General features: G+C 33.3%; 1 protein-coding gene across 1 annotated transcript; it reads right to left on the bottom strand.

Annotated features, from left to right (window-relative positions):
- Positions 1–26,809: 26,809 nt before the first annotated feature.
- Positions 26,810–28,757, bottom strand: LOC139848111 (uncharacterized). Its single transcript, XM_071837842.1, has 4 exons — positions 28,680–28,757; positions 28,028–28,224; positions 27,871–27,934; positions 26,810–27,727 (listed from the first exon to the last, which is right to left on the bottom strand). The coding sequence occupies exons 2-4, from the start codon at positions 28,213–28,215 to the stop codon at positions 27,395–27,397; spliced, it is 585 nt and encodes a 194-aa protein (XP_071693943.1). The 5' UTR covers positions 28,216–28,224; positions 28,680–28,757; the 3' UTR covers positions 26,810–27,394.
- Positions 28,758–72,089: the final 43,332 nt, after the last annotated feature.

Genomic DNA, 72,089 nt, shown 5'->3' with positions numbered 1-72,089 from the left:
GAATAGAGGAGAATAAAAAGGCAAAGAAAGGAAAATAAAAGCCAAGTGTGAGAAAAATTTACCAAGTTATTTAGAACATATATCACATATTTTGTACAAATAATTAAAGATACTTTTGTTTTGGACGATATTAATCAGTTTTACCCAGTTTATTGTAATATAAATGGAATTTAAAAGGAAGTAAAGTCTTCCGAGAAAAAGACACGCGCTTCTTGATTTAGGTCAGGAAGTTGTCGTCCAGACTAGTTGTAGAGTCTACGAAAAATCTTGAAACGTTTTCTCGAAAATCAGCTGGAAATCCACGGACCTCAGCATCAAACAGGGTCTTGAGCCTCGCTTGAATTTGAACAATCTTCTCCATTGTCTCATGGACTAACTCGGGTCTGGTGATTTGCTTCTCACCTACTTCGGCCCAACAAATAGGAGAACGGCACTTGCGACCATACAATGCTTCGAAAGGTGCGGCATTAATACTCGAATGATAGTTGTTGTTGTAAGAAAATTCAACTAGCGGCAAATGCTTTTCCCAAGCTTTTCCGAAATCAATAACCCAAGCACGCAACATGTCCTCCAAAGTCTGAATCGTTCATTCGCTTTGTCCGTCAGTTTGCGGGTGATATGCGGTACTCATTGATAATGCTAAAACGAACACATATTTCATAGCATTATCCTTCAAGAAAGACAAGCTTTTAGTTGCAATTGTTCTATTTACAAGTGATATTCGTTTAAATAATAAAAGGTGAAGATAAAAGACAGATTCGACGATTTGAAGACGCAAACGACCAAAACGCGAAAAAGTACAAAGTACAACCCAAGTGGTTCAATTTATTGATAAGAAACGTCTCAAAATTACAAGAGTACAAACAGCAAAACGTAAAGTACAAAATATTAAATCGTACGAAAGGACGTTCGAAAATCCGGAACCAGGACATGAACCAACTATCAACGCGCAACGCAACGGACCTAAAATTACAAGTTAACGGAGCACAAGAATATAATATAATATATATATAATTATATAAAATTATATATATAATATTATATAATATTTAAATACGAGCAGCCCACATTTTTTATGCTTGGTGACCAGTGAATGGCGGCCATGCGATCGCATGGCCAGCATGAAGAAATCTCATGCGATCGCATGAGCCCAGGAGTCAGGCCACATCTATAAATTGAAGCGTTTTTCGGACGAAATAAACACACTTTTTTCTAATCTCTTACTCTCTCAATATATATATTTATTTATAATTTTAATTTTAATTTAAGATTAATAATAATAAGGTTATGTTAGTGAATGTTTTAAGTTTGTAAGTCGAAATTCTGTCCGTGTAACGCTACGCTATTATTAATCATTGTAAGTTATGTTCAACCTTTTTAAATTAATGTCTCGTAGCTAAATTATTATTATGCTTATTTAAATCGAAGTAATCGTGATGTTGGGCTAAATAATAAAGACGGGGTTATTGGGCTTTGTACCATAATTGGGGTTTGGACAAAAGAACGACACTTATGTAAATTAGACTATGGGCTATTAATGGGCTTTATATTAACTAAACGATACCTCGTTAATTTAATATAAAGGTTACAATTTGACGTATCTATATATCACCACACACGCTTAATCGGGTACGGTGGGCGGGATATCTATAAATAAGAATAATTGTTCATTTTACCGGATACGGGAATGGATTAATAGTTAATGGACTCATTAAAATAGGGGTGGATTACATTCAAGGGTAATTGGTGTAATTATTAACAAAGTAGTAAAACCTTGGATTACACGCAGTCGATAACCTGGTGTATTCATTAAACAAAGTATTAAGACCTTGTTACAGTTCGAATCCCCAATTAGTTGGAATATTTGACTTCGGATATAAGGTTAATTTGACGAAGATCCTCGCACTTTATAATTATGACCGATGGACTATTATGGACAAAACCGTATGGACATATCAAATAATCCAGGACAAAGGACAATTAACCCATGGTAATAAATTAAAATCAACACGTTGAACATCATGAGTACGGAAGTTTAAATAAGCATAATTCCTTTATTTTATATCTCATCGCACTTTTATTTACTGTCATTTTATTTATTGCACTTTTAATTATCGTACTTTTTAATTATCGCAAATTTATTTATCGTCATTTTATTTATCGCACTTTAAATTATCGCACTTTTATTATCGTTATTTACTTTATGCTTTAAATTAAGTCATTTGTATATTTAATATTTTACATTAGGTTTTAATTGTGACTTAAGACATAAAATCGATAAACCGGTCACTAAACGGTAAAACCCCCCTTTATAATAATAATAATACAACTTATATATATATATATATATATATATATATATATATATATATATATATATATATATATATATATATACAAATATAGTTTAAAAATATAGCGTTAAACTTGGCTAGCTCCCGGCGGAACGAACCGAACTTACTAAAAACTACACTACTTTATGATTAGGTACACTCCCTATAGTTTTGTAGTAAGGTTTAGGTATATCCATTCAATAAATAAATAAATAACTTCTGTAAAATTGTATCGTATTTAATAGTATTTCGCAGTAAAATTATAGCTATTTCGTATACACCTCGCATAACATCACTCATGTCGAGACATGTTCCCACGGCCTCTTGCAATGAACGCCAAAATCTAGAAGCAAAACGGGTATCGCGATCTGAGATAATCGATAAGGGTACACCGTGGCGAGATACAACTTCCTTTATGTATAGCTGTGCCAGTCTTTCCTTCGTATCGGTTTCCTTTATGGCTAGGAAGTGAGCAGATTTGGTAAGACGGTCAACGATAACCCAGATGGTATCATAACCTCCTACCGTCTTCGGTAGCTTCGTGATGAAATCCATTGTTATTCATTCCCACTTCCATATGCGGGATTTTGGGTTATTGGAGTAATCCAGATGGCTTCTGATGTTCGGCTTTGATCTTGGAACAAGTCAAACACTTTCCAACATAAGCTGCAACATCCCTTTTGAGGTTCGGCCACCAATATTGAACCTTGAGGTCGTGGTACATCTTACCAGCTCCTGGATGAATTGAATACCTTGACTTGTGGGCTTCGTCTAGAATAAGGCTCCGTAGATCTCCATATTTGGGCACCCAAATTCTTCCGGAAAAGTATCGAAGTCCAGTCTCCTTGACCTCAAATCGAGAAACGAGAATGTTCAAGTGCTCTTGAGAAATATTCTCCTCTTTGAGAGCTTCCTCTTGGGCTACGCAGATCTGGTTATTGAGATTCGTCTGAATGGTGATGTTCAAGGCACGGACACGAAGAGGTACCGTTCTCTCCTTTCAGCTCAAGGCATCAGCTACAACATTTGCCCTTCCGGGATGATAAGGTAGTTCACAATCATAGTCGTTCAATGTTTTGATCCATCGTCGCTGTCTCATATTCAGCTGCTTCTGGTCGAATATGTGTTGGAGGCTTTTGTGATCGGTGAAGATGGTACTCTTGGTTCCATAAAGGTAGTGTCTCCACAGTTTTAGTGTAAAGACAACGGCTCCAAGCTCAAGATCGTGCGTTGTGTAATTTCGCTCGTGAATCTTCAGTTGTCGAGAGGCGTAAGCAATAACCTTCGTTCTTTGCATCAATACGCAACCAAAACCATTTTTTGAGGCATCACAGTACACAAAAAAATCATCACTGCCTTCGGGAAGAGATAGGATAGGTGCCGTGATCAACTTCCACTTCAAGGTTTGAAATGCCGACTCTTGCTCGGCTTTCCAAACGAACTTCTTCCCCTTATGAGTTAATTCAGTCAAAAGGACTGCAATCAGAGAGAAACCTTCAATGAATCTTCAGTAATAACCGGCGAGGCCTAAAAATTGGCAGATATGAGTAGGAGTAGTGGGAGTTTCCCACTTGCTGATAGCTTCGATCTTTGCGGGATCAACTTTGATACCCTGGTTGCTCACAATATGACCGAGAAATTGGACTTCCTTCAACCAAAACTCGCACTTGGAGAATTTGGCATAAAGTTGCTCTTGTCTCAAAAGTTCCAACACTAGTCGAAGATGTTGTTCATGTTCTTCTTCACTTCTGGAATAGATGAGGATATCATCTATGAAGACGATAACGAACTTGTCCAGGTATGGTTTGCATACTCGATTCATGAGATCCATGAATACAGTAGGTGCATTGGTTAAACCGAATGGCATCAAAAGAAACTTATAATGACCATAACGGGTTCTGAATGTAGTCTTCATCACATTGCTCTCCTTCACCCTCAACTGGTGATATCCTGATCGTAAATCGATCATAGAGTAAACGCTGGATCCTTGCAGCTGATCGAAAAGATCGTCAATCCTAGGAAGGGGATATCGATTCTTGATCGTCAACTTGTTCAGCTCACGATAATCGATACACATGCGGAAAGATCCGTCCTTCTTCTTCACAAAAAAAACAGGTGCGCCCCAAGGCGATGAACTCGGTTGAATAAATCCACGGTCTAGCAATTCCTGCAATTGACTCTGCAACTCTTGCAGTTCGGAAGGTGCTAGTAGATAAGGTGCGCGAGCTACAGGTGCAGCTCCTGGCACAAGATCGATCTGAAATTCCACTGATTGCGGCGGCGCTAATCCAGGCAATTCTTTTGGAAAGACATCGGGAAATTCGTTCACAATCCGCACATCATCAACACTCTTCTCCTCGGTTTCTAACTTCTTCACATGTGCCAGAATAGCAAAACGCCCTTTCCTTATGACTTTCTGTGCCTTCATGCAACTAATGAGGTTCAACTTTGGGCTACCTTTCTCTCCGTGTACGATCAATGGCACACCGTCTTCACGAGGTATACGGATAATCTTCTCTCCACAAACAACTTCTGCTCTTACTTTGGACAACCAGTCCATACCAATTATCACATCGAAGCTTCCCAACTTGATGGGTATCAAATCAATCTCAAAGTCCACACCGGCTAGGTTTATTATGCCTCCTCGGCCAATTTGGTCAACTTTCTCAAGTTTTCCATTGGCTACTTCAACCAGAATACTCCCGTCTAAAGGTACTAACGACCAGTCTATCTTAGAACAAAAATGTCTACATACGTAACTCCTATCGGCACCCGTATCAAATAAGACAGAAGCAAGTAGATTATTGACAGTGAATATACCTGTGACCAAATCAGGATCCTCACGGGCATCTCGAGCGTTCATGTTGAAGACTCTTCCACGTGCTGGCTCGGCATCCTTCTTCTTGTTCAGGTACTCATTCTTGAAATGGCCCTGTTGACCTCACTCAAAACACTTTCTTGGTCCAATAGGGTTTGTCTTTACAGCTGGGGTGGTAATCTTGCAGTCCCTGCCAATGTGCCCAGTCCTTTTACACTTTTCACAGACCATGTTACAGTACCCTTTATGATGCTTGTAGCATCTCTTGCACTGCGGAAGACTACCCTTGTAGTTAGGGTTCGAGCTAGGTTTCGAGTTGGGGTTCCTCCAGTCGTTGTTTCCCTTGAAACCCTCATGCCTCTTAGCTGGGTTCTGATCAAAGACCTTCCCTTTGTTGCTTTCCCACTTACGCTTCTCATAACTAGCTCCTGATTCTGGTTTTGCTTTCTATGGTTCCTTGTGGATGATCTGGTTCATCAGGGTGTGTGCCATGCGCATAGCTTTCGGGACATCTGCTGGTTTTGAAGAAGTGACATTTCCCTGAATGGTCTTGGAAAGTCCCCACAAGTATCGTTCCATTCGCTTAAATTCAGGGGTAACCATCGTGGGGCACATCAAAGCTAACTCCAAATACCTTCGGTTATAGCCATCAAGGTCTGTTCCCACAACCTTCAGCTCCCAAAACTCAGCTTCCATTTTCTGAATTTCGGTTCGGGGGCAATACTCCTCGATCATAGCCCCTTTGAATTCCTCCCATGGGGTAGCATAAGCCTCATCAATTCCTTTAGCCTGAGCAAGCGTGTTCCACCAGGTTAAAGCACCGTCCGACAGAGTACAGGAGGCGTACTTAGTTTTGTTCACTTTCGAGCAGTTGCTCACACGGAGCACAGCTTCCAACTTCTCAAACCATCTCGTCAATCCAACTGGCCCTTCTGTACCACTGAAATTGTGGGGCTTGCAGCTTTGGAATTCCTTATAGGTAATCCCATTCTGAATAGCTTGGTTGGCCGGTGGAGCTGGAGCAGGGTTGCCATTCGCCATTGCTGCAGCTATCCGAGCAGCAATCATTTCCTCAATCTATGCTGCTGTGGACGTTTCCCTTAGGACTCTTCTGTTTGCCATTGTTCCTTTGAACAAAAGTTTCGACTCAAGTCAAAACCCAGCATTCAATAATATTATAGCATAAGGCACCCAGTATGGAACACAACACACAATTAAGTAAAGCAACCAGATACAGATACCACAAAATCATCATACAGTAGCGTAAATAGAACACCGTACAAAATTTAAACAACATTAAGTTCTATTCATTAATAAGAAAGTTGCATACATCCGCATAAGGTTCGTACAATACATGAGTAAAACATGAAACTACTAACAGAGTTACATAAGGAAATCTAATACAATAATCCTACGATGATGGTGGGTAAATGATGTCCATTAGATGGGACATCAGATCCTCGAGCTCAGTTACCCGAGCATGGAGGATATGCACTTCCCTCGTTAGTTCCTCGACGACGGGGGATGCTGGTGGGGCAGGTGGTGCAGATGGTGCAGATGTAGACGGCACAGTGCAGGTGGTCTTACGCACAAATGGATCGGCGGGATACGGTACGACTCTCTTACGGGCTGTGACCCTAACCAACTGTCCATGTGCATCCACGAACGGTCTTCCTCCGTTAATCCCTGGGATAACGGTACCATCGAAATGATACCGCTTCTTCGGCGGGGTAGAGGGCGGCTGCACGGGCTCCTCCTCAGGGTCCTCCTCGAAATCATCCTCGGGATCCTCTTCGGAATCCTCCTCGCTGGAGTCATCGGATGATGAATCATCTGAATCATCTAAAGGTGGATCTGCTCAGCCGGTGGTCATAAGTCGATATCTTCCTGGTGGAATCGGCACAACACGTCCATCAGCAGTGCGTCTAGCCCAATGTCTATGCTCGTTACGGAAAGGACCGTCCTCATTTCCCCCAGGAATCACAGTACCACCGGGATGGTGTTGTGGCCCTGGGAGTCTAGGGCTAGGTGGAGCTGGAATCTCCTCTAGATCCTCATCTCCGTCTGAGACATCCATAAGGTCAAGCACGAGTCCACTGGAAGGTGAATTGCCAGAGTCGTCGACGGGTAGCAGTGAGTCAGCAACAATGGTAGGCGAGGCAACAGTCGTCTCTGAGTCACTCTCGAAGTCAAAGGTTATGGGCAGCATGTCTAACATCTGAAAAAGGAAAAATAACTTTTTCCATGCCAGTAAGACATATAGCAAGCACGTAATTAGGCACTACAGCATCCTAGCAGTACATATCATGGAAATATTAACAAAATCCTACAAAAGTATCATCTAATCGAAAACAGATAGTAGCATGCAGTAGCATACAGCAAGTACACATAGTAGTAAAAGTAAGCAGTAGCATGCAGTAAGTTCCGCAGAAATCGTTAAACAAGCAAGTTGTAGATTAGTCCTATTAGCGAATCCTACTCGGCTCAGTCAAGACTCACTAATGCAACCTAATTCCCTACAACCGATGCTCTGATACCAAATGTGATGCCTCGTACAAAACCATCGTGTACGATTTGTCAACAACAGGATCTTTACACGGTCAAGTTCTACATGCTGATTGAAAACCAGTTTGCATTCATAAAAAGATAGCGTTTATAAAAGATAACGTGACACAAAGGTCGTTACAAAGTCATTATTTGAAAATAACATAAGTTACGAATGCAAGATAAAATTTTCATGATTGAGACATCTCTAAGTAATGCAGCAGAAATCTAACACAGCAGGTCCATAACAGCAAGTCTAAAACACCAAGATAGCAAGTCTAACAGCGGAAGCAACATCGTCTAAGCACCTGAGAAATACAAGCTTAAAAGTCAACACGAATGTTGGTGAGCTATAGTTTGTAATCAGTAAAGTAATGTAGACCACGAGTTATCGTATTCAAAACAGTATGGAAAATATATGCTTGTCCGTGGGCACCCGGTAACTTACTTAACGTAATAGTAATACCCCCTAAAAGTACACTTGGCGAGTGCGTATGTCCTCGAAGTATTAAACACCCGTTAAATGCTAGCGCGACTAGCCCGAGTGGGGATGTCAAACCCTATGGATCCATATCTAATATTCGCGTTCACCGGTTCAAAACCAATGATTAAACGTTACCGTGCTAAGGGGAATGTTTATGCCGTTATATAACCCACACATATGTAAAGTTTAAGTACTCGTGTCAAGTAAGTAAAAGGTAAAAAGCGCATGTATTCTCATCCCAAAAATAGTATAAGTAAAAAGGGAGCTATAACTCACAGTGAATAAGCAGTAAAGGTCGATATGAAACGTATGCAGGTAGTAAGTCGGTCTGAAAGGTCGTCAACCTAAGTCAAAGGTCACTAGGTCAGTATGTTGTCCCAATAAGTTTAAAAGTGAATAAATTAAGTTTAAGTGTCATCATCATCATCATTCATCATCATAAAAGCTAAGTAAGTTTGACAAGAATAGAGATCGAAACAATAGGCTGACTTCGGTCAGCTGCTACGACCTCTATACAAAACGAAAAGATGCGTAGTCAGTGGCTATCGCTCCGTATATGAGTCCTCTAACCGCTGACCAATTTTCAGAACCTAACTCGTCTTCGTTTGACCGTGGCGACGGTTTAAGTGCGAGTATGTCAGAAATTTCAGCACAACGTTCCAAAGACGTAGTGACATTCGGAGGGCTATAAATCCTAAACCGTATGTCGGATTAAGTCGAGGCCTAAACGAAAAGTCATCTACTCGAAACGAACTAACTGAAAATAAATTTTCCAGAAGTCCAGGAATCTTATTAGATCCCGAAAAACAGTAAACAAGTGCTCCGGTGGGGTTCTTGGTGCTTGATGCTCATCACGGTTCTCATCCATGATGCTTGTAGTTTCAAGTGTACAACTCATTGATGGTTTAGTATCACCTTGACCAAGATTCAACCATCAACACACAATATGTTAAGACCAAGTAAGAACACAACTCATTTAAGAGTCTTAGATGGATGATGAACCAAGGTTACATCATATCCTTAGTCTTAACACAAATACAAGTTCTATTTACAACTAAAGCTACAAACTTTACTTCAATCAAACAAATATGAACATAATCTAAATCAAATAAAGTGATGGAACCCTAAGCTAGAGAGCTTGGATCCTTTTCACACAATTTATAAGATTACAAAGCTAGAAAGCTTGAATCTTTACAAGATTAATGAGACCATAAGCTATAAAGCTAAGATCTTTAACAAAATAATGAAAGTAATGAGACCATAAGCTAAAAAGCTAAGGTCTTTAACATAATAATGAGACCCTAAGCAAAAAAGCTTGGATCTTTAGTGTTCTTGAAGATCTTGAAGCATAAAGCTTGGATCTTTTAAGATACATGAAGATTACAAGCACAAGTTTGAATCTTTATAACAAAATAACAAGATTAAAGCTAAAAGATTTAGATCTACAAAGTAGGTGAAGATTCAAATTTAGAAAGCTTGAATCTTCCATGTTCTTGAAGGATTCAAATCCATGTTTGAATCTACAAAATGTAATCAAGATCAAAAGCTAAAAAAGCTTGATCTTCTAATGATGATGATGAACTCGTGATGATGAGAAGGAAAAGAAGAAAAGAAATACAAAGTATTTTCAAGCTTTAGACTAGAGAGAAAATAAATGAACAAGTGTGTGCAAATTGTGAATGGAAATCTGTAACACCCTAATCTTCATTGTACAGCAGAGTATATAGAGTACATAAAGTGTGGGAATGATTGTGCAGTTAAACAGAAGTCAGAGAGCAATCTGAGCTTAGTGCGCGACGCGCACACCAAAGGGAGCGCGCCGCGCACTCCCTACTGTAGCCGGGTTTTTGCTATTTTAATGAGATATTTTGATGGGCAATTTGGTAATTTCACTTGTGGACGAGTTAAAGGCCAGTTGGTCAGTTGTGGAGTATCATTAACTCCATTATCAACAACCTTATCCCCTTTACTTAAATTTTAGAGTGAGAGTGTGATTCTTGAGTGAGAAAGCTTAAATCTAAGGGGAAGAAGTTGTTCTCGGACTAAAGTGCGGGTATTAAAGTTGTTCATCCCCTCTCTAGCTCCGTTGTGGTTGTAGTGGTATGTTCTAACTTTAATTTCCTTACTTTGATTTTGTGTAAGGGTTAGGGTTTGGGTAAATGAAGAACATAAAACCCATATTTGGTGATTTTGGGTGTTCTTGGGTAAGATGGAGTCATGAAGACTCATTGGTAACTAACCTAGGGTTTCAAAGTGGTAATTGATGTTTATGAGTCCTAATTGGTTAGTTAATTACTATCACACCTAGTTAATTAGTAAATGGGTGTTAGATGGGTTAGTAGATAACCCGAAATGGGTATGTTGACTTTAAATTAGTCAAAGGGCTAATGATTGACCTAATTGGGAAATATGGGTATGAAATACCCTAATTGTGTAATGGTTAGTGTTGTTGGACCTTAATCACTAGCTTTTAAGTGATTAATGATGGTCTTGACCCCTAAAGGGCGGTTTTGGTGAAAATGGGGCATTTAATGCATTTAAGTCATTAAATACACATGAGTGAAGTGTTGGTATTAGTCCAACAAGTTTGTTTGTTGATCGAGTACTTATATTATTAGGTACCTTGCTTTGAAGCTTGTGGAGGTATAAATCGTCACCAAATCGTTAAGGTGAGTGGAATGATTATATGCATATGTATGTAAGGTATTTATTTGTATGCTATGGTATGAACCAAAGAGCCGGTAGTGCCATAGTATGTGCGAGCGTGCTATGATGTGAACCAAAGAGCCGGTAGCTTCATAGTACGTGTGTTATAGTGTGAACCAAAGAGCCGGTAGCGCTATAGCACGATTTGTTAGGGTGTGAACCAAAGAGCCGGTAGCACCTTAACGTTGTTAGAGTGTGAACCAAAGAGCCGGTAGCACTCTAGCATGAGTATGACTCGAGTTGTGATGTGAACCAAAGAGCCGGTAGCATCATGACAAATGCATATGGTGTGAACCAAAGAGCCGGTAGCACCATGACGCGAGAATGGTTAACCATGGTTGTGTATTTTGTTTTGTAGCATATTATATTATGTCGATTATATGTTATTGATTACGCTAGTAGCGATTTGTTGGAGATTATTAGCTTTGTACTTGAGATGGTATGCTAATTGTATTGCTAGCGTGTTTACGGTATATGTGTAAGTGATTGCAAGTAGGTATGTTATATATATATATGGGTATAATTATTGCATTCACTAAGCTTTGCTTACCCTCTCGTTGTTTATCTTTTTATAGGCTCCGGCGTCGACAAAGGTAAGGGCCTTCGATTGGATTAGAGATCCCGCTTGTTGTTTAGGGGACGCTTTTGGGATGTGATAGCTTTTGGAGTATGACCAAGATATGGGTAGTTTAACCCCAAACACCATGCTCATAGTGTCGTTTGGAATTTAAACTAGTGTGGTCGAAACTCGGACTTTCGTATGAAACTCGTAAAACGGCCGATGTGGGCCCCGTTTTGTAAAACTCGTTTTATGTTTGAATCGTATGAGTTTTTCATATTAGAACATGTTGTGTAAAGCGTTTCGTCTAAATATGTCGGGAAGTGGGAGATCTTTATTCGAAAAATTGAAAATTTGGACAGAACTGAAAATAGGCCTGTGCGCGCCGCGCACCCTGACGTGGTGTGCGTGGCGCACTCCCCTGTAAAAAAAATTTATTTTATGCGTGTTCGATTGTATATTGGGTTAGGTCGTTACAAGTGGTATCAGAGCATGGTCTAAGGGATTTAGGCGACTTGAGATAGGTGCCTAGACTTAGATTTATTTGTGTATGCACTTTACGCAGGACTTGTAGGAGACGGGTCGGACCGGGAGTTGATTAGTGCTTAGGTTTATGTGAACTAACCTTGCGCTAATTGTTTTGTGTTGTGTTAGCAATCATCAAGCAAGATAGACGTTGTACTAGCAAGTTAATGCGACGTGCTCGCGTAACAATGATTAGCTACCATTGTTACGAGTTCAAATCGTGTCAAACAAGTGATGTACGATGATTGTTGAGCAGGATGGGGTAGTGTGGTGTATATGTATATACATATGTGTTAAGTTTTCTCGTTCGTTGCTTAACCTTTTCCGTTTTATAGTATGAAGACGAGAAACGGACCCGAGACAAATGAAGGGGGTTCGAGCGAGGATGCTGAGTTTACGGCCAAGGTTGAGGCCATTATGCAAAGGCGTCATGAGGCCTTCTTAGAGGATGTTAAGAAGATGTTCTTGGATTCGATTGACGAGCAAGTAGTCAATCTAGTCAAGGAACAAGTTAAGATTGTTCTTAAAGAGGATAAAGCGGGAAGACGAGACTTCCACTATAAAAACTTCAAAGATGCTCAACCTCCCACCTTTGAAGGTGAACGAGACCCTCTAAAGAGTGCTCGATGGATCTCCGATATGGAGGGGGCTTTCCGTACTAGTGAGTGCCCTCTCGATAAAAAGACGAGGTTTGGTAGTAGCATGATGAGGGGTGATGCCAAGTTGTGGTGGGATGCGAAAATCCGACTTTATGGCGAAGAACAAAGTATGAGTTTGACGTGGGACGAGTTTAAAGAGGAATTTTTCAGGGAGTACCGAACTTCGGCCGATCTTTCAAAGCTTAAGGATGAGTTACGTACTTTAAGGCAAGGGTCAATGGATTTGAACACTCTCAAGTCCACTTTCTTATCAAAGACCCAATTTTGCCCGGAGTATGACGGGAACGATCACATGTTGAAAGAAGATTTCTACCGAACCTTGAATGATAACTATCAAGAAAGGATTAGTAGGAATTCGGCGAAGATTTTTGATGAGCTATTTGACATCGCTAAGGGTTTTGAGTCGCTTGCTCCAAGAAAGAGTGACTTCACCTTTGGCAAACGAAAATTTGAAGCTACTATCCACTCGAACAAGAAGAACAAGAGTGTGACTGAGAGCGTCGGTAGTGCGAAAAAGGGGGCTTCTAAGAGTTTTGGGCCCACGTGCTACAATTGTGGTCGATAAGGGCACTTGGCCCGTGATTGTACGAACTCATCTTCCAACAAAATCGTTTGTTTTAATTGTAACAAAGAGGGGCACAAGAGGCCGGAGTGTCCCGAATTGCGCAACGATAATGTTAAGCGATTAGAGAAGGCGGCGGGTACGGCTAGGGGTCGAAATTATTTGATGACCAATGAGGAGGCCAAGCAATCTAGCGATGTTGTCTCAGGTACTTTCATTGTTGATTCAAATCCGGCAAGGATACTCTTTGATAGTGGTGCAAACTTGTCGTTTGTGTCACCAAAATTTGTGCCTAAACTTAATAAACCGTTAACTAAGTTAAGTCGTCCGGTAGAAGTTGAAATAGCGGATGGCAAGACGGTGCTAGTGGTTGATGTGTGTAAAAATTGTAATGTTGTGTTTGGTGTCGAAAACTTTGAAATCGACCTCATCCCGATGACTTTGGGTGATTTTGATATCGTTGTTGGTATGGATTGGCTCGATCATAATAGAGCCGATAATGCATGCCATGAAAAATCTATTCGAGTGAAGACCCTTAGTGGGGGAGAGTTAATTATTCATGGATATAAACGAAGAAGACTTGTGCCGATATGCACTTTTGCACGGGCAAGTCGTTTTATGGTTGGTAGTGGCATGGCTTTTCTTGCCCATGTTGTTGATACTCGTGATGAGCCACCACCCATTCGTGAAATTCTGGTGGTGAATGAACTTGAAGACGTTTTTCCGGATGAGTTACCGGGTGTTCCGGCGGAAAGACAAGTTGAATTTCGCATTGAGTTGGTTCCGGGGGCTACCCCCATTGCTAAAACTCCTTATCGTTTAGCACCAACGGAAATGCAAGAGTTGTTAAATCAAACCCAAGAGTTGCTTGAGAAGGGTTTCATTCGACCGAGTGCTTCGCCATGGGGCGCTCCGGTTTTATTTGTGAAGAAGAAGGATGGTAGTATGCGGATGTGCATCGATTACCGGGAGTTGAATAAAGTGACGATCAAGAATCGTTATACATTGCCTAGGATTGACGATTTGTTTGACCAACTCCAAGGTGCAACGTATTTCTCTAAAATTGACCTACGGTCCGGCTATCACCAAATGCGGGTCCGTGAGGAAGAAATCGAGAAAACGGCTTTTCGAACGAGTTATGGGCATTTTGAATTCGTAGTTATGCCTTTTGGTCTTACGAATGCACCGGCGGCATTCATGGATCTTATGAACCGAGTGTGCCAACCTATGTTGGACAAGTCGGTAATTGTGTTCATTGACGACATACTTGTCTATTCGAAGAGTATGAAGGAACAAGAACATCATTTGCGGAGTGTGTTAAAGACGTTGCGGAAGGAGAAGTTGTATGCTAAATTCTCCAAATGTGAATTTTGGCTAAGGGAAGTTCAGTTCCTTGGCCACATTGTGAACAAAAATGGTATTCAAGTAGATCCGGGGAAGATAGAGACGGTAAAGAGTTGGGGACGACCGACTACGCCTACGGAAATCCGAAGTTTTCTCGGATTGGCCGGTTATTATCGTCGTTTTATCCAAGACTTTTCTAAGATCGCTTCTCCATTGACGAAGTTAACGAGAAAGAATGCGAGTTTTAATTGGGAGAACGAGCAAGAAATTGCTTTTCGATTGTTAAAAGAGAAGTTATGTCAAGCTCCGGTGTTAGTGTTGCCAGAAGGTGTGGAAGACATGACGGTTTATTGTGATGCTTCTTTAAATGGGCTCGGGTGTGTTCTAATGCAAAGAGGTAAATTCATCGCTTATGCCTCTCGACAATTAAAGGAACACGAGACGAGATATCCGACTCATGATCTTGAGTTGGCGGCGGTTGTTCATGCGTTAAAAATTTGGCGCCATTACTTGTATGGTGTCAAGTGTACAATTTATTCGGATCACAAGAGTTTGAAACATCTTTTTGATCAAAGAGATTTGAATTATCGTCAACGTAGATGGATGTATGTGGTGAAAGACTACGATTGTGAGATACTTTATCATCCGGGCAAGGCGAATGTGGTCGCGGATGCGTTAAGTCGAAAGAGTCATCACCCGGCATTACGATTGGGATTGTTACGTATGATTATTACTAACGATTTTCTTGAAAAACTTGGTGTGATTCAAATTGAAGCTTACGTTCACAACAAGCATGCGGAACGAATTGTGGGGCAATCGTAATTTATTACTATGGGTTCACGTGGTTTGTTGTCTTTTCAAGGAAGAGTGTGGGTGCCTAAGATGGGGGATTATCGACGAGTGCTACTTGATGAAGCACATAAGTCAAAGTATTCCATTCATCCGGGCGCGACGAAAATGTATCTTGATTTGAGAAAAGATTATTGGTGGCCGGGCATGAAACGTGATGTTGTAAAGTATGTTGAGCAATGCGTCACGTGTTTGCAAGTTAAGGCCGAGCACCAAATCCGTATGGTAAGTTACAACCGTTAGAAATCCCGAAATGGAAATGGGAGCACATTACCATGGATTTCATCACAAAGTTACCTAAAACGGCGAGAACCCAATTTGATCCGATTTGGGTGATAGTTGATCGATTGACGAAAAGTGGCTTGTTTCTTCCCATTCGGGAAGCAATATCATCAGAGACTTTGGCTAAATTGTTTATCAAAGAAGTAGTCGCTCGACATGGGGATCCTATATCTATTATTTCGGATCGAGATACTCGTTTTACATCTCGATTTTGGGAAAAGTTTCATGAGGATATGGGTACACAATTGAAATTGAGCACGGCGTATCATCCTCAAACGGACGGTCAAACCGAACGTACGAATCAAACATTGGAGGACATGTTGCGGGCGTGTATTATTGATTTCGGTGGTAGTTGGGATGAGCACTTACCTTTGGTGGAATTCTCTTACAATAATAGTTATCATACTAGTATCGGGATGCCACCTTACGAGATGCTTTATGGGCGGAGGTGTCGAACTCCGATTTGTTGGGGTGAAATTGGCCAAAAGGAAATCGGGAGTACCGATTTGGTCTTAGAAACGAATAGCAAGATTGATATGATTCGGGATCATTTGAAAAAGGCTCAAGATAGACAAAAGTCGTATGCCGACAAACGTAGGCGAATGATCGAATTTCAAGAAGGTGACATGGTGATGCTTAAGGTTTCGCCATGGAAAGGTGATATTCGGTTTCGAAAACGGGGAAAGTTAGCTCCTCGGTTTATTGGGCCATTTAAGGTTTTAGCTCGTGTTGGTGAAGTCGCGTATTGTTTGGAATTACCCGAAGAGCTTGCGGGGATTCATAATACATTTCATGTTTCCCATCTCCGTAAGTGTCTTGCGGATGATTCATCATGGGTGCCGTTAGACGAAATTGAGCTAAACAATAAGTTAGAATATATTGAGGAGCCGATTGCCATACTCGATGAGAAGGTCAAAAGGTTGAGGCATAAAGAGGTTAGGACTTTTAAAGTTCAATGGTGTCGTAGTAAGGGTTCCGAGTTTACTTGGGAGCCCGAAGAATTCGTGTTGGTTTATCTTCCCTCTTGTCATGCGGCTTGGATCGCGAGGACGCGCTCCGATTCAAGTGGGGGAGAGTTGTAAGACCCTAATCTTCATTGTACAGCAGAGTATATAGAGTACATAAAGTGTGGGAATGATTGTGCAGTTAAACAGAAGTCTGAGAGCAATCTGAGCTTAGTGCGCGCCGCGCACACCAAAGGGAGCGCGCCGCGCACTCCTTACTGTAGCCGGGTTTTTGCTGTTTTAATGAGATATTTTGATGGGCAATTTGGTAATTTCACTTGTGGACGAGTTAAAGGCCAGTTGGTCAGTTGTGGAGTATCATTAACTCCATTATCAACAACCTTATCCCCTTTACTTAAATTTTAGAGTGAGAGTGTGATTCTTGAGTGAGAAAGCTTAAATCTAAGGGGAAGAAGTTGTTCTCGGACCAAAGTGCGGGTATTAAAGTTGTTCATCCCCTCTCTAGCTCCGTTGTGGTTGTAGTGGTATGTTCTAACTTTAATTTCCTTACTTTGATTTTGTGTAAGGGTTAGGGTTTGGGTAAATGAAGAACATAAAACCCATATTTGGTGATTTTGGGTGTTCTTGGGTAAGATGGAGTCATGAAGACTCATTGGTAACTAACCTAGGGTTTCAAAGTGGTAATTGATGTTTATGAGTCCTAATTGGTTAGTTAATTACTAGCACACCTAGTTAATTAGTAAATGGGTGTTAGATGGGTTAGTAGATAACCCGAAATGGGTATGTTGACTTTAAATTAGTCAAAGGGCTAATGATTGACCTAATTGGGAAATATGGGTATGAAATACCCTAATTGTGTAATGGTTAGTGTTGTTGGACCTTAATCACTAGCTTTTAAGTGATTAATGATGGTCTTGACCCCTAAAGGGCGGTTTTGGTGAAAATGGGGCATTTAATGCATTTAAGTCATTAAATGCACATGAGTGAAGTGTTGGTATTTAGTCCAACAAGTTTGTTTGTTGATCGAGTACTTATATTATTAGGTACCTTGCTTTGAAGCTTGTGGAGGTATAAATCGTCACCAAATCGTTAAGGTGAGTGGAATGATTATATGCATATGTATGTAAGGTATTTATTTGTATGCTATGGTATGAACCAAAGAGCCGGTAGTGCCATAGTATGTGCGAGCGTGCTATGATGTGAACCAAAGAGCCGGTAGCTTCATAGTACGTGTGTTATAGTGTGAACCAAAGAGCCGGTAGCGCTATAGCACGATTTGTTAGGGTGTGAACCAAAAAGCCGGTAGCACCTTAGCGTTGTTAGAGTGTGAACCAAAGAGCCGGTAGCACTCTAGCGTGAGTATGACTCGAGTTGTGATGTGAACCAAAGAGCCGGTAGCATCATGACAAATGCGTATGGTGTGAACCAAAGAGCCGGTAGCACCATGACGCGAGAATGGTTAACCATGGTTGTGTATTTTGTTTTGTAGCATATTATATTATGTCGATTATATGTTATTGATTCGCTAGTAGCGATTTGTTGGAGATTATTAGCTTTGTACTTGAGATGGTATGCTAATTGTATTGCTAGCGTGTATGCGGTATATGTGTAAGTGATTGCAAGTAGGTATGTTATATATATATATATATGGGTATAATTATTGCATTCACTAAGCTTTGCTTACCCTATCGTTGTTTATCTTTTTATAGGCTCCGGCGTCGACAAAGGTAAGGGCCTTCGATTGGATTAGAGATCCCGCTTGTTGTTTAGGGGACGCTTTTGGGATGTGATAGCTTTTGGAGTATGACCAAGATATGGGTAGTTTAACCCCAAACACCATGCTCATAGTATCATTTGGAATTTAAACTAGTGTGGTCGAAACTCGGACTTTCGTATGAAACTCGTAAAACGGCCGATGTGGGCCCCGTTTTGTAAAACTCGTGTATGTTTGAATCGTATGAGTTTTTCATATTAGAACATGTTGTGTAAAGCGTTTCGTCTAAATATGTCGGGAAGTGGGAGATCTTTATTCGAAAAATTGAAAATTTGGACAGAATTGAAAATAGGCCTGTGCGCGCCGCGCACCCTGAGGTGATGCGCGTGGCGCACTCCCCTGTAAAAAAAAATAAAAATTATTTTATGCGTGTTCGATTGTATATTGGGTTGGGTCGTTACAAAATCAAGTGTGAATGGTGAGGAAATGGCTTAGTATTTATAGCAGGTGAAGAGAGGGTGGTGGTGGTTAGGCCGTGGGTTTCCAAGGGGGACACCTTTTTGCTTTTGGTTAATGGTTGTCTAAAGTTGGTGCTTGTGTTAGGATCTCATGCAACATTAAGGATAATACTTGACAAAAATGCTAGCATGTTCCCTCTAATAAATGGGCATTTGTCTTACTTATTAATGGGTCACTAGTTACTTATAATTGGGCTAATTAAATAGTTCACTAACTAGTGTAGGGTGGGCTAAGGTCCAACAAGGTAGGAAGTCCAACAAGACTAACTAGTGTGCTCTAGTAAATTACTAAGTGTAATTAAGCATCCAAAAACCCAAGTAATTGTAATTATAAAATAACAATTAGTACTCCGTAGTCATAATATTCCGATTACGACAAAAGTTAAACGTGTACGCAGTACGCAGTTCGTTAAAAAAACGTCAAGTGACACTAACGGTCATAAAGGCTTCCGAGGATTAAGTTAAGTATCCTACGTACTTAATGATATGTTTTAACATATAAATGAAAGTAATCAACATGTAGGGAGTTCCCAGAGTATAATATAGCTCGGTACGCACAAATACGCAGTTTCGTGAAAACACAAAGCACAAAAGCAAGTCGAAAAAGTCGGGTCGTTACAAATTCACAAATAAGCTTAAAGATGAATATTAATGTAATTTGTGATTAAGTGGATTCTTGTCATCAATGACATGTTGACCAACCAATAAGAATTTAGTAAGTGTGATAATTACAAATTAGAGATTATGACAAATCTGAGATTACCCAAAATGATTATCAAGACACATACCCAAGAATGTTGGTTTTACCACTTTGAGTATGACAAGTCACTATCAAGACAATACATCCAAGACAAATGAATACTTAATGCATATTAGACTTGTATATGATGTTGGATATCTTTTGCAGGTGATTAATGCAGGAAAGAGTCCAAGAGATTAAGTTCAAAACTGATTCAAACGGCTTTGCAACGGATTTATAATTTGTACTGGAACGCGTGTGGTCAACCCACGGTCGACCGTGGGTTGAGCCGCAGGCTACGGCTAGTTTTTCTCTTTCTCTATAAATGGCAAGACTTGACGATATTCAAAGGTGACCCTCTTGCAAGCTTCATAGTAAAATATATCAGAGATCCCAAACACTTAAACTCATATTCATTTGGTGATCAAGCAAGAGAAGATTCGATGATCTCACATGTAGTGACCCGAACTTTTCCTTGTTTATATATATATATATATATATATATATATATATATATATATATATATATATATATATATATATATATATATATATATATATATATATTAAATAAAATTGTTATTTTACATGATTAAGTGTTTCCAACATGTTAAGCAATCAAACTTGTTAAGACTTGATTAATTGAAATAGGTTTCATATAGACAATTGACCACCCAAGTTGACCGGTGATTCACGAACGTTAAAACTTGTAAAAACTATATGATGACATATATATGGTTATATATATAGTTAACATGATATTATGATAAGTAAACATATCATTAAGTATATTAACAATGAACTACATATGTAAAAACAAGACTACTAACTTAATGATTTTGAAACGAGACATATATGTAACGATTGTCGTTGTAACGACATTTAATGTATATATATCATATTAAGATATATTCGTACATCATAATATCATGATAATAAAATAATTTAAAATCTCTTTTGATATTATAAACATTGGGTTAACAACATTTAACAAGATCGTTAACCTAAAGGTTTCAAAACAACACTTACATGTAACGACTAACGATGACTTAACGACTCAGTTAAAATGTATATACATGTAGTGTTTTAATATGTATTCATACACTTTTGAAAGACTTCAAGACACTTATCAAAATACTTCTACTTAAAAAAAATGCTTACAATTACATCCTCGTTCAGTTTCATCAACAATTCTACTCGTATGCACCCGTATTTGTACTCGTACAATACACAGCTTTTAGATGTATGTACTATTGGTATATACACTCTAATGATCAGCTCTTAGCAGCCCATGTGAGTCACCTAACACATGTGGGAACCATCATTTGGCAACTAGCATGAAATATCTCATAAAATTACAAAAATATGAGTAATCATTCATGACTTATTTACATGAAAACAAAATTACATATCCTTTATATCTAATCCATACACCAACGACCAAAAACACCTACAAACACTTTCATTCTTCAATTTTCTTCATCTAATTGATCTCTCTCATGTTCTATCTTCCAAGAGTACTTCCAAATTTCATTCTTCAATTTTCTTCATCTAATTGATCTCTCTCATGTTCTATCTCTCATGTTCTAAGTGTTCTTCATAAATTCTAAAAGTTCTAGTTTCATAAAATCAAAAATACTTCCAAGATTGCAAGTTTACTTCCAAGTTTTCTAAATCCATTCCAAGTAATCATCCAAGATCAAGAAACCTTTATTACTTACAGTAGGTTATCTTTCTAATACAAGGTAATAATCATATTCGAACTTTAATTCAATTTCTATAACTATAACAATCTTATTTCGAGTGGAAATCTTACTTGAAATTGTTTTCGTGTCATGATTCTGCTTCAAGAACTTTCAAGCCATCCAAGGATCCTTTGAAGCTAGATCCATTTTTCTCATTTCCAGTAGGTTTATCCAAGGAACTTGAGGTAGTAATGATCTTCATAACATCATTCGATTCATACATAAAAAGCTGTCTTATTCAACGTTATAAACTTGTAATCACTAGAACATAGTTTAGTTAATTCTAAACTTGTTCGCAAATAAAGTTAATCCTTCTAACTAGACTTTTAAAATCAACTAAACACATGTTCTATATCTATATGATATGCTAACTTAATGATTTAAAACCCGGAAACACGATAAACACCATAAAACTGGATATACGCCGTCGTAGTAAAACCGGGGGGCTGTTTTGGTTGGGATAATAAAAAGCTAAGAAGAACTTTGATTTAAAAGCTATACTTCTGGAAAAATGATTTTTCTTATGAGCATGAAACTATATCCAAAAATCATGGTAAAACTCAAAGTGAAAGTATGTTTTTCAAAATGGTCATCAAGATGTCGTTCTTTCGACGGAAATGACTATCTCTTTCAAAAACGACTTGTAACTTGTATTTCCGACTATAAACTTATACTTTTTCTGTTTAGATTCATAAAGTTAAGTTGAATACGAAACCGTGGCCACTGGAATCACTCAAAACAGATTAGAAACGAAGAAATGGCGAGCAAAACAAGATTGATAAAAACTACTCATTTTACCTACGTGAAAGTTAATAATAAATCTATTCCAACCATAATCTAATCAACTTATATTGTATATTATGTAATCTTGAGATACCATAGACACGTATACAATGTTTCGACCTATCATGTCGACCCATCTATATATATATATATATTGCGGAACAACCATAGACACTCTATATGTGAATGTTGGAGTTAGCTATACAGGGTTGAGGTTGATTCCAAAATATATATATAGTTTGAGTTGTGATCAATACTGAGATACGTATACACTGGGTCGCGGATTGATTCAAGATAATATTTATCGATTTATTTCTGTACATCTAACTGTGGACAACTAGTTGTAGGTTACTAACGAGGACAGCTGACTTAATAAACTTAAAACATCAAAATGTATTAAAAGTTTTGTAAATATATTTTGAACATACTTTGATATATATGTATATATTGTTATAGGTTTGTGAATCAACCAGTGGCCAAGTCTTACTTCCCGACGAAGTAAAAATCTGTGAAAGTGAGTTATAGTCCCACTTTTAAAATCTAATATTTTTGGGATGAGAATACATGCAGGTTTTATAAATGACTTACAAAATAGACACAAGTACGTGAAACTACATTCTATGGTTGAATTATCAAAATCGAATATGCCCCTTTTTATTAAGTCTGGTAATCTAAGAATTAGGGAACAGACACCCTAATTGACGCGTATCCTAAAGATAGATCTATTGGGCCCAACAAGCCCCATCCAAAGTACCGGATGCTTTAGTACTTCGAAATTTATATCATATCCGAAGGGTGTCCCGGAATGATGGGGATATTCTTATATATGCATCTTGTTAATGTCGGTTACCACGTGTTCACCATATGAATGATTTTTATCTCTATGTATGGGATGTGTATTGAAATATGAAATCTTGTGGTCTATTGTTACGATTTGATATATATAGGTTAAACCTATAACTCACCAACATTTTTGTTGACGTTTAAAGCATGTTTATTCTCAGGTGAATACTAAGAGCTTCCGCTGTTGCATACTAAAATAAGGACAAGATTTGGAGTCCATGTTTGTATGATATTGTGTAAAAACTGCATTCAAGAAACTGATTTCGATGTAACATATTTGTATTGTAAACCATTATGTAATGGTCGTGTGTAAACAGGATATTTTAGATTATCATTATTTGATAATCTACGTAAAGCTTTTTAAACCTTTATTTATGAAATAAAGGTTATGGTTTGTTTTAAAATGAATGCAGTCTTTGAAAAACGTCTCATATAGAGGTCAAAACCTCGCAACGAAATCAATTAATATGGAACGTTTTTAATCAATAAGAACGGGACATTTCATCACAGACATAGAATAGGTGTAAACTTACTATCAAATTATTTATCTTGTGAGTTTACTATAAAAGTTGGGAGCATTGTCTCTCTATCGAAGTTGATGATTCGGTTGGAACTTCTCATGGTGAAGACTCTCTGAAAATTTCAATTATGATGCTGAAAATGGAGTTGTAAATGGAGAGGTAGGTGAAAACCGGAGGAAATGAAATCAACGGGGGATGATAGACAACCCGGGCATCTCAATGATGATGATGATGAGATGGACAAGTATGTTGTGTTGTCGAACTGAATTGTGATAACAAAAGTGTAATCAAGGTAGCTTCGAATCCAGTTTTTTGTTCACGTGTTAAGCATACAGAAATGCTTTGTTGGTTTATTCGTGAAAAGATTCGTAGCGGAGATATCAAGCTCACAAATGTAAGGATGGATTATTTCTTTACTAAAGCTTTGAAGAAGACCAAGTTCATGGAATTTCGAGAGGCATTGGGAATTGTTGATTAGGAGTTTGCACTAAGGGGGAGTATTAAAATCTTAGTGCCAAATGCCACTAAAGTGAAATGTTACATTTAAGTGCCACTAAAAGTGAACCAAACGACTTGCACGGATTTTGCAAATTTCGGGAAGCGTGAAACGGAAAATGCGGCACACTTTTAGTGTATGGAACAACCACTCGAAGTCAGTAGCTTTTGTGCTAAAAATGCGGCGCATCTAGCCTTAAATGCGGCGCATTTTTTGTCTGCATATTGTCAACTTTTGCTGCCCATTTTATCTCTGAATCTTTTTGTTTATTTTGTTCATTTAATGTTTTGTAGGCTAGTTTATCTTTAAGATATTAAGCATGGTTTAGTCATAGAAATGGTTGTCATCTAGTTTTATTAGTTTGGATTATTAGGCTAAGCATTGATGATTTCTCTTGTATTTAAGGTGGCAATATGTGCCCAATTGAATTAAGGTAATACAATCCAATTACACATTCAGTTTTTACTTGTTCTTTCACTCTTGTTTTACCAAACCTTTCATTTTCACCAAGTCTCTAGTTGTTTTACTAAGTCTGTGGGTAATTGGTGTTGGTCAAGGAATCCTATGGGAAGGACAAAGGCAGAATTGGACGAGTTGGTGGAAATGCTCATGATGGCGGCTTTCAATCAGGGGCGGATCTAGGATTGGTAGTCACTGGTGTCACCCGTTAAAACTCTCAAAAAATTTCTACTAGATGTCTTATTTCAATGGTGTCACTCAAAAAAATGTACACTATCCAGTGGTGTCACTAGTTAAAAACTCCAAAAAATTTCCACTACATCGCGTATTTCAGTGGTGTCCTGTGCCACCACTGGGCACTATATACATCCGCCCCTGCTTTCAATCCAGGGAACAAAGATACATGGAGACGGGGGCATAACACTAATGAAAGGTTTACTACTAAAACTTTTTCTAACATGATTAATTTGAAGCTCTTGTGTGCTAGTGTCAATGCAAAAGAAATGTGTAACTGTTTAGTTCAAAAGAAAGTTGAGGTTTTCATATGGCGGGCTAGAAAAGGGCGGCTACCAGTATGAACGAAACTTGATAAGCGGGGTATTAACCTTCACTCGGTCCGTTGCCCCTTGTGTGATGGTGATGTCAAATCAGTGGAACACTCTCTTTTAACTTGTCAAAAAGTAAGTGAGGTATGGCACAAAGTTTTCAATTGGTGGGGGTGTAATGGGATAGTTAATTGAAGCCTTGAGGACCTCCTCCAAGGTAACACGGATACGGGTAAAGCTATTTGGCAATTGGTGGTTTGGTCGTGTGTATATCTTATATGGAAGAACCGGAATCAAGTCGTCTTCAAAAACAAATGTTGGAGTCCCCCGGTTGTGTCGAGTGAGATACAAATTAAAAGCTATGAGTGGATTGCGAAGAGGATCAAAGGGAAGCACATCGATTGGCATTCGTGGTTTCATAATCCAATTAGTATTTTGAGTAATTGAAGTTGTGAATTGTATGATGCTAACTTGGCATCATGTTTTGTACAATGAGTTGTTCTTGTATAGATTGCAGTGTGTAATATGCTCGCATGAGCAACAACTATGTAATATTTGAGTATTAAAATGGAATGAAACTTGCTGCTTTTCAAATCAAAAAAAAAAAATTTATACACTTATAATTTGACTAAAGTGTCATTATCTTTTTTATTTTTATTTTTTTATTTGGAGAAAATCGATAGACACTGTTCAATTAGTCCAAGTTGGTAATTTCATTTTTTCTTTAAAAACACATTTTTGACGTCCTTTATAATTTATTTCTTACTATATTAACAAAGGTATATTATTAGATGAAGAACCCAATTTATGTACTGTTTGTTATTTTTGTCAAGAGAATAATACAGTAAAAAATCTAGCCCTTTCAAATTATGAAGCAATCCTACTTTAAAGGAAGTAGAGAGGTCAGAGGTGCACACAGATTGAGCCGGCCGTTATCTAACGCATGCTCTGTACGATATATAAACAACTAATAGACGACATGAAAAAATTAAATTTATGTCAGATAACGGCTTCTGCCCTTTGGGGGACTATAAAAGGTGACTACGTATGCAAGATAAGGTAACCAACTTGTTCCGACGAAATGTAAAAAGAATAACAATAAAACGAACAACCTAAAGCTTTGGGCTTATAAAATACTACGTATACAAGATAAAGCCTTTGACAATTGCTCACACAACAATATAACGTGATAAAAAAAAATAAGGAAATAGTCTTTCAACTTGCTACACCGAGATACTCAAAAACACAACTTGTTTCAAACTGCCAAAAGAACTCAAAACTGAAACAAACATAACATATATTTCATACTCGGTATATATAAGACAAAAAAGATAATAAAACTAATAGGTAATACCGAAAATAAAGAAAAAGTACATATACAAGTATATAACATTAACTTTTTCTTAAATTGTGTCATGAAAAAAATAAATTTTGAGACGAAAAGAGTAACATATACTACTTCCGTCCCACCACAATTGTCCCCTGTTAACTTTTGAAATACATTTTTTATCAACTTTGACTTTAAATATTTTTATTTGTGTATACTTTATTTAATAAAATTTATGAATGAACACATTTAAAAACTAAATTCATTCATTTAATTTTTATCAAATATATAACACGCATAAAAATATTTACGTTCAAAATTACAAAGAAAACCTTTAAAAAGTCAACAGGGACACTATTAGTGGAACGAAGGGAGTATAATAATAGTACTTTGACTAAAAAAACTTTTGAAAAGTCAAGAGTGAACACTTGTAATGGGACGAATGGAGTATAATAACGTACATCATTAACAATATGATCAAAATATGTATGCACCAAAATATGAACATAATATATCAAACGAAAGAGCAAGAGTATACATATTTACATTGTCATAAACTCCAACTCGATTAGCGATCTTTAAACTTTATACAGATTTCGCTTCATTAAATCGCAAATCTAATGCTTACAAAACGACTCTCATGAACATAAAGAACGAAAAATTTGAAGTTTTGGAGATTACCCTCTTGATACTTTTACTTACAAATCATCACAATAAGGGCAACACCTAAAACCTAGATTAAGAAAAAGACCATCGACTCAAACTCATCTCTCAAATCAATCTCACATTATTTTTCATCATCAACTCCCTAATACTTACATACAAATAAAGATTGAATTATAAAGACACACTTATATATACACTAATAGTAACCCACTAAATCCTTGCTCCTCCATGTATCTCACTCGCACACTCTTTTATCTCTTCAAAATTCCTCATTAGAAGACGAAATTTAAATAATAGACTGATATACGATATCTTAAACTGATTGCTGATCTTATCTTTTTCTTTGCTAGAACGATTTGTGTATGTACTCGATGCTCTTTAATGTATTTTTAATCTTAGGGGTTTGATTCAAGCCAAAGTAGGGATGCTGCAATTGCGCCTATTATCCCTATCGAGACAATCAAACCCTTCAACCCTAACTACCGGTTTGTTACCAAAATTCGCACGAAGACAACCACCTTTCCTTGCTGACGAGGATTGGGAGGACGCTGACATCACACCACCAGATGTTGCAGGATTGGTGACCATTAAACGCGGAGAAACAGAGATGATCTTTTCATCCCTGAAACGTGCGTCTTGAATTAACGGGTTAGATACTCTACTTGGCGGCGACCCACAAAAAAACGGGGGCGACGAGGCTATTTCTGTACATGGTTGGTCTGATCCAACATTACCACCACCCTAAAATTTAAACCAAATTCCAAATAATTAATTAATTAATTATTAATTAATTGGGTTTTAATTCATTTCACAAATTCACAAACATCAGTATTTAATTCTCTATTTGTTCGATTAATTTGATCAACTTGATTCAAATTAAGTACCTTTGAAAAAATGATGTCAAGCAGCTCAGGGCCGGCTTTCGATTCGAAACTTTCGGATTGACAGCTGCGGTAACAAACGGTAAGAAGTTAATACTCCAAAAGTAAAAAATATTTAAAGGTTTATTGATAACTGAATCTGTTAAATATGAAAAATTACCTCATCTGCCATCGGAGAGGCCTAACAGGCTCGTTAACGGCGGCGGTGAAAAGGCTCAGCCGCCTAGGTTTAGGGCAAACCATAGGCTCCCCGGAGTTATCAAACGATAACGAAACGGTAACGGAGCTCCTCATCTCTTCACGGGATGATGCAAACGTGTTGTTTTGATGAATTCCACAGTGCTTCATACTTTTTTCGTGTTTAATTAAATTCAAAATTAGATTTGAATTATACAGACCGAAACAAACCCTAGATCTGAAAAATAGAGTAATTTGTTTTCTTCAATTTTATAAACTGTGCACTAATTTTACCAGATCTGAAACTGAAATTGAAATTGAAAACATGCCGAATTAAATTGAGTGATTGATACATAAAAACAACTACACAGATCTGTGAAACAGGCGAAATTAAATTTGTTTAAAAAATACATATACACATATATTTAAAATTGAATTGAATTTATGTATAGATCTGTAATCAGATGCAGAATGAAATGTTTCGTGTTAATAAAGAGAATCGTTGATGCTTAAATTCAGTGGAGTTGAGCTTAAGAAAAACGAATTAAATTTTGTTAAAATTAGTACTATAATATATAAATCTGATGATAATAAAATTAATAGGGAATGAAAATTAAAAGAAAGTTAAGTCTGACCTGATGGAGGAGAGGCTAACGAAGAATTGTTATTATTGTTGTTAACGTAATAGGAAACAAAATATAGGAGACGGAGAAACACGAACAAGAAAATGTAAAAGATCGAGATATGAGAGTAATATATAGACACGTCGATTCAAATGGGTGAAGAATTATTTAATATTTTACTTTATTTTAATAATTTTATCATATTTTAATAATTAATTTATAAGTATTATACTGTATTATATTATATATTGTGAAATATTAATTTACATCCTTAATTAAAGTTGAGATTCAAAGGATAAATCTCAACTCTTGATCATGTGATGGGTGGAGCAATCACATGTGATTAGCAATCACATGTGATTACCAGATTACTCTTCCTTTATTTTTGTGTTTTAATCTTGATCGTTAATCACATGTAATTCAAGGCTGGTAATCACATGTGCTTATCCGCCCACTACATGATCCAAGGAATGAAATTTATCCATCAAATCTCAACTTAAATTAAAGATGCAAATGAATACATCTCATTATATATTTATATTATTTCTTTACTTTTATTTTTTCGTCAAACCGATAAAATTTTATAACATGATAGGGATTCATCAAAAACTTGTAAACCTTAGAAACATACAAACTCTGACAACAACCGAGCTAAAACAATTTAAAAATTAACTGTAAACTGAACCTCATGACAAACTATAATAAAAGAAAACAACAAAACACCAGTAACAACAGAAAAGAAAAAGAGAGAAATCAAATTACGTAATCAATCATTACTTTATGTTTATTATTATTATTATTATCATATACGGTGTCACATTGTAAATGTAGTTGTAATTGCAATCCTAATTCTTAATTATAATCATAATCATAATACACTGTAATACATAATGAGAGTGTGTTTAACTTACAAACTTATACGGTAACACTCTAAAATTTCAAGTTTATTTTATTCATAAGCTTAATTTGATGTCCCAAATTAATTTATATAAATGAAAAAGAATGTGATAAAAATATTTTGTGCTCATACTATATTTATGTAGGACAAAAAATAAGTTAAGAAAAGATAAGACTGAAAAGTTAACAAAAGAATGTATGTTACAAACGTTTTTTGTTAAACTGCGTGATTTTTATATTGTACTCCGTAATAGATTTAGTAGTGTGAGAATATAATATTAATATTTACTCTCTCTATCACATATATAATATTTTCTGTTTACTTTCCAGTTTTACCTTTATCTTTTCTTTCACCTTTAATTCTATTCCTATACATTAAGGGCATAAGAGAACTTAAACTTCTTATTTTTTTTCTATTTATAAAAATAGACTATTAATTTAAAGTATCTAAAAATGAAATACTGAAAATATTAATATGGAAGTAATATTCGTAATATTATTAATACTACCGAGTCCTAAATGAAGTAAGGAGAAAATTTGGAAATTAGGGGAGGAAGGGTGTGGGAAGAGAGAGAAAGAGACATGTGGGAGACAATAACTGGGGAGGGGCCTCTGTCTACAAAAATAAATTAAATTAAATCAAATTTTTCAAATTAAAAAGAAAAGAAAGGGATATTAAGAAAGGGAGTTGATTCGTACACCACCTTGTTTTTGCCATACACCACCAAAACAATTATTTAGACAGTTTTACCCTTCATTTGAGAAGTTAAGGGGAGTTGGTGGTGAATATAAGGAAGGGTAAAAATGTCCAAAAAATTTATTTAGTGGTGTATGGCAAAATAGAGGTGGTGTACGGATCACCTCCCATTAAGAAATGGGGATCACGTTGGTGGAGCCTCTGGGCATCACCTCTTTCTTTAATCAAACGGACAACCATACGCAATTACTCGTATTATTTTATTTGCTTTTAGCATCTCACAATATTTTGGCATTCACCCGTATGTATCGTGTAGTTTATATCAGTGGCGGAACTTGAACTCAAAGACAGATGGGTCGGATACGAAAATTTAATAAATTTTTCATTTTCAGCGGGGGTAAACACTAATAAAAACCTTATTTTTTTAGTAAATTTTTTTTTTTTAGTATAAATTTTTTTATTCGTTAAATCCAGGTGGGGCGGATACCCCCTTTAAGTTCCACTAAAATCCGCCCCTGGTTTATACTTGAAGCTGTTAGTTGAAGTTTATTTTACAAACAATTATAAGAGAGTCGTCATTTCACAAACTAAAAGTTAATCTATAAGCTAGTTCAATTAGCTTATTTTTTAGACCATTCACATCGGAGCTTCTTTGGAGCGTGGTTGAGAGCTCCATTTAAGGGCGCTGATGTTAGCAAGCTCCGTTGGAACTTCCTTGCAAAAATCGTGATTGTATTTGTCAATGTATATGTCACACCCCCAAATAGGGTCAGGGGTATTTGTGACCATTCATATCATAACACAGTTGTATAAACGAGAACGACTTTAAATGAGACGTTTTGAATAAAACATTTATTAATAAAACATCGGAAGCATTAAAAGTTTTACATCAAATTCAAACTGAAATAATAATAATAGTCTTAATGCAAAGTAAATGTAATGAAATGAAAACTCCATGTAGCAGCATTCAATTCATCAAGTAGCACTCATGGCAATCATCTTATTTGTCACCTGAGACAAAACATGCTTAAAGTGTCAACCAAAAAGGTTGAGTGAAATTCATAGGTTTATATAATATGCATTAGACCACAAGATTTAGTTTAAAGTTGATTGATACCAAACATATCAATCTAAAAGTGTTGCTGAAGTTTGTAATATCGCGACTAAACAAAAGTTACCTCGTGACACCTTGTTATTCAGTGTCGTTGAATCATTATTATATAACCAAAGACCAACGGTCAAATGGTTAGAGACGTTACTCTCAATAGGCATATTCACAATAATTAAGTTTGCCTTTTATACGCAGCAATTGACGATATTACGGTGAGGATTTGCATGAATCAAAGCATGACAGCATAATAACATTTGAGTACTTGTGTCTAAACGTAAAACAGTTATAAAGCAAGCATGTGTCTCACCCCAAAAGTTATAAACAGTTTAATAAATAGTAAAAGTGGGGTTATGAAAATCACCTTAAATAGCAGTTGAAGTATTCCACGCAAGAAAGGAAAGTAAAGCAAGTAAGTGACCGGGATATCAACCTAGAGGTATAACGTTCGATCAGTAAATGTCTAATAGACCAAGTGTATGTTTATTAATATAATGAATTATATTAATAGTGACAGTCCAAAATATGAAGGTTTCAACTTATGGAAAGTTTATAAGTTCAGGTTATATTCATTAGTAAGACGTTGTACTACTTTACTCAAACTTCGTTGCTATCAAATAAGTCAGGAATGACCAGATGTAACCGGGGGCCCAGGACTCTTGACCAGAATATAAGTCATGGCATTCAAGATCCACAAGCTTACCCATAAATGGCAACCTATACATCATTCACTTACGACTGTAAGTAGCGATGAAGTTTGTATATAGTGCATGTTATCTTTAGAGTATAACCTTCACGTTATGTGCGTATAGAAATACGACACATTGATATAATTTACTTATACAGTAAATATATATTATATTAAGTTTGAATATATTTAATATTATTAATGTATTATCATTATTAAGTTATTTTAAAATTAATCTTATAACAAAGTATTATAAGTTTAATTATGTAGATAGATTAAATATATAATAATTATGTCTTACATATTTATTACAGATCTTCAATTTATATACTATTATTTGATTAATATAAATCTTATATTTATTATATATATCGAAATTTATATATATAAATTATCTAAATTCAAATTTATATATCAATAAATCATCTAATAATTCTAATTAATATTTTATTGACTTCAAATCAGTAGATAATTTGTACAAAATTTTATAAAATAATCTATATAATATTACTATTTGTTTATGTATTAATTATTATTTTCAATAATCGTTTAATACTTAAAATACAAAAAAATTGGTAAACGAGTTTAAAATTATATTTTATATTTTTCTCAGTATCTACTAATCTTAATAAACATACAAAAATTTTATAAAATATTTTTATCATGTTTTAGTATTTATTTCTAATATTGTTCTTAGTTTACATTAAATCAAAATTAATTATGTAATAAATACCAAATCGACTTAAGTAAATTAGTTTATAATTTTCTCAGGCTTTTATATATTTAATAAACTGAAAAAAATTATTTATGTATTTTTATTGCTGATAAACATATTTATTACAAATTTTGTATATCTTTTAATATATAATCGAAATTAATTATAAATAATAATCCAAAAATTCTAAAAAATCATTTTTATAACTTTCTTAAGAGTTCCTAACTATTTTCTATTCATTCTTACAGTTCCAAATAGTTTACACCAATTAATTCTATTTTTATATACATATATATAATAGTTACCGATAAAAATTTAGAGAATAAATATATAAAATAGTAAATAAATTACAATTTCGATTCTACAATTACTTTTATGTTATATATGACCTGCGAAAATTATCTTTACACATTTTAAGTATCTATAATATTTTCTATTGATTTATTTTGTTATATATATATATAATCCGTATATGATATATATATATTCTTAAATTCGTTTTTAAATAAAAAAATATTAAATCCGTACATATATTTCATGAAAATAAATTTTATATCTAACATAATAGTTAATACTAATTATCAAGTGTTTACTTAATTTTGTTATAATTTTTTCCTATTTTTTATAATTAATATCGGCTAGTACAATAAAATAAATAAAAATGTATAAAATAATAAAAAATAAACGTAGAGAACTTACAATATTTCTCCAGAGGATTTTGAAAGTTCTCTAATTTTTTTGTGGCAAAATTTGTGAAGATTGAGTGTAGTATTTATAGTTGGAAAAATGGATAAAGAAATAATAAAAAAAATAAAAAGAATTCCTAGTTAATTTGCAAATGGGTTTTAAAAAAAAAATATACATGTCTAGTCATTTTTGGCATGTTACTAATTAAAATAAGGAAAAGTAATTTTTATCTTTTTATTTATTTATTAAAAGTAGATCTAAAAGTTAAAATAAGAAAAAGTAGTTTGTATCTTTGTATTTATTTATTAAAAGTAGATCTTAAAAGTTAAAATAAGAAAAAGTAGTTTGTATTTTTATTAAAAGTAAATCTTAAAAGTTAGAATAAGAAAAAGTAGTTTGTATCTTTGTATTTATTTATTAAAAGTAGATCTTAAAAGTTAAAATAAGAAAAAGTAGTTTGTATTTTTATTAAAAGTAAATCTTAAAAGTTAAAATAAAAAAAGTAGTTTGTATCTTTATTAAAAGTAGATCTTAAAAGTTAAAATAAGAAAAAGTAGTTTGTATTTTTATTAAAAGTAAATCTTAAAAGTTAAAATAAGAAAAAGTAGTTTGTATCTTTATTAAAAGTAGATCTTAAAAGTTAAAATAAGAAAAAGTAGTTTGTATCTTTGTATTTATTTATTAAAAGTAGATCAAGTTTTGATTTTTTTTTTAAATTCTAAAAATCGTTTAATACATTTCTAAGAACATTTAACATTTTATTTCTATTTTTGTTTAATTATTAAATACGAATTTTATATAAAAATTATTATTATATTCGGTTTTTATAATTAAAATTAAAATTTATTATTATTACTTTATAGTTTTTATTAGTTTTATAAATGTTATAATATTATTTTTTATTTAGTTAATTATATATTCTATTAACTAAATAACAAAAGTAATATAAATATTATATATATTCATTGATGTAATTATGTTATATTATATAACATAACCTTATTTATAATATTTATAATTATATTATTTATTTTAAGCGTACGTTTATTCAGTCAACGTTAAATTTATTCGTATATAACAACTCTAGGTATTTTAGTAAAATCGGAAGTCGAAAAGTGAGGGTTGTTATAGTATAACATATTAAAGGATAGAGTATGTGCATTTTTTTTGTTGTACATTATACTATATACTAAATATGGACCACACCCTCCAACCACAACCCGCCACATACCCCAAAAACACTGTAGCTACTGCAGCGCACTGTAGCTACAGTAGTTTTTTTTGAAATAATTTACTTTATCTTCTGATTTTATTCTGAATTCTGATTTTAAGTTTAACTAAATAATTAATATCTACTTTAATCGATTCTAAACAATCTAATAAATAAATAAATTGGAGTAGATCTTAAAACAAAAATCATATACTAAAATTAATACAGTAACTAACAAAGACTAATAAAGAATTTTTTATCACCAAAAACAACTATAAAAACCCTCCATAAAACACCACCGCCACCAACCATTTTTGAAACAAACCACCGTCAACAGCTACTTGCCACTTCCGACAACAATTCGCCACTAACACCAATTTCTAGCAAAAACGATGTCGGCAACAATACTAAATATGGACAACGCCAACCAATTAAATCCCACCACATCAACGAAATCGCTACAGTATAACAGTAACCACCAGGGGTACTTTTGTCTTTTCACACCCAAGGTTGCAAAAAAAAAAAAGATCACAGTTTACAATATTCTTTCACATCTTTAGATCTTCCACACCACCATTTTTTTTTTACCTCTTACCTAACCACCACCCCTCCACCAGCACCGCCGCCAAGCAAGATCACAGTTTACAATATTCTTTCACATCTTTAGATCTTCAACACCACCATTTTTTTTTTTACCTCTTACCCAACCACCACCCCTCCACCAGCACCGCCGCCACCGTCACCATACCGCTGCTACGAGCACGTCGCCACTAACATCATCCAATATGGATCTAGAACTAAACAGATCTGAGGACAATTTTTTTTTATTTTTAGTTAAGCAAAGTCTGAAAATATAACAAACACAAAAAACAACTGAAAAATAAAAAAATATCGCTATAATATACGAACTTACAAGATCATGAACTTGAAAATTTTTAATCTTAAACTGAAAAAATAAAAAATTCTAACCCAAAACAACTTTTCCGACCGATGCGGTTTCCGGTCTTGATTTAACATAAATTTCGGTTCTAATTGTTACGATGAGAGATCTAAAACTAATATCGACCTCCACCACCACCATCGTGAAATTCCATTCGCCGCCATCATCGCCCTACCACGAACTCCGTCCATCACCACCATCAACCTACTACAAATACCACTTTGAAAAGAAAAATATGAGTTTCTTAATAACGACGTTTATTTTTTCTAGATTTGTTGAACGAGAATGTTAGAGAAAGCATACATATAAAAAATCGTTTATATAAAACTCGATTTGATATTATTTATGTTAAAAATATACTAACAAAACAAGTTAGAAACTATTAAATTTTTTTTGATGAAAACGCGTTGAAGATGAAAATTCAAGAAGATAAACTCAGATACAGTTTAGTAGAGGATAAAGCAAATGGGAAAGTGTGTGGTGTTTGAATAATGATAAAGAAAATTAACTTATACCAAAACCCTATCACAAATGAGCAGATTTCAAGCCTTTTCTGGTGGGCTTAAGCTCAAACATTAAACGAGATAAAAAAAAGCCCACATATTTCTTATTATCTTAATTTTAATTTTTAATTTTAACTTATTTGAAATTAAATTAAAAGTTAAGTTCATTGAAAAAATATGCGTAGTATTTATACTCCTATTTCTTAACAAGGACTTTTTTCTTTTTTTCTTTAAAATATTTTTTTGTACAACTTTAATTATTTATTTTTATTTTTGTCGTTGGTAAAAGTTATAAATATGAATTATGAAAGTTTACACTAACATAGTTGTAGTTTTTATTCTTTTATTATCACCAAATTCAAACATTTATTTGTTCTTTTTATCTCAATAATTTAGAGTGTAAAAATGAACAAAGGATGCCTCAAACCATAACAGTTGCTGGGCATTGCGTAAATGGTCTTGAAAGAGTGGACAACATTTTGATGACTTTCAGCCCAAAAACTGTCTAACGATGTAGTAGCGTTAAAATGACACTAATTCGCCGCGAAAGCGCGGACCACAAATCTGGTTATCCATTAAAAGTGGTAAATTGTATTAATTAATTAATTAATTTTGATGGTAAAAGGGTATGTCATGGATACTAGGAAATGTGATGGGTTAAGTCTTAGGAAGAAGTTGATGATGTGACGCTGATATGACAGCAATGTGGTTCCATGACATGTGTCATGGATAAGAGTGGTCTTAGTACCTATTATTTTCATAATTTTTGAAAATTATGTCACTCAAACAATGCTACCAGCTTAAGCTTATGAAAAAGAATTAGCTTAAGCTTATATGGAAAAAATAAGTGTGGGCTCTCATAAGCTCCAATAAACTCTACGGTCAAATACACATGTAGTGCAAATGTGCACTGTGTCTTTTCTAACAAAACATGAATTAAAGTTAAAATAAATCGACAAATTTGATTATACTACAAATACGTCAGATTTGGGTCTGATTAAAAAGTACAAAGATCACTGTTTACAATTATTGAACTTATACACTAAAGCTAACCGAAACCATTAAACAAATGCGTTGATACAATCCAAACCAACAAAACAAATGAGACAAACAATGTATACCTAATGAACAAATCAACTCATGAAAACCAACTTGAAAAAGAGCTAACTAAGATCCCAAATTTCTAGTATCGCCAAACAAACGACCTCCTAATAACAACGAAGCTCCACAAAAAACAAATGAAACCCCTGAACAGTCGGTCCATCTTAAACCAAAAGGAAAGACGAACTCCGGAATAAACCAAACTAAAAGACAAACATAAAGACACATTTTGAAAATACAAGTTGAAAAATAAGGGGAAAATAGGTGACGTCGGGAGAAACTGTGACGACCCGGAAATTTTCAACCAAATTTAAAACTTAATCTTTATATGATTTCGACAAGATAAGCAAAGTCTGTAATATTGATTCTCAAAATTTTTGAACTAATGTTATATATTCAGTTAACCTTTGACTATTGACCGACGATTCACGAACATCTATTTGTAAATATATATATATATATATATATATATATATATATATATATATATATATATATATACATATATATATATATACATATATATATATATATATACATATATATATATATACATATATATATATACATATATATATATACATATATATATATATATATATATATATACAATAAGTTGGAATATTAAAATTAATTATAAATAACTTGCAATGTGTATTTAAAAACTGATTTATGTATATTAAATAAAGATATATACATATATATAATTTCAAGTTATTTAGTAAACGATAGTAACATTCGATTATTGATTCGGTTGATATTTAGATAAGTTATGTAGTGACCCGAACTTTTCCATGTTTATATATATAATAAATGAAATTGTTATTTACATGATTAAGTGTTTCCAACATGTTAAGCAATCAAACTTGTTAAGACTTGATTAATTGAAATATGTTTCATATAGACAATTGACCACCCAAGTTAACCGGTGATTCACGAACGTTAAAACTTGTAAAAACTATATGATGACATATATATATGGATATATATATATAGTTAACATGATATTATGATAAGTAAACATATCATTAAGTATATTAACAATGAACTACATATGTAAAAGCAAGACTACTAACTTAATGATTTTGAAACGAGACATATATGTAACGATTATCGTTGTAACGACATTTAATGTATATATATCATATTAAGAGATATTCATACATCATAATATCATGATAATATAATAATTTAAAATCTCATTTGATATTATAAACATTGGGTTAACAACATTTAACAAGATCGTTAACCTAAAGGTTTCAAAACAACACTTACATGTAACGACTAACGATGACTTAACGACTTAGTTAAAATGTATATACATTTATTATTTTAATATGTATTCATACACTTTTGAAAGACTTCAAGACACTTATAAAAATACTTCTAATTAACAAAAATGCTTACAATTACATCCTCGTTCAGTTTCATCAACAATTCTACTCGTATGCACCCGTATTTGTACTCGTACAATACACAGCTTTTAGATGTATGTACTATTGGTATATACACTCCAATGATTAGCTCTTAGCAGCCCATGTGAGTCACCTAACACATGTGGGAACCATCATTTGGCAACTAGCATGAAATATCTCATAAAATTACAAAAATATGAGTAATCATTCATGACTTATTTACATGAAAATAAAATTACATATCCTTTATATCTAATCCATACACCAACGACCAAAAACACCTACAAATACTTTCATTCTTAAATTTTCTTCATCTAATTGATCACTCTCAAGTTCTATCTTCAAGTTCTAAGTGTTCTTCATAAATTCTACAAGTTCTAGTTTCATAAAATCAAGAATACTTCCAAGTTTGCTAGCTTACTTCCAATCTTGTAGAGTGATCATCCAACCTCAAGAAATCTTTCTTATTTATAGTAAGATATCTTTTTAATACAAGGTAATACTCATATTCAAACTTTGATTCAATTTCTATAACTATAACAATCTTATTTCGAGTGGAAATCTTACTTGAACTTGTTTTCGTGTCATGATTCTGCTTCAAGAACTTTCAAGCCATCCAAGGATCCTTTGAAGCTAGATCCATTTTTTTCATTTCCATTAGCTTTATCCAGAAAACTTGAGGTAGTAATGATGTTCATAACATCATTCGATTCATACATATAAAGCTATCTTATTCGAAGGTTTAAACTTGTAATCACTAGAACATAGTTTAGTTAATTCTAAACTTGTTCGCAAACAAAAGTTAATCCTTCTAACTTGACTTTTAAAATCAACTAAACACATGTTCTATATCTATATGATATGCTAACTTAATGATTTAAAACCTGGAAACATGAAGAACACTGTAAAACCGGACATACGCCGTCGTAGTAACACCGCGGGCTGTTTTGGGTTAGTTAATTAAAAACTATGATAAACTTTGATTTTAAAGTTGTTCTTCTGGGAAAATGATTTTTCTTATGAACATGAAACTATATCCAAAAATCATGGTTAAACTCAAAGTGAAAGTATGTTTTCTAAAATGGTCATCTAGACGTCGTTCTTTCGACTGAAATGACTACCTTTACAAAAACGACTTGTAACTTATATTTCTGACTATAAATCTATACTTTTTCTATTTATATTTATAAAATAGAGTTCAATATGAAACCATAGCAATTTGATTCACTCAAAACGGATTTAAAATGAAGAAGTTATGGGTAAAACAGGATTGGATAATTTTTATTGTTGTAGCAACGTGAAAATTGGTAACAAATCTATATTAATCATATCCTAGCTAACTTATATTATATTATACATGTAGTCTAATATATTATGTAATCTTGGGATACCATAGACACGTATGCAAATGTTTTGACATATCATATCGACCCATGTGTATATATTATTTGGAACAACCATAGACATTCTATATGCAGTAATGAGGGAGTTAGCTATACAGGGTTGAGGTTGATTCCAAAAATATATATACTTTGAGTTGTGATCTAGCCTGAGACATGTATACACTGGGTCGTGGATTGATTCAAGATAATATATATCAATTTTTTTTTCTGTACATCTAACGTTGGACAACTAGTTGTAGGTTACTAACGAGGACAGCTGACTTAATAAACTTAAAACATCAAAATGTATTAAAAGTGTTGTAAATATATTTTGAATATACTTTGATATATATGTACATATTTGTTATAGGTTCGTGAATCGATCAGTGGCCAAGTCTTACTTCCCGACGAAGTAAAAATCTGTGAAAGTGAGTTATAGTCCCACTTTTAAAATCTAATATTTTTGGGATGAGAATACATGCAGGTTTTATAAATGATTTACAAAATAGAAACAAGTACGTGAAACTACATTCTATAGTTGAATTATCGAAATCGAATATGTCCCTTTTTATTAAGTCTGGTAATCTAAGAATTAGGGAACAGACACCCTAATTGACGCGAATCCTAAAGATAGATCAATTGGGCCTAACAAACCCCATCCAAAGTACCGGATGCTTTAGTACTTCGAAATTTATATCATATCCGAAGGGTGTCCCGGAATGATGGGGATATTCTTATATATGCATCTTGTTAATGTCGGTTACCAGGTGTTCACCATATGAATGATTTTTATCTCTATGTATGGGATGCGTATTGAAATATGAAATCTTGTGGTCTATTGTTACGATTTGATATATATATAGGTTAAACCTATAACTCATCAACATTTTTGTTGACGTTTAAAGCATGTTTATTCTCAGGTGAATACTAAGAGCTTCCGCTGTTGCATACTAAAATAAGGACAAGATTTGGAGTCCATGTTTGTATGATATTGTGTAAAAACTGCATTCAAGAAACATATGTCGATGTAATATATTTCTATTGTAAACCATTATGTAATGGTCGTGTGTAAACAGTATATTTTAGATTATCATTATTTGATAATCTACGTAATGCTTTTGAAACCTTTATTGATAAAATAAAGGTTATGTTTGTTTTAAAAATGAATGCAGTCTTTGAAAAACGTCTCATATAGAGGTCAAAACCTCGCAATGAAATCAATTAATATGGAACGTTTATAATCAATATGAACGGGACATTTCAGTTGGTATCAGAGCGTTGGTCTTAGAGAACCAGAATTTTGCATTAGTGTGTCTTATCGAGTTTGTTAGGATGCATTAGTGAGTCTGGACTTCGACCGTGTTTACTTGAAAAATGATTGCTTAACAAATTTTGTTGAAAACTATATATTTTTAACATGTGAATATTATGTGATATATTAATCTCTTAATGCGTTTGATATTATGTGATAGATGTCTACCTCTAGAACAAGTCCCATTGACTCACTTAATAATAATGAAGAGTCAAATATAAATTGAAATGATTCGTGGACTGATTCACAAGTTCCCGAAGAGGAACCGGAAGAAGAGTCGGAACCGGAAGAAGAATCGGAACCGGAAGAAGAATCGGAACCGGAAGAAGAAATAGAACCAGTGGGGGAAATAATAAAATGGTTAAGTAGAAGAAAATCCTCAACCAACCGACCAAAGTTAATTATGGTCAATGGTGTTTCCGCCAAGGAAGCAAAGTATTGGGAGGATTACCAATTCTCCGATGAATCGGATTCCGACAAAGATTCCGATGATGTTATAGAAATTACCCCAACATAATTTAATAAGGCAAAAGAGAACAATAAGGGAAAGGGCATAAAAATAGAGAAATTTGATTCCAAACCCGATGAACTTTATATGTATCGTCAACACCCGTATTTCTTAAGTTGTGACAATAACCCGGGAACCTCTAAACCACCAGGTTTTTCTAAACCAATGTGGAAAACGACGGCTCGTATTAGGGGAACACATATATCCCTAGAAACTTGGCAAAACGAACCAAAACCGAAGAAGAAGAAATGAGCGAGTCGGAATAAGATAGTTGTATTCGTGTGGTGTAATATATGTAATATAGTGTGCTTATGCTTTATGATATATGTAAAAATTGCTTGTATTAATAAGTATTTTTTTTATGAATCTAACTCTTGTCTATTTTACAGTATAAAAACACAAAATGGATAGACAACCCAATATTTTAAGAGACCTACCCAAAGACATGATTGATGAAATCTTGTCTAGAGTCGGTCAGAATTCCTCGGCACAACTATTTAAGGCGAGATCAGTTTGTAAGACATTCGAAGAACGTTCCAAGAATGCCTTGATTTATAAAAGGCTTTCGTTCGAAAGATGGGGGATATCACATTGGGAAATCCATAAGTTACGATGTGTTTACTTTGACGCATATATTGCGAGGAACCCAAATGCTATTTTATGCAACGGGTTAAGAAATTATTTTGACTCAATATATCCGAATATAGGACTTCGTGATTTAGAAAAAGCGGCTAACATGCAACATAAAGAAGCATGTTATGCTTACGGGTTAGTAATGTTCGCTTCTCACCAAAGTGAGAACAAGAACATCGGGCTACAACTATTAAACAAAACGTTCCCACATGTGACGGAGTCGGTAATTGGGGTAAGAAATAAGGTTTTTAGGTTATTACGAGACTGTTGGTCATTACGTAACCTTCATCCTTTTGACGACGTTACAACACATTGTCTTACTATCGGTCACAACGGTTATGTTCCACAAAACCAAGGATGGGAAGTGGTATTAGTAAAACCAGAATGCATGACTTGTTTCTGGACGTATGAATTACGTGTCTTTATTGCCTTTGCTGAACGCCTTATTTATTAACTAGAATTATCTTCGCAACTACTTTTTATCAAAGTTTTATGTGCTATATTTCATGCTATATGTAAAAAAAAAGCGGTATTGTAAGTTTGCAAGTTATTGTATAAAGGTTTGAATATGATATTTTTTTTTTGTGATTAGTTTTTCATATAGAATTGTAGTAGTTGAAATGGTATGTTAGCTACTAAGTATGAACTTAACGGGTAGGTACTACCCGAATTAAAGAGTATAAAACGCTAATATGAAGAAAGTGCTTTTATAAATAAGTTCATATTACGCTACGAAATACTATTGACTACTCTTGATATTCTATATGATTAACTCGTTTCATTTGACTATTTTGAAGGAAATGGCACCGACTACTCGACACACCTTGAATATGAGCGAAGAGGAATTTCGTGCCTTTCTTGCTTCAAACATAGCCGCAGTACAGGCTGCGCTACATACCAACAATAACCTTGGATCTAGCAGTACAGGAAATCGTGTAGGATGCACCTACAAAGAATTCACTGCCTGCAAACCTTTGGAATTTGATGGAACCGAAGAACCGATCGGATTGAAACGGTGGACCGAGAAGGTCGAATCGGTGTTTGTCATAAGTAAGTGTACTGAAGACGACAAAGTGAAGTACGCTACGCATACCTTCACAGGTTCTGCGTTAACATGGTGGAATACCTATCTAGAGCAAGTGGGACAAGATGATGCTTACGTACTACCGTGGTCAGCATTCAAGTACTTGATGAACGAGAAGTACCGTCCCAGAACCAAGGTCAATAAGCTCAAGACGGAACTTAGAGGGTTACGAACCCAAGGATTTGATATTACCACGTACGAAAGACGATTCACAGAATTATGCCTATTGTGTCCGGGAGCGTTCGAAGATGAGGAAGAGAAGATCGATGCGTTTGTGAAAGGATTACCTGAAAGAATCCAAGAAGATATAAGTTCACACGAGCCCGCCTCCATACAACAGGCATGTAGAATGGCTCACAAACTAGTGAACCAGATTGAAGAAAGAATTAAAGAACAGACTGCTGAAGAGGCCAATGTGAAGCAAGTCAAAAGAAAGTGGGAGGAAAACGGTGATAAGAATCACCAATACAACAACAACAGCAATTACAACAATAATCGCAACAACTATCCCAACAATCGCAACATCAATCGCAACTACAACAAACGGCCCAACAACAACAACAACAATAACAACAACAACAACAACAACAACAGCAGCAACTACAACAATCATCCCAACAACAATAATAACCACAACAACAACAATAATCAGAAGCAGCTATGCCAAAGGTGTGAAAAGTATCACTCAGGGTTCTGCACCAAATTTTGCAACAAGTGTAAAAGATATGGTCATAGCGCGGCGAAGTGTGAGGTCTACGGACCAGGGGTTAACAGAACGAAAGGAACAAATGGTGTCGGAACGAGTAATGGCGGAGCAAGTAGTGTCGGAGCAAGTTATGCCAATGTAGTTTGTTATAAATGTGGAAAACCGGGCCACATTATTAGAAATTGCCTGAACCAGGAGAACACGAATGGACAAGGTCGCGGAAGAGTTTTCAATATTAATACGGCAGAGGCACAGGAAGACCCGGAGCTTGTTACAGGTACGTTTCTTATTGACAATAAATCTGCTTACGTTTTATTTGATTCGGGTGCGGATAGAAGCTATATGAGTAGAGATTTTTGTGCTAAATTAAGTTGTCCATTGATGCTTTTGGATAGTAAATTTTTACTCGAATTAGCAAATGGTAAATTAATTTTAGCAGATAATATATGTCGGAATCGAGAAATTAAACTGGTTAGCGAAACATTTAAGATTGACTTGATACCAGTAGAATTAGGGAGTTTTGATGTGATAATCGGTATGGAATGGTTGAAAGAAGTGAAAGCAGAGATCGTTTGTTACAAAAATGCAATTCGCATTATACGAGAAAAAGGAAAACCCTTAATGGTGTACGGAGAAAAGGGCAACATGAAGCTACATCTTATTAGTAATTTGAAGGCACAAAAACTAATAAGAAAAGGTTGCTATGCTGTTCTAGCACACATCGAGAAAGTACAAACTGAAGAAAAGAGCATCAATGATGTTCCCGTCGCAAAAGAATTTCCCGATGTATTTCTGAAAGAATTATCGGGATTACCCCCACATCGATCCGTTGAATTTCAAATAGATCTTGTACCAGGAGCTGCACCAATAGCTCGTGCTCCTTACAGACTCGTACCCAGCGAGATGAAAGAACTGCAAAGCCAATTACAAGAACTTTTAGAGCGTGGTTTCATTCGACCAAGCACATCACCGTGGGGAGCTCCTGTTTTGTTTGTCAAGAAGAAAGATGGTACATTCAGGTTGTGTATCGACTACCGAGAGTTGAATAAACTTACCATCAAGAACCGCTACCCACTACCGAGAATCGACGACTTATTTGATCAACTACAAGGCTCGTCTAGTTATTCAAAGATTGACTTACGTTCCGGGTATCATCAAATGCGGGTGAAAGAAGATGATATTCCAAAGACTGCTTTCATAACACGTTACGGTCATTACGAGTTTATGGTCATGTCGTTTGGTTTAACTAATGCACCAGCTATGTTCATGGACCTTATGAACCGAGTGTGCGGACCATACCTTGATAAGTTTGTCATTTTTTTCATTGATGACATACTTATTTACTCAAAGAATGACCAAGAACACGGTGAACATTTGAGAAAGGTGTTAGAAGTATCGAGGAAGGAAGAATTGTATGCTAAGTTTTCAAAGTGTGCATTTTGGTTGGAAGAAGTTCAATTCCTCGGTCACATAGTGAACAAATAAGGTATTAAGGTGGATCCGGCAAAGATAGAAACTGTTGAAAAGTGGGAAACCCCGAAAACTCCGAAACACATACGCCAGTTTTTAGGACTAGCTGGTTACTACAGAAGGTTCATCCAAGACTTTTCCAGAATAGCAAAACCCTTGACTGCATTAACGCATAAAGGGAAGAAATTTGAATGGAAGGATGAACAAGAGAAAGCGTTTCAGTTATTGAAGAAAAAGTTAACTACGGCACCTATATTGTCATTACCTGAAGGGAATGATGATTTTGTGATATATTGTGACGCCTCAAAGCAAGGTCTCAGTTGTGTATTAATGCGATGAACGAAAGTAATTGTCTAGACAATTGAAGATTCACGAACAAAATTATACGACGCATGATTTGGAATTAGGCGCGGTTGTTTTTGCATTAAAGACTTGGAGGCACTACTTATATGGGGTCAAAAGTATTATATATACCGACCACAAAAGTCTTCAACACATATTTAATCAGAAACAACTGAATATGAGGCAGCGTAGGTGGATTGAATTGTTGAATGATTACGACTTTGAGATTCGTTACCACCCAGGGAAGGCAAATGTGGTAGCCGACGCCTTGAGCAGGAAGGACAGAGAACCCATTCGAGTAAAATCTATGAATATAATGATTCACAATAACCTTACTACTCAAATAAATGAGGCGCAACAAGGAGTTTTAAAAGAGAGAAATTTAAAGGATGAAATACCTAAAGGATCGGAGAAGCATCTTAATATTTGGGAAGACGGAATCCGGTATAGGGCTGAAAGGATTTGGGTACCAAAATTTGGAGATATGAGAGAAATGGTACTTAGAGAAGCTCATAAAACCAGATACTCAATACATCCTGGAACGGGGAAGATGTACAAGGATCTCAAGAAACATTTTTGGTGGCCGGGTATGAAAGCCGATGTTGCTAAATACGTAGGAGAATGTTTGACGTGTTCTAAGGTCAAAGCTGAGCATCAGAAACCATCAGGTCTATTTCAACAACCCGAAATCCCGGAATGGAAATGGGAAAATATTACCATGGATTTCATCACTAAATTACCAAGGACTGCAAGTGGTTTTGATACTATTTGGGTAATAGTTGATCGTCTCACCAAATCAGCACACTTCCTGCCAATAAGAGAAGATGACAAGATGGAGAAGTTAGCACGACTGTATTTGAAGGAAGTTGTCTCCAGACATGGAATACCAATCTCTATTATCTCTGATAGGGATGGCAGATTTATTTCAAGATTCTGGCAGACATTACAGCAAGCATTAGGAACTAGTCTAGACATGAGTACTGCCTATCATCCACAAACTGATGGGATGAGCGAAAGGACGATACAAACACTTGAAGACATGCTACGAGTATGTGTTATTGATTTCAGAAACAGTTGGGATCGACATCTACCGTTAGCAGAATTTTTCTACAACAACAGCTATCATTCAAGCATTGAGATGTCGCCGTTTGAAGCACTTTATGGTAGAAAGTACAGGTCTCCGATTTGTTGGAGTGAAGTGGGGGATATACAGATTACAGGTCCGGAGATAATACAAGAAACTACCGAGAAGATCATCCAAATTCAACAACGGTTGAAAACCACCCAAAGTCGACAAAAGAGCTACGCTGACATTAAAAGAAAAGATATAGAATTTGAAATTGGAGAGATGGTCATGCTTAAAGTTGCACCTTGGAAAGGTGTTGTTCGATTTGGTAAACGAGGGAAATTAAATCCAAGGTATATCGGACCATTCAAGATTATTGATCGTATCGGACCAGTAGCTTACCGACTTGAGTTACCTCAACAACTCGCGGCTGTACATAACACTTTCCAAGTCTCGAATTTGAAGAAATATTTTGCTAAAGAAGATCTCACTATTCCGTTAGATGAAATCCAAATCAACGAAAAACTTCAATTCATCGAAGAACCCGTCGAAATAATGGATCGTGGGGTTACAAGACTTAAGCAAAACAAGATACCAATTGTTAAGGTTCGATGGAATGCTCGTAGAGGACCCGAGTTCACCTGGGAACGAGAAGATCAGATGAAGAATAAATACCCGCAGTTATTTCCAGAAGATACGTCAACACCTCCAACTGCTTAAAATTTCGGGACGAAATTTATTTAACGGGTAGGTACTGTAGTGACCCGAACTTTTCCATGTTTATATATATAATAAATGAAATTGTTATTTACATGATTAAGTGTTTCCAACATGTTAAGCAATCAAACTTGTTAAGACTTGATTAATTGAAATAGGTTTCATATAGACAATTGACCACCCAAGTTGACCGGTGATTCACGAACGTTAAAACTTGTAAAAACTATATGATGACATATATATGGATATATATATATATAGTTAACATGATATTTTGATAAGTAAACATATCATTAAGTATATTAACAATGAACTACATATGTAAAAGCAAGACTACTAACTTAATGATTTTGAAACTAGACATATATGTAACGATTATCGTTGTAACGACATTTAATATATATATATCATATTAAGAGATATTCATACATCATAATATCATGATAATATAATAATTTAAAATCTCATTTGATATTATAAACATTGGGTTAACAACATTTAACAAGATCGTTAACCTAAAGGTTTCAAAACAACACTTACATGTAACGACTAACGATGATTTAACGACTCAGTTAAAATGTATATACATGTAGTGTTTTAATATGTATTCACACACTTTTGAAAGACTTCAAGACACTTATCAAAATATTTCTACTTAACAAAAATGCTTACAATTACATTCTCGTTCAGTTTCATCAACAATTCTACTCGTATGCACCCGTATTTGTACTCGTACAATACACAGCTTTTAGATGTATGTACTATTGGTATATACACTCCAATGATTAGCTCTTAGCAGCCCATGTGAGTCACCTAATACATGTGGGAACCATCATTTGCCAACTAGCATGAAATATCTCATAAAATTACAAAAATATGAGTAATCATTCATGACTTATTTACATGAAAACAAAATTACATATCCTTTATATCTAATCCATACACCAACGACCAAAAACACCTACAAACACTTTCATTCTTCAATTTTCTTCATCTAATTGATCTCTCTCAAGTTCTATCTTCAAGTTCTAAGTGTTCTTCATAAATTCTACAAGTTCTAGTTTCATAAAATCAAGAATACTTCCAAGTTTACTAGCTTACTTCCAATCTTGTAGAGTGATCATCCAACCTCAAGAAATCTTTCTTATTTACAGTAAGATATCTTTCTAATACAAGGTAATACTCATATTCAAACTTTGATTCAATTTCTATAACTATAACAATCTTATTTCGAGTGGAAATCTTACTTGAACTTGTTTTCGTGTCATGATTCTGCTTCAAGAACTTTCAAGCCATCCAAGGATCCTTTGAAGCTAGATCCATTTTTCTCATTTCCAGTAACTTTATCCAGAAAACTTGAGGTAGTAATAATGTTCATAACATCATTCGATTCATACATATAAAGCTATCTTATTCGAAGGTTTAAACTTGTAATCACTAGAACATAGTTTAGTTAATTCTAAACTTGTTCGCAAACAAAAGTTAATCCTTCTAACTTGACTTTTAAAATCAACTAAACACATGTTCTATATCTATATGATATGCTAACTTAATGATTTAAAACCTGGAAACACGAAGAACACTGTAAAACCGGACATACGCCGTCGTAGTAACACCGCGGGCTGTTTTGGGTTAGTTAATTAAAAACTATGATAAACTTTGATTTAAAAGTTATTCTTCTGGGAAAATGATTTTTCTTATGAACATGAAACTATATCCAAAAATCATGGTTAAACTCAAAGTGGAAGTATGTTTTCTAAAATGGTCATCTAGACGTCGTTCTTTCGACTGAAATGACTACCTTTACAAAAACGACTTGTAACTTATATTTACGACCATAAACCTATACTTTTTCTGTTTAGATTCATAAAATAGAGTTCAATATGAAACCATAGCAATTTGATTCACTCAAAACGGATTTAAAATGAAGAAGTTATGGGTAAAACAAGATTGGATAATTTTTCTTGTTGTAGCAACGTGAAAATTGGTAACAAATCTATATTAATCATATCCTAGCTAACTTATATTGTATTATACATGTATTCTAATATATTATGTAATCTTGGGATACCATAGACACGTATGCAAATGTTTTGACATATCATATCGACCCATGTGTATATATTATTTGGAACAACCATAGACACTCTATATGCAGTAATGAGGGAGTTAGCTATACAGGGTTGAGGTTGATTCCAAAAATAAATATACTTTGAGTTGTGATCTAGCCTGAGACATGTATACACTGGGTCGTGGATTGATTCAAGATAATATATATCAATTTTTTCTGTACATCTAACGTTGGACAACTAGTTGTAGGTTACTAACGAGGACAGCTGACTTAATAAACTTAAAACATCAAAATGTATTAAAAGTGTTGTAAATATATTTTGAATATACTTTGATATATATGTACATATTTGTTATAGGTTCGTGAATCGACCAGTGGCCAAGTCTTACTTCCCGACGAAGTAAAAATCTGTGAAAGTGAGTTATAGTCCCACTTTTAAAATCTAATATTTTTGGGATGAGAATACATGCAGGTTTTATAAATGATTTACAAAATAGAAACAAGTACGTGAAACTACATTCTATGGTTGAATTATCGAAATCGAATATGCCCCTTTTTATTAAGTCTGGTAATCTAAGAATTAGGGAACAGACACCCTAATTGACGCGAATCCTAAAGATAGATCTATTGGGCCTAACAAACCCCATCCAAAGTACCGGATGCTTTAGTACTTCGAAATTTATATCATATCCGAAGGGTGTCCCGGAATGATGGGGATATTCTTATATATGCATCTTGTTAATGTCGGTTACCAGGTGTTCACCATATGAATGATTTTTATCTCTATGTATGGGATGCGTATTGAAATATGATATCTTGTGGTCTATTGTTACGATTTGATATATATATAGGTTAAACCTATAACATACCAACATTTTTGTTGACGTTTAAAGCATGTTTATTCTCAGGTGAATACTAAGAGCTTCCGCTGTTGCATACTAAAATAAGGACAAGATTTGGAGTCCATGTTTGTATGATATTGTGTAAAAACTGCATTCAAGAAACATATGTCGATGTAATATATTTCTATTGTAAACCATTATGTAATGGTCTTGTGTAAACAGTATATTTTAGATTATCATTATTTGATAATCTACGTAATGCTTTTGAAACCTTTATTGATAAAATAAAGGTTATGGTTGTTTTAAAAATGAATGTAGTCTTTGAAAAACGTCTCATATAGAGGTCAAAACCTCGCAACGAAATCAATTAATATGGAACGTTTATAATCAATATGAACTGGACATTTCAAGTTAACTAAAACGTTTAAGATGAACAAGTAAAACACTAATTTGCTACAGTATTTTCGAAAACCACTATTTGCTACAGTAAAAATCATTTTGCTACAGTAAAACACTATTTCAAAATGAAAATGTATGTATATTTTACAAATGTTATAAAATATAATATTAACTTAGTCATAAAATATTTTGATAATATTAAATATACTTTGATATATAACGAGACATTGATTTAAATAAGCAAATGACCAAAACCCTCAAATGTATAAAGTATATTTCGTGTAATATAATTTATTAGCGAATAAGTCTAATTATTGATGAAGGTACCTATCGCGTAACATAAAGTACAAGATTTTATAGCGTACGAAACAACGTTCGAAAATCGGAACCAGGACATTAGTCGAACGACAACGTACAAGTCATTGGAACCAAAATTACAAGTTAATTATACACGTAAATATAATATATTATATAATTAATTATATAGATTAAATATATATTTATATAATATTAATTAATAAATATGTCGATAAGGAAAAAACAAAATCGTCGGCAGGTTAAAACAAACGATGTCAATAAGTCTCGAAACTTTTGAACTGATTTATGAAATTATTTGACCTTGACTATTACCGACGATTCACGAACCTTGGATTTGTGAACACAAATGTATATATATATAAATGTTTGGAGTACATAATTATTGATTATATATATATTGATACATATATATAAATATTAAATATTAAAGGTATGTTATTTTATATTATATGATAATATATAACTAATAAATTGTAATATTAATATATGTAATTATACGTTAAAATATAGTTATTAGATTAATATTTTTATTATTATTTTCATTAAAATATAAATATGAACATCAGTATTAATATCAGTATTATTAATATTAGTATTAGTAGTATTGTTATAATTATAGTTAAAAAGTTACGATTATCAAAATAAAGATGCTAAATATAAATATTATTATAAGAATTACTAAGACTATAATTCTAGTTATTATTATGATTATTAATATTACTATCATTTTTTTTCATTAACATTGATATCATTCTTAGTATTAGTATTATTTTGATTAATAGTATTATTATTAATTATTATTGATATCATTGTTAATATTATTATTATTATTATTATTACTATTTATTATTATTAATAATAAAAATATTTATAAGTTTATATTTATTAAATTGGTTATTAACAGTAAATATAAATTGTATATCACGGGTATGTTTTGCATAACAACCCCACTTGACATATTTTTCTTCCTTCTCATGTCATGTTGCTCAGTGTCGACATCCACACTTTTTATATCAATCAAACCAACCAACCAACCACTAGGTATTAAAATATAAATGTATGCATATACATATTTACATACACGGGCCTTCTAAATTACAACCATCATCTTCTTTTCCATCTGTTTCTAATCACAATTAACATCACCTATATATCCATCGAAATACATTGAGTTCCGTTTCAAGCAAAACCTCAACTCCTATCCTTTCATGCAATCTGCAATAACATAAGAAAGTTTCTCATCAACCTATTTATACCTCAGCCTTTACACAATTTAAGAAAGTTGGTTATAAAGATTTAATATTTGTTAAAACCATAAAATGCTAAAGTAAACCAAAGTAGTTTATCACATGACAACGAGCAACTAAATCAAAGACGACAACATTTACCTGCTACTGCATTCACTACTGTCCCTGTTCCATTCTATCATCACCATACCATCTTCAATATTGTTATCATCCATGCATAACACACGAGCTACAACAACAACTATTCAATCTGCTGCTACTTATCTGCAACTGCTCCAATTACTTGCAACAGCTACTGCCTGTGTTTGGCTTCCAACGAATCAAAACATCAACAATATATTAGTACTATGTTAAGAAGTAATCAAGAACTAAAAACACACATCATATATGATTTCGATCTAGGGCAGCCTCTATTTCTTTCCTAAACCTGTTGGAACTTTTGCAGCCGAGACATCGTATCCTATTCGAATATTACAACTCAAAACAAACTAACATCACCAGCACAAGACAATCACACAGCCCACATATAACTTCCTACCATCATCTTCACCAAACCACCACTTCCTTCACTAAAGGCCACTGCTAGGTTCATTATTTTTGTTCCAGTCGAGCCAAACAACCCCCACAATCACCATCATACATGGTACTGATTTTCTGCTGATGCGTGTGTGTTCTACTTCAATCAAACCCAAACCATTTAACTACTACAACCTGCTATTTTCCTTCCTGTATTCCTTCTGCTTTCCTGTGCAACAAACAAATGATGATGATTAAATTGTTGATGTTAAGTGCCGCTACTACTACAACTTTCTGTTTCTATCTGTTACCACGAAAACACCACCATCACAAATCTTACTATCAGGTATTGTTAACAATCGATCTATAACTTTTGATATCAAATAGCCATTTTTATTTTCATTCATTACAATTCGTGTCTATCAATAGAGGAATATATATATATATATATATATATATATATATATATATATATATATATATATATATATATATATATATATATATATATATATATATACAATCGATCTATAACTTTTGATATCAAATAGCCATTTTTATTTTCATTCATTACAATTCGTGTCTATCAATAGAGGAATATATATATATATATATATATATATATATATATATATATATATATATATATATATATATATATATATATATATATATATATTATATTTACATAATTAAATAAATAAAAAGAACCCTAAATTACCTAATTAATCAATTATTGGACCGATTTCATGATCGACGATAATGAATTGATGGAATCCTTGTTATTTCACGCTGCGGTGATTAATCCTTCTTCTTAATTGGGCCAGACACCAACCGAAACACCAATCACTGCTTCAATTCCTCCTATTGATATTTGATGATGATGATGATTAGAATCGATGATGATCTATGATGATTCGATGATGAAGGTTAAAGATGATGATGAACCAATAATCTACTGTACACCGAAGAATTTCTGGATTAACTAGTTTGATTGATGAATTGAAGAACCCTAGATCGTATTTTTCCTCTTCCTCTGTCTTCGAATATATCGATCTATTTTGGGAACCCTATTATAAAACGCGTACTCTTATCATTAAATATTATCATAATTATTATTATTTTTATAATTATTATTATTATTATTATTATTATTATTATTATTATTATTATTATTATTATTATTATTATTATTATTATGTATTAAGTATTAGTATCATTATTATTATTATTACTATCATTATTTTTTTTTATGACAAATAGATACTATACATATAAACACATATCTTTATTACACATAATTATATATTAAACATATTTTTATATAAATGATACATATAACAAATTATTGATATAATACTAATTATATATGTATATATACATTGATATAACTACAAACATTAATTACTTTAAATGTATATACAGAATAAATGTAGATAAAACATAAGTTAAGATATAATAAATATATATATATATATATATATATATATATATATATATATATATATATATATATATATATATATATATATATATATTCTACTTGTAATCTAGTATAAATTTTATATAACTACAACACTAATTATATATATATATATATATATATATATATATATATATATATATATATATATATATATATATATATATATAAATAACAAGTACATTACTAAATTAAATAAGGAATATATATAAACTAGTTGATTATTATTACATGTTAAGTATATGTGTTAATATATATATATACTTGATATAGGTTCGTGAATCCGAGGCCAACCCTACATTTGTTCAATGTCGTAATATGTATTTTTACTAAAAAATACAGTATGGTGAGTTCATTTGAATCCCTTTTTACTCATTAAATTTTGGGCTGAGAATACATGCAAATGCTTTATTAACTATTTTACAATATTTATATGCGTGAGTTCATTTGAATCCCTTTTTACTCATTAAATTTTGGGCTGAGAATACATGCAAATGCTTTATTAACTATTTTACAATATTTATATGCGTGAGTTCATTTGAATCCCTTTTTACTCATTAAATTTTAGGCTGAGAATACATGTACATGCTTTATTAACTATTTTACAATATTTATATGCGTGAGTTCATTTGAATCCCTTTTACTCTTTACATTTTTGGGCTGAGAATACATGCAAATGCTTTATTAACTGTTTTACAATAATTATATGTGTGAGTTTCATTAATCCCTTTTTAAATGCTTTTGCAATATATATTTTTGGGACTGAGAATACATGCGCTGTTTTTATAACTGTTTTACGAAATAGACACAAGTAATTGAAATTACATTATATGGTTGAATGATCGAAATCGAATATGCCCCTTTTTATTAAGTCTGGTAATCTAAGAATTAGGGAACAGACACCCTAATTGACGCGAATCCTAAAGATAGATTTATCGGGCCCAACAAGCCCCATCCAAAGTACCGGATGCTTTAGTACTTCAAAATTTATATCATGTCCGAAGGAGGATCCCGGAATGATGGGGATATTCTTATATACTTATTGTGAATGTCGGTTACCAGGTGTTCAATCCATATGAATGATTATTTTGTCTCTATGCATGAGACGTATATTTATGAGAAATGAAAATCTTGTGGTCTATTAAAATGATGGAAATGATTATTTATGTTAAACTAATGAACTCACCAACCTTTTGGTTGACACTTTAAAGCATGTATATTCTCGGGTATGAAAGAAATCTTCCGCTGTGCATTTGCTCATTTTAGAAGTATTACTTGGAGTCAATCATGACATATTTCAAAAGACGTTGCATTCGAGTCGTTGAGTTCATCAAGATTATTATTAAGTCAATTATAGTTAGATATATTATGAAATGATATGCATGCCGTCAACTTTTGATGTAAAGCAAGTTTGTCTTTTAAAAAAAATGAATGCAATGTTTGTAAGATGTATCATATAGAGGTCAAGTACCTCGCGATGTAACCAAATGTAATGTATTCATCCGGATGGATTAGGACGGTTCCTTTCAGTTGGTATCAGAGCGGTGGTCTTAGCGAACCAGGTCTTGCATTAGTGTATCTAACTGATAGTCATTAGGATGCATTAGTGAGTCTGGACTTCGACCGTGTCTGCATGTCAAAAGTTTTGCCTATCATTTTTGTCGAAAATCATCTGCTTATCATCCTTAGGAAATTACCTGCTCATTATTCTTAGTCTAGACACGTTTTAATGCAATGATTGCATGAATAATGTATAGACAAAAATTCATATCTTAGTATATCTGCTAATCCATATCTTAGCGTATCTGTCACTTTAGACTTTATCCGACACGTTTCCTTAATTTCCTCCGTAATTTACGGGATCTTCTGTACTATATATAGGTATTAGGTATTCTATGTAATTAGAATATCATCCGATATCTAAAAATCATTTCATATCAAAAATCTTCTAACTGATCGTGTAAGATGGATCCTACACCTAGTTTTGATTCCATCAGTTCCAGAAGCAATTTCGACATGTATATTGAAGTAGACTCCGAAGTCAATGAACCCGAAGTGTCTCCACCATGTAGCTATTTTTCTTTCTGGAGGAGATGGGGGTGGGTCCGAGACTTACTCACTCGATGGAGAAATGAAGAAGGCGAGCCCTACCGCGAACCAAACTTACCTCCTAACATCGGAGAAAACGATGTACTCACCGGTGAACCTATGCGCAACACTGTATTCACCCTTCTTGCTAAAGTTTTTCACCTCGAAGGTCGCGTTACTGCAATCTCAGAAAATATTCAACCTCTACTTCCGAATAACAATCGAAGGGGAATATTAGAAGAAGTTAGGGAACTTCGAATTGATAATCAAGATCTATCGAATCAGATGAGTGGATGGATAGAAATGATAGAGGGTAGGATAGAAACCCTGACAAGAATGGTGCGTGATCTACAAGCTATACTTACTACACCAACATCATCACCAACCTCAGTACCAACAACACTTGTAGCACTGATAGCAACAGTACCACCATCGGCAGCACCAGCAGCATAACCAGTACCAACAATAACAACATCATCACACGTCTCAACCTCGCAATCTATACCTCAAGTACAATCATCGTTCTACGTATCTTTCTACATCAGTTATCTTCGTTCTTCATGGCGATTATGTAATCTCTAATGTTTCAGAGATTATGTACCCTAGTTCTAACCGTAAATCTGATGAGTTTAATATCGCATTGACTCATCAAATCCATGATTACGTCTGAAGAAAATATATATGTATATATGTTTTCATAAAGATTGTAATTAAAAGTTTTATTGTACAAACTATTAATGGTGAAAATATTTTAACGGGTAGGTAATACCCGAGGAATATTTAGATTCCACATTAATAAGTTGCACTGTACGTTCTTCGAATCTGATTCGACAATCGTTTACTATCCTACTTACAACCACCGATATACGTATCCGTTCACCGCAGAATAACCATTTTCATTCAATTTCGTATTTGGATTTTGACCTATCAGAATCCAACAAGTGGCATAATGAAGAAAACATTTGACGAAATAAAAATATGATAGAAACAAACAAATTAACTACGAAAAACTTTGTTAAGAATCCACGCTAACTGTTCCAGCTAACTGTTCCTAGCTAACTGATTACATTTTATTTATCGCAATTTAATTATCGCAATTTTATTTATCGTCATTTAATTTTTGTTATTTACATTACGCATATTATTTATCGTCATTTAATTTCTGTATTTATTTTACGCACTTTAAATATCGGGACATGTATACAAGGTTTTGACATATCATATCGACGCATCTATATATATTATTTGGAATAACCATAGACACTCTATATGCAGTAATGATCGAGTTCTCTATACAGGGTTGAGGTTGATTCTACAATAATATATATAGTTTGAGTTGTGATCGAGTCTGAGACATGTACACGGGTCACGATATGTATTAATTAATTCGAATATTATATATTAAACTATATACGAATTATTGGACTGTTAACTGTGGACTATCGACTATGGACTAATAACATTGGATAATTAAAATGAATTAAAATATTGATTATAATATATGAAACTAAATAATTCTTTAAGTTTGCCACTTGATTTCATCTTAAATCTCATTTGTATCTTGACGATTCCAATCTGCGTTCAAACCTTTTATGATTCTTGAAAACACCTCAATCGAGGGGATGAACTAACCGCACTTCATTTACGGAAGAAAAGATTAATGCATATAGTTATACACCTGAAAACACTCGGAACCTGAGTAAACGTTCAACACATATCTGTGCTAACTCCTTTGGCATTGTTATTACCGAAAATAACATTGTAACTCTTTTCAAATTAGCCAATTTTATCACAGCTCCAACAAGTCAACTTTGACTTTTTGTTCGAAACAACCTTATTATAACCTTGATTTATATGTGTGCTCTTTTATTGTTACCAGGGAACCTTTTATACTCTACCATATTACCAACAGACATACCAGTAACCTCATTGCTCCTTGGCTTAAATTTCTCCGACAAATCACTATAGTTATCTATTGAAGTCTCATCATGTACTCATCCGTATCTTGTAACAAAAATTGCCATACCAATTGCCGGGAATCAGCAAATCTGTATTGTGAATCTCGCAATGTTTCCACATCAACAGTTATATGTATCCATATAACATTTACCTCATAGAACTATGACCTTCCATACTGAAATTCTGAAAAGCACCCAGTCTACAAATCAATACCACAAATTCTGAAAAAGCTGAATACAACAGCACCAACTGTACACGACCTTAACTGTCGAAAGTTTGATGATAAAGAATGGAGTATTGGAAAAACTCAATAGAAAATTTAGTACCGAAAAGTGGATTATGCGACACTATGAAGGAAGCCGTGGACAAATTACAAAGAATAAGTTTGACTTCAAAGAACCTAAATTATTCAAAGCCTGCTGAAGTCTTTAGCGAATATCTTGCTCCGGACTCCAAACTCTTGCGGACAAATTTTCCTCACCATCCTTCGATATTATAAATTCCAAGATATCATCGTATCTTTCATTATAAATATCTTCCATATTTCTGAAGATATTTTCATAACTATTCTTATCTGAAATCATTAATCTCTTCGTGCTATCAGTGTTACATCATATAGAAACTGTTAGTTTCTATATTTTGTAAACTTTCGAGTTTAAAATAGGAATTTATTGAAATAATGTTGGAAACTGGTGCATGAATTAGTATAATATAATGACACTTGATCAACGTGATTATATTACAGTAAGTCATGGTGAGTTTCTAATGGAATGGGATGATTCACAGTACCATCATCATGTGCCATGTTACACGACTCTTACATTATACCTAATCTTCAAACATATCAAGAACATATCTTCCTGATAGTTCTATCTTTTCTATTGAATTCTGGTAATGTGACGAAACAAGATCGTACCATTACGATTCTCTTTTTAGAACATTAACAATGTTCATTCCGAAATTCATATCTGTGAATTCTGGACCATTACAAGCAGTGCTTAATCATAAGAAGAGGAAACGAAAGAATGAAAACTCCAAACTAGAAATTGGAGTATAAATTGTAACAACTAGAAGAGAGCATTAACTGTGGATGACAATGATTATAGAAGACAGAAGCAGAGACATCGGAATATAAGGGAAGATATAAAACCCAACAACCCCACAGAAATTATAAACCATATATGTCGATGCATAAAGACACGGGAGAACTAGAAACACTATAAACCCAAGAGTATAGTAGAAGTAAATAGATTCTTCCGGCGGTAGATGAAAGAGAAGAATGACATATATGAAAGTTAAGAGTATATCAAGGATCGGAATGGGATGAAGCATATTGACAAATGCTTTAAAGTATGAATTGAGAAGAAAGAATAGAAGATGTGAGATATGGAAAATAAGGAAGCGAAGGGGGGTAGATTTATAATGAAACATCCGACAGAGCAATCGAAACGGATTATTGCATTTAATCAAAAGAAGATCCTAATTTCCTTATTTACCGAAGAATCAAATCTTATTACGAAGATTTTCTCCAAATCTCTTGAACATGGAAATCAATCCTATCTACGTCAAAAGATATGACGAATCTATACCTACTCATTTCACCCTTTGGTGATAGCTTCACTCGTACTTTTCACAAAATCAAATGGTTTCATCCATATTACTCAATGATGATAAAACTCTATTTATCAACTCATATTTGTCATAAAAACATTCTTATTGTTAGTCATTACGACCTCACTCAAATTTCAGGACGAAATTTCTTTAACGGGTAGGTACTGTAGTGACCCGGAAAATTTTGACTAATTTTAAACCAAACTCTCGATACGATTTAATATTTTTGACACGATGAGCAAAGTCGGTTAGATTAAGTCTCGAAACTTTTGAACTAATTTATGAAATTATTTGACCTTGACTATTACCGACGATTCACGAACCTTGGATTTGTGAACACAAATGTATATATATATATATATATATATAAATGTTTGGAGTACATAATTATTGATTATATATATATATTGATACATATATATAAATATTAAATATTAATGGTATGTTATTTTATATTATATGATAATATATAACTAATAAATTGTAATATTAATATATGTAATTATACGTTAAAATATAGTTATTAGATTAATATTTTTATTATTATTTTCATTAAAATATAAATATGAACATCAGTATTAATATCAGTATTATTAATATTAGTATTAGTAGTATTGTTATAATTATAGTTAAAAAGTTACATTTATCAAAATAAAGATGCTAAATATAAATATTATTATAAGAATTACTAAGACTATAATTCTAGTTATTATTATGATTATTAATATAATATTACTATCATTTTTTTTCATTAACATTGATATCATTCTTAGTATTAGTATTATTTTGATTAATAGTATTATTATTAATTATTATTGATATCATTGTTAATTTTATTATTATTATTGTTACTAGTTATTATTATTAATAATAAAAATATTTATAAGTTTATATTTATTAAATTGGTTATTAACAGTAAATATAAATTGTATATCACGGGTATGTTTTGCATAACAACCCCACTTGACATATTTTTCTTCCTTCTCATGTCTTGTTGCTCAGTCTCGACATCCACACTTTTTATATCAATCAAACCAACCAACCACTAGGTATTAAAATATAAATGTATGCATATACATATTTACATACACGAGCCTTCTAAATTACAACCATCATCTTCTTTTCCATCTGTTTCTAATCACAATTAACATCACCTATATATCCATCAAAATACATTGAGTTCCATTTCAAGCAAGACCTCAACTCCTATCCTTTCATGCAATCTGCAATAACATAAGAAAGTTTCTCATCAACCTATTTATACCTCAGCCTTTACACAATTTAAGAAAGTTGGTTATAAAGATTTAAGATTTGTTAAAACCATAAAATGCTAAAGTAAACCAAACTAGTTTATCACATGACAACGAGCAACTAAATCAAAGACGACAACATTTACCTGCTACTGCATTCACTACTGTCCCTGTTCCATTCTATCATCACCATACCATCTTCAATATTGTTATCATCCATGCATAACACACGAGCTACAACAACAACTATTCAATCTGCTGCTACTTATCTGCAACTGCTCCAATTACTTGCAACAGCTACTGCCTGTGTTTGGCTTCCAACGAATCAAAACATCAACAATATATTAGTACTATGTTAAGAAGTAATCAAGAACTAAAAACACACATCATATATGATTTCGATCTAGGGCAGCCTCTATTTCTTTCCTAAACCTGTTGGAACTTTTGCAGCTGAGACATCGTATCCTATTCGAATATTACAACTCAAAACAAACTAACATCACCAGCACAAGACAATCACACAGCCCACATATAACTTCCTACCATCATCTTCACCAAACCACCACTTCCTTCACTAAAGGCCACTGCTAGGTTCATTATTTTTGTTCCAGTCTAGCCAAACAACCCCCACAATCACCATCATACATGGTACTGATTTTCTGCTACTGCGTGTGTGTTCTACTTCAATCAAACCCAAACCATTTAACTACTACAACCTGTTATTATCCTTCCTGTATTCCTTCTGCTTTCCTGTGCAACAAACAAATGATGATGATTAAATTGTTGATGTTAATTGCCGCTACTACTACTACTTTCTGTTTCTATCTGTTACCACGAAAACACCACCATCACAAATCTTACTATCAGGTATTGTTAACAATCGATCTATAACTTTTGATATCAAATAGCCATTTTTATTTTCATTCATTACAATTCGTGTCTATCAATAGAGGAAATATATATATATATATATATATATATATATATATATATATATATATATATATATATATATATATATATATATATATAAATATATATATTATATATTCACATAATTAAATAAATAAAAAGAACCCTATATTACCTAATTAATCGATTATTGGACCGATTTCATGATCGACGATAATGAATTGATGGAATCCTTGTTATTTCACGCTGCGGTGATTAATCCTTCTTCTTAATTGTGCCAGAAACCAACCGAAACACCAATCACTGCTTCAATTCCTCCTATTGATATTTGATGATGATGATGATTAGAATCGATGATGATCTATGATGATTCGATGATGAAGGTTAAAGATGATGATGAACCAATAATCTACTGTACACCGAAGAATTTCTGGATTAACTGGTTTGATTGATGAATTGAAGAACCCTAGATCGTATTTTTCCTCTTCCTCTGTCTTCGAATATATCGATCTGTTTTGGGAACCCTAATATAAAACGCGTACTCTTATCATTAAATATTATCATAATTATTATTATTATTATTATTATTATTATTATTATTATTATTATTATTATTATTATTATTATTATTATTATTATTATTATTATTATTATTATTATTATGTATTAAATATTAGTATCATTATTATTATTATTATTATTATTATTATTACTATCATTATTTTTTTTATGACAAATAGATACTATACATATAAACACATATCTTTATTACACATAATTATATATTAAACATATTTTTATATAAATGATACATATAATAAATTATTGATATAATACTAATTATATATGTATATATACATTGATATAACTACAACCATTAATTACTTTAAATGTATATACAGAATAAATGTAGATAAAACATAAGTTAAGATATAATAAATAAATAAAAAATATATATATTCTACTTGTAATCTAGTATAAATTTTATATAAATACAACACTAATTATATATATATATATATATATATATATATATATATATATATATATATATAACTTTTTAAATAACAAGTACATTACTAAATTAAATAAGGAATATATATAAACTAGTTGATTATTATTACATGTTAAGTATATGTGTTAATATATATATATATATATATATATATATACATATATATATATACACTTGATATAGGTTCGTGAATCCGAGGCCAACCCTACATTTGTTCAATGTCGTAATATGTATTTTTACTACAAAATACAGTATGGTGAGTTCATTTGAATCCCTTTTTACTCATTAAACTTTGGGCTGAGAATACATGCAAATGCTTTATTAACTATTTTACAATATTTATATGCGTGAGTTCATTTGAATCCCTTTTTACTCATTAAATTTTGGGCTGAGAATACATGCAAATGCTTTATTAACTATTTTACAATATTTATATGCGTGAGTTCATTTGAATCCCTTTTTACTCATTAAATTTTGGGCTGAGAATACATGCAAATACTTTATTAACTATTTTACAATATTTATATGCGTGAGTTCATTTGAATCCCTTTTACTCTTTACACTTTTGGGCTGAGAATACATGCAAATGCTTTATTAACTGTTTTACAATAATTATATGTGTGAGTTTCATTAATCCCTTTTTAAATGCTTTTGCAATATATATTTTTGGGACTGAGAATACATGCGCTGTTTTTATAACTGTTTTACGAAATAGACACAAGTAATTGAAATTACATTATATGGTTGAATGATCGAAATCGAATATGCTCCTTTTTATGAAGTCTGGTAATCTAAGAATTAGGGAACAGACACCCTAATTGACGCGAATCCTAAAGATAGATCTATCGGGCCCAACAAGCCCCATCCAAAGTACCGGATGCTTTAGTACTTCGAAATTTATATCATGTCCGAAGGAGGATCCTGGAATGATGGGGATATTCTTATATGCATATTGTGAATGTCGGTTACCAGGTGTTCAATCCATATGAATGATTATTTTGTCTCTATGCATGGGACGTATATTTTTGAGAAATGAAAATCTTGTGGTCTATTAAAATGATGGAAATGATTATTTATGTTAAACTAATGAATTCACTAACCTTTTGGTTGACACTTTAAAGCATGTATATTCTCAGGTATGAAAGAAATCTTCCGCTGTGCATTTGCTCGTTTTAGAAGTATTACTTGGAGTCAATCATGACATATTTCAAAAGACGTTGCATTCGAGTTGTTGAGTTCATCAAGATTATTATTAAGTCAATTATAGTTAGATATATTATGAAATGATATGCATGCCGTCAACTTTCGATGTAAAACAAGTTTGTCTTTAAAAAAAATGAATGCAATGTTTGTAAGATGTATCATATAGAGGTCAAGTAACTCGCGATGTAACCAAATGTAATGTATTCGTCCGGATGGATTAGGACGGTTCCTTTCAGTTTGCTTATACGTTATATAAGATATGTGCATGGAGTCATACATGCTTTATTCGAGAAAACTTTGCATTCACAAAATCATCACCATGTATCTTATTTTGACTGCATTGTCAACGGATGTATTATGGTAAACTATTATTTACGGTGATTGTCTATATGTAGAAATCATCTGTGATGACCCGGAAAATTCTGACCAAATTTAAACTTAATCTTGTATGATTAACGTTTTTGACACGATAAACAAAGTCTATGAAGTTAGATCTCAAAATTTTGAACTGTTCAATTAACCTTCGATTGTTCTCAACGAAACGCGAACAATTATATATAGATACATATACTATAACTTGAAAACGTAACAAAGTGTTGAGGATATGATACTGTGCATTAAACTTATTGGTTTGATTATCTGATTGATATATTTAACTACTGAGTTAAAAGATTATGCCAAACGATTCAAGTAAAAGATATTTACTAAGTCTCTTAAGAATTATGATATTATTATGTGTCTCTGTTGAGAGGTCCACGTTGATTTGAGAAATCATTCATTCATAACGGTATTCGGAATAAATGGTGAATTATTTGTTTAAATAACGTAATTTGGACACATACAATAATAAGGAATATTAACTGTTAAGAATTAATTATATGAATAACTTGATATACGTATTTTAAAACATGTTTATAAATATTGAGAATAGATATTAACTTGGTTATGAAACGTTTGATAAATACTATTATATTAATAAATAACGAGACAATGATTTATAGAAGTAAATGACCAAAATACTCGAAAGTTTAAGATATACTTTGGGTGGTATAATTTAGGGATAATTTAAGGCTATATTTTGACAAAGGTACGTGTCCCAGAATGTAAATTACAAGTTTTCTCAGCGTACAAAAGGACACTCGAAAAACCGGAACCGGGACATAAGTCGCGTAACAATGTACGACTTATCGGAACAAAAATTACAAGTTAACTATGCATGTGAATTTAATATAATATATAATTAATTATATAAATTAAATATATTATATATATTATTAATAATTATGTCGACAAACAAAAATACAAAAAAATGTGAGCTGGATTTTGGGGCCATGCGATCGCATGGAAAATAGGCATAAAACCCATGCGATCGCATGGGGTCAGATTTCAGGAAAAGTTTATAAATTGAATTCATTTTGCTTCGAGACACACACACACCAATCCATCTATCTCCCTCTGTAATATATATTTATATATTATTATTATTATTATTATTATTAATATTATAATTAATTTTAATACTATTAGTAGTATTATTATTAATTAATATTATACATAAAATATTACGACGAGGTCATGAGCGTGTCACCTCAAAACAAGTTTTTCGAGCTTCATTAATTTGTTCAGTTCCTTCTCCTAAAGAACATTCTCATGTTCCTTGTAATTCTGGAAATTCTTCTAACAATTCTACATGTGCATCTATAGTTTGAATATAATAACATGTATCATCTGCAGATTGCGGTTGTTGCATTGCTCTATCAACTGAAAAGGTAACACTCTCGTCATCTATACTTAGGGCCAATTTCTTACCGAACACGTCTATCATTACTTTAGCCGTGTTTAAGAATGGTCTTCCTAATATGAGAGGAACTTGAGAATCTTCTTCCATGTCCAGAACAACAAAATCTACTGGAAATACTAAAGTACCAACTTTAACTAGCATGTTCTCCATTATCCCTCTAGGATATTTTATTGATCGATCGGCTAGTTGTATGCTTATTCTTGTTGGTTTCAATTCTCCAAGGTCTAGTTTAGCGTATAGTGAATACGGCATTAAATTTATACTAGCACCTAAGTCTACTAATGCTTCTATTGAACTAAGACTATCCAGAAAACATGGAATTGTGAAACTTCCTGGATCAGATAGTTTTTCTGGTATCTTATTCAACAGCACTGCTGAACAATTAGCATTCATAGTAACAGCCGAGAGTTCTTCCATTTTCTTTCTATTTGAGATTAGATCTTTCAAGAATTTAGCATATCTAGGCATTCTTGAAATCACATCAATGAAAGGAAGATTTACATTTATCTGTTTAAACATATCCAAGAATTTGGATTGCTCGGCTTCAAGTTTCTCTTTCTTCATTTTACTCGGGTTAGGAAGTGGTGGTTGGTATGGTTTAACATAAGGTTTAGCCTTAACTGTGTTATCTTCATTAACCTTTTCAACTATCGGTTCTTTTTCCTTATCTTGATCAGGTTGTGGTTCTTGTGGAGTAGGAATAGCTTCATTAGAAGTTACAGGTATTTCAGGTGGTTTAAGTGTTGTACCACTTCTTGTGGTAATAGCTTTAGCTGTTTCATTTTGGGGGTTAGCATTTGTATCACTAGGTAAACTTCCCGGTTTTCTTTCACCTATTAACCTTGCTAGGTTACTTACTTCTTGTTCCAAATTTTGAATAGAAGCTTGTTGATTTCTAAATGCTTGAGCATTTTTTTCATTTGTTTGTTTTTGAGATGTGAAAAACTGCATTTGAGTTTCAACTAGCTTTGTCATCATATCTTCTAAATTTGGCTTTTTATCATCGATTTGTGGTGGTTTGTTTTGAAAATTAGGTCTTTGCTGATTGTAAGTATTATTAGATACTTGTTGATTGCTAGGACCTTGTTGGTTGTTGTATGGAATATTTCGGTTATAGTTCTGGTTTTGATTGTAGATCGGTCTTGGCGGTTGATAATTATTCTGATAATTATTTCCAGGCCTTTGGTTTATGTATGAAATATTCTCTCTTTGTTCCATTGTTAATTCAATACTGAGACAATCTTTTGTCAAATGTGGTCCTCCACACTGCTCACAACTAATTCGTATTGAGTGAATATCCTTAGTCATCTTTTCCATTCGTCTCTCGACAACATCTATCTTTGCGAAAATGGAATCTAAGTCATGGCTAGAATCGGCTCTAGCTGCTTTAGATGATCTAACGATATCTTTTTCTTGGTGCCACTCATGTGAGTAGGAAGCAGTGTTATCAATAATTTTATAAGCATCAGTTTCGGTTTTCTTCATAATGGAACCACCAGCTGCTATATCGATGTCTTTTCTTGTAGTGATGTCGCATCCTTGGTAGAATATTTGTACTATTTGACAGGTGTCTAAACCATGTTGCGAACATCCTCTTAATAACTTTCCAAATCTAGTCCACGCCTCATATAGAGTTTCATTTGGCTTCTGTGTGAACGTAACAATTTCTCCTTGAAGTCTTACGGCTTTAGATGCAGGAAAGAATTGTTTAAGAAAATTTGCAACTAAAACATCCCATGTATCAATCACCCCTTCAGGTAACGATTCCAACCAATCTTTGGCTTCTCCCTTTAAAGTCCAGGAAAATAACATGAGATATATCTGTTCATCCTCAACTTCTCGGATTTTAAATAGTGTGTAGATCCTATTAAAGGTACGAAGATGTTCATTTGGATCTTCCTTCGGTGCACCACTAAATTGGCATTGATTAGTCACCATGTGTAGAATTTATCCTTTGATTTCATAATCTGACGCATTAATGTCTGGATGAGTAATTGCGTGACCTTGGCCAGTGCGTTTAGCTCTCATTCAGTATTCCATACTTAAAGGTTCTAGATTCTCCATAATTGAATTTGTTGAATCGGAATCACTAGAGGATTCTGATTTAATGGTTCGTTCCTCAACAATCTCTGTTTGAATGATTGGTGGTTCCGGAGAAAAGTTTAATGGTTCAGGATCTATGAATCGTCACTGAATATTCTCCGGATTCTCAATTGTGAGGTCGGGTTCAAAAAATGGATTATCGGAAATTTGAACTGGAGTACTTGGTCGACTGGATGACGATTCTAAAGAAAAATCAACGGCGGTAATATTTGCTAAATGTCTTGATCTAGTTACAGGTGGTGAACGTACAAAAGGTGGTGAACGTCTTGCTCGGTGCATTCACTGAATATCCTATTAGTTTTTAAAAAAGAAAGAAAAATTATATAAGTTATCCAATTAATAGACTTTTCTGATTTTGCCCACGTTTCGAATAGCCAAAAGATGCAGCAGAGGGGCAGTATTCGTTTGGTCTCAATATAATTGAGGACTGATTGGCTCCAATAACCCGGTCCACGTACAAATCCAACTATTACTACGAACCAGAAAATTTTGATGTCTATCAATTTAACCACTTAAAATAAATTTTCGTAATTTTAAGAAATTTAGATAAGAAGTAGAATAAAAAATCTATGTCCTAAAAACTAGAATAGCGAGAAATAAGAAAGAAAAAGAGCGTGTCGGAAAAAGATCGAAAAATAAAAATAAGAAAGAAAAAGAGTGACTTATAGAACTTAAAAACACTCGACTAACCCAACCTTATTACTATCACTAACTTAAAATTATAATCGCAAATTGAGATTACTAATTGGAATGATAATTGATACATAGGTAAAAGGTGTCTAAAAATATTAAAGCTTACAAGAAAAACTATATCCCAAATGGCAATAACTTAAAAAGAAACTAAAACTTAAAAAGGCGTCGCAAAATTCTAAAGTACCTAAATCTTAGTCTAAAGAAAAAACACTTAAGGAATTTTACGGCAAAGTCTAAAAATCTAGAAGTAAAAAAATAATTATGGCAATAACTTAGTTTAAAACTAAAAATTAACGAAAAATACAAATATTACGCTAAAACAATTAAAAAGGGAGAAAATATAAAAATATACAAAAATTTGTAAAAAGTACAATTTTTATAAAAATATTATTTTTATATTATTTATTTATTAAAACTAGTAATTTTACATTAATTAAACTAATTTAACTAAATATATAAATTAAATAAAAAGAAACTTAAAACTAATTATAATAATAATAAGTAATTAGGGTTAATAATAATAATAATTAATAATTACCCCGTATTTAATGCCTGATTAGGGTTTCTGTCGGCGTGTCAGAGTGTCTTCGCGAGTCGCGGTATTCGAAGCTACAAACTCCGCGAGTCGCGGGGTTCCAATTTTCAGATGACAGGTTGATTAAAATTCGACGCGTTTTTTATATATATATATATATTCTGTTTTATATTTTCTGTTTAAATAAAAATATTTATATAATAAAAACTTATATTTAAAAACTAAAATAAAAATAGAACTACTTTATAATTTTAAAAATATCTTAAAAATAGATTTATATATATATTAAATTTTTTTTTCGGTTTTTTTTATATGTTTTAAATAAAAATATTTAAATAAAACTTATATTTATATAAAATAAAAATAAAGAAACTTTATAAAACTTAAATATTTAACAAAATCTTAAAAAAATATATAAATTTTTGTTTTCTTTTTATATTTTCGAATAATTAAAAACGTATTTTTACAAAAGTGAATTTTAATAAAAGTAAACTAAAAATAAAAATCTTTTTTTTTTAAAAAATTGAACGTTACGCTTCCGGTTTTTAAGCTAGATTGTCCCCGGCAGTGGCGCCAAAAATATACTTGATGTCGTGCGAGGTGTATATAAAATAGCTTTATATTTTACAAGTAAATACTATTAAATACGATACAATTTTACACAAGATATTTATTTATTTATAGAATGGATATACTTAAACCTTGCTACAACACTTATAGGCAGTGTACCTAATCGTACAGTAGTTTAGTTTTTAGTAAGTCCGGTTCATTCCATAGGGAAAATCTTTAAACAAAGATTAACGCTATATTAGTTTACTTTTATAAAAATAAAAAATATATATATATATATATATATATATATATATATATATATATATATATAAGTAATATTATTATTATAAATGGGGGTTTTTACCGTTTAATGACCGGTTTGTCGATTTTAAAACTTTAGTCGCAGTTAAAACCAAATGTAAAATAATAAATAAATGCAAGACTTAATTTAAAGCGTAAAGTAAATAACGATAATGAAATTGCGATAAATGAAAGTGCGATAAAATAAACTTGCGATAATTAAAAAGTACGATAATTAAAAGTGCAATTAAATACAATAACAATAAAAATGCGATAATTAGAAGTGCAATTAAATATAAAATAAAGGAAATTAAATATGAAATAAAAGAATTATGCTTATTTAAACTTCCGTAATCATGATGTTTGACGTGTTAATTTTAGTTTTATGCCCATGGGTTAATTGTCCTTTGTCCTGGATTATTTAATATGTCCGTCTGGTTTTTGTCCATAACAGTCCATCAGTCATAAATATAAAGTGCGAGTGTCCTCGTCAAATTATCCTTATACCCGAAGTTAAATATTCCAACTAATTGGGGACTTAAATTCTAACAAGATTTTAATACTTTGTTTAATAATTACACCAGGATGTCGACTGAGTGTAACTCAAGGTTTTAATACTTTGTTAACAATTATGCCAAGTGTCCTTGTACATAATTTCACCCCTGTTTTAATAATTCTAGTGACTATTAATCCATTCCCGTGTCCGGTTAAATGAACGATTATTCGTACATATAAATACCCCGTCCATCGTGTCCGATCGAGTGTATGTGGTTATTTATAGGTACGTCCAATTGTAAATTTTTATATTAAAATTAACAAACTATCATTTAGTTAAACAAATATAAAGCCCATTAATAGCCCATAGTCTAATTTCCACAAGTGTCGTTGTTTTGTCCAAACCCCAATTATGGTACAAAGCCCAATTACCCAATTTTATTAATTAGCCCAACATCATGATTACTTCGTTTTAAATAAGCATAATAATAACTTAGCTACGAGACATTAAATTAAAAAGGTTGAACATAACTTACAATGATTAAAAATAGCGTAGCGTTACACGGACAGAATTTCGACTTACACCCTTACAACATTCGCTAACATACCCTTATTATTAGGATTAAAATTAAAATATAAATTATAAATATAAATATTACGTATATAGATATAGAGAGATTGATATATATTGATAAATAAAAATGATCAGAATTCGTTGGGTTTTATAGGGATTTTCGTATTTGGCTGCTCCGCGAGTCGCGGCATTTTTGGCCTCCATACTCCGCAACTCGCGGAGTTCGTAATTCCAGCTCACAAAGGTTTGTCTTTTAATTTGCCGACGTTTTATA

This window comes from Rutidosis leptorrhynchoides, chromosome 5, assembly GCF_046630445.1.
Source record: "Rutidosis leptorrhynchoides isolate AG116_Rl617_1_P2 chromosome 5, CSIRO_AGI_Rlap_v1, whole genome shotgun sequence".
Taxonomy (NCBI): Eukaryota; Viridiplantae; Streptophyta; class Magnoliopsida; order Asterales; family Asteraceae; genus Rutidosis; species Rutidosis leptorrhynchoides.
Note: the sequence above shows the minus strand (reverse complement) of the source record. Positions and strands in the feature narration are given on the sequence as shown.

What these genes read in the sequence shown, in the direction of transcription:
- LOC139848111 (XM_071837842.1), bottom strand. Translation starts at nt 28,215, where the DNA reads ATGAAGCACTGTGGAATTCATCAAAACAACACGTTTGCATCATCCCGT. An exon ending in CCTCTCCGATGGCAGATGAG is followed by an intron (nt 27,935 to 28,027) that starts GTAATTTTTCAT and finishes TTGTTACCGCAG; the next exon opens with CTGTCAATCCGAAAGTTTCG. An exon ending in TTGACATCATTTTTTCAAAG is followed by an intron (nt 27,728 to 27,870) that starts GTACTTAATTTG and finishes TTTAAATTTTAG; the next exon opens with GGTGGTGGTAATGTTGGATC.